This window comes from Mustela lutreola, chromosome 4 (assembly GCF_030435805.1).
Source record: "Mustela lutreola isolate mMusLut2 chromosome 4, mMusLut2.pri, whole genome shotgun sequence".
Lineage (NCBI taxonomy): Eukaryota > Metazoa > Chordata > Mammalia > Carnivora > Mustelidae > Mustela > Mustela lutreola.
Window position 1 is genome coordinate 91,875,089 of NC_081293.1, and position 71,861 is coordinate 91,946,949.

At 42.9% G+C, this 71,861-nt stretch overlaps 1 protein-coding gene and 1 long non-coding RNA gene across 9 annotated transcripts; one reads left to right on the plus strand and one right to left on the minus strand.

The window, feature by feature from the left end:
* Positions 1–14,053: 14,053 nt before the first annotated feature.
* On the minus strand, positions 14,054–19,594 carry LOC131829123 (uncharacterized). Its single transcript, XR_009352744.1, has 3 exons — positions 19,495–19,594; positions 16,280–16,523; positions 14,054–14,940 (listed from the first exon to the last, which is right to left on the minus strand). It is a non-coding gene; the product is annotated as an uncharacterized LOC131829123 (long non-coding RNA).
* Positions 19,595–19,661: 67 nt separating this feature from the next.
* Positions 19,662–49,678, plus strand: LOC131829122 (conserved oligomeric Golgi complex subunit 2-like). Of its 8 annotated transcripts, none has more exons than XR_009352743.1 (8): positions 19,662–19,826; positions 38,625–38,772; positions 39,848–40,009; positions 41,146–41,207; positions 43,424–43,504; positions 45,105–45,208; positions 47,470–47,578; positions 48,411–49,678. XR_009352743.1 is itself a non-coding variant. In XM_059170538.1 (2 exons), exons 1-2 carry the CDS (start codon positions 19,817–19,819, stop codon positions 40,133–40,135), a joined length of 360 nt encoding a protein of 119 aa, XP_059026521.1. In that variant the 5' UTR covers positions 19,666–19,816; the 3' UTR covers positions 40,136–40,183. The 8 variants fall into 8 exon arrangements, 1 of the variants encoding a protein (XP_059026521.1); XR_009352738.1 differs by having other exon boundaries at positions 19,663–19,888; XR_009352742.1 differs by lacking the exon at positions 38,625–38,772.
* The last annotated feature ends 22,183 nt before the right edge of the window (positions 49,679–71,861 follow it).

The following is a 71,861-nucleotide window of genomic DNA, read 5'->3' on the forward strand; positions in this document are numbered from 1 at the left end:
TGATTTGAGGATATGCTATCCTGGGATATTTGGGCTTTCAGGAGGCTTCCTGCCTCCTGGCAGCTTGCCTTGACCCCAGTCTCTCACGGCCCCACCTTGACAGTCCACTTGCCACCTGCCAGATGTGCTCGGCTCCTGTCCTGTGCCCTTGCTCAGCACACCACCCCTTCCGATGTGCCCTCTTCATGGCTAAATGATCACACCAGGTATTGAAGCCTCCAGAAGATTTCCTGGACCAGCCGGAAGCATCACAGTCTTCTCTTGCTATAGGATTGTCTATAGTCTTAGCTACTGCTGCCACCCATTCATCAGTACTTATGCTTCTGGCCTTGTAGACTTGCTGCACTTTCTGTGTAATAAATGTTGCTGTATGCATTTAGCCTGTTTTTTAAAAGCAGAATTTCTGGGCTCTTCCTAAAACAACTACAACAGACTTCTGCTCCTCAGGTGAAACTGTTGATGGTTTTCTGTCTTTCTCTACACTGCCCCCCAACACCTAATTCTCTCTCTCCTTCCCTTCTTTCCTTCCTTCCCTCTTCTCTTTCCTTCTCTCTTTCTCTCCCCCCCTTTCTCTCTTTCCCATCTCCCTCCCTCCCTTCCTCTCTCTCTCTCTCTCTCTTTTTTGTGATAACTTTCATGTAAGTTTCTATAGGTTCACTTACTCATTGATTCATTTGCTCACTCATAGACCCATACCCATGGTAAATGAAGGCATGTCCATGCAAAAGCTTTTACACAAATAGTGTAATCCGGCACACATCAGTAATGGACAGCTATCCAAAAATGCACAAGCTCACTGTTATAAACTGAAGCTGCGAAGATCACTGTTTCCAACGGTCATCAAACTGATGAACATTCTGTTCCCTACAACTTCTACATTCTAATATTTGTTTAGATAAGGCTTTGAAGTGCACCATCGCATAGGATGGGGAAGGGGTGCCTGCTCTTTTTTACTCGCAAAAATAGGGGTTCTGTCCAGTCACTGTGTTAAGAATAAAAGGTTGGTACTTCTTGACACTCTTGTAAGTGGCTTAATTTGTTGCCATTTTTTTTTTCAGGTTTAATTCCAACAGGTGAATTGATGTTCTCTATAGAAAGCAGGTTGAAAAGGGGGAATGGATAAAATGCATGAACTTCCATTGAAACCCAGTAGACAAGATTGTTAAATTTGAGGATTTTCTTTCAGTTATTTGCCTGCTCTGAAGGAAAGCTGTGCTGGACCATTGCCAGGAAACAGTGGAAAAGACCCAGGCTCGTTCTTCTTGGGGACAGGCTGGAAAGCATTTCTATCATTGCATGTATGTATGGGAAAACAAATCATCACTCTTGCCTCACACTATATCCAAAAATTAACTGGAAATAGATTGTAGACTTAAATGTAAAGGCTAAAACCATAAAACTTTCAAAAGAAAATGCAGGGGGAAATCTTCATATTCTTGGGGTAAGCATGGCTGGATCGGGCCAGGTACATTATTCCCTGGGCACCATTTTTCAATTCAGGGCACAGGAAGATTCAAGACTATTTTGGTCTTGAATCTAAGCCATGTTGATTCATCTAGCCCTCAATACCTATCACATTTGATTGAGCTCGGTTCTTATCTGTTGTCAGTCTAGGTTAGAACCCAGAAGGATGATTTATTGACACCTTCCCTGATCTCTAAGAGCACAGAATCTAATATTCTTCAGTTTTCCCAGACTTGGGAAGAAGTGCCTTGTGGGGACATTGCAAAAAGGTGGATGAGAGGTTGTCTACAAAACACCCAGGTCTCTAGGAGGAAGAGACCTCAGATTCACAAGGGACCATTAGCGTAACTCTTTTTCCCAAGAATATGTTCTGACCTGTTGCCAAGAACCTTTCTTTGATCTGTCTCAGGATGTCTGTGTTTAAACGCACAGAGTTAATGATTGGGCTGGTGGTTGGCATGAGGGGATGGTCACTGAACAAAGGCACCCCACCTATCCTCTGCCCTCTGAATTCCTCCATCCCTCTTCTCCAGGTCCCCTATAGCATGTGACAATCAGAATTAGCTCACATAAAGCTATCAAAGAACTCTCTCATTAACTTAGCCCCCAGGTGTCAAAAGAAACAGCTTAAGTCCCTGAAACATGAAATGAAGATGTGTCCCCACCTTAACGATGTAACACCCCTTCCCTCACATGCTGCACACCGTAGGAAGCTCTAATGACATCCATTAGGGACCTAGTTGCTGAGCATATATCAAAGGAATAGGACAGAAGTGAGGAAAGATAATTATGTTTAAAAGAATGAATTAAAACAATTATACAACCGCCCACTGAGTACAGAGCTTTGAGCTCTGCTTCAAATAGGATATGAAAAGAATCAGCTGAGAAATCGTATTGCAATCAAAGCTGGTCAGCACTTTCAGAGAACTTTCTTCTGCAGGATCAGAATGCAGACATCATTGGTTAGAGAAATCTAAAAGGTGCTCTCTTATCAGATATCTTGTGAACTTACAGTAAATGATTCCCAGTAACATTAAAACCCAATAATAACTGTTTCAAGACATCAAAACCCCACTTCTGATGGTCAGTGGTATTGTTTGTCATGTTTGTTGTAATTTGCAACAGCCAGCATCCTTTGGACACTCTTCCTACCTCTGAGGAATTTTCCCATGTTGACTTTCTACCCCAAGAGAAGCCAGAAATTACTTTGCAAATGATACAAGGTCTGCTCATCAGATGCACCCACATGAGACTCTGATGGGAGAAGAAGAAGCAAGCACCAAGTAGGTAGGATCTGTTTCTAAGGATGGATGCAAAAGACTGGAGTTCTCTGAGCAGCCATGCCCACGGTTCCATCCAGGGTCAACTGTTGGGGTATCACTGCACTATCTCCCCTGGGCAGTCCTGCGGTGGTACAGCCCCCGAACCTGGCATTGGCCCTCCGGGCATTCTTCAAGACCCTTGATAATGTTCAATAAAGTTCTTTTCTGTTCAAACTAATTACATCATTGAATGATACACATTTTGCTTTTCAGAAGTAAAGAATAGGGGAAGAACTCATAAGTGCTTTGAAAACTGTAAAAGACTGTACCGATCTATGGTAGCAACTACAGTGAATGGCTTTTAAAGGCAAGAAGCACCAACCTAAGCTTGCAAATAAATAGACCACTCACAAGCTTGTTGAATGTTTGGAATTCTACAAAGTAAAACGTGGGTCATGAGATTAATGTTATAGACTTCCCTTCATAGCCAGATGGATGATGAGTTGGGTTTTCAGAAGTATCCAAAGCTACTCTTAGTGTAGGAACTAACTGAGGCTATTTCTGTCCCCACGCTCCGACACTGGACACTTGTCCTTTGGGGGGCAGATAGCAGGAAACCCCAAGTTGGTGGGACGATGCAGGTTTTCATTCCGGGCCTGGCTTAGGTCCCAGCCAAGAGCCAGCATGGCCCACCAGGGACATCACCCACACTCCTTCCTTTGTTAAGCTGAATAATCTTCCATTGTAATTTATTTATTTATTGCATTGCAATTTTATTTATTTATTTATTTATTGCATTTCACTTATTGATATATTAATATAATATTATGATAATATTTCATATATTTTATGTAGTATATCATATCATTGGCTCTCTCCCGTCTCTTCCCATAAGGGCACTAATCCCATTGTTAGGGCCCCACCACCATGACCTAATAATCTCCTAAAGGCCTTATCTGTAAATGTCATTACACTTGGATTAGGGTTCCAACATATGACTTTTTTTTTTAAGATTTTATTTATTTATTTGACAGACAGAGATCACAAGTAGGCAGAGAGGCAGGCAGAGAGAGGGAGGGAAGCAGGCTCCCTGCTGAGCAAAAAGCCCGATACAGGGCTCCATCCCAGGCCTCTGGGATCATGACCTGAGCCAAAGGCAGAGGCTTAGCCCACTGAGCCACCCAGGCGTCCCTCCAACATATGACTTTTGAGAGGGGACACAAACATTCGGACTATAGGAGAGCTATATTTTTTTAAATTATTTTTTAAGAAACAGGAATAATGAACCAAAAACCATTAATGTTTAAAAATGATAAAAGTACATTGTATTACTGTAGATTTATTTTGTAACTGCTAATATTCACTTAATATAATCAATCACCTGGGATGATTAAAAAATGTGGACTCAACAGCCCTGCCTGACAATTTGAGTTGGCATCTAAACTGTATCTGTGTTTTATTTTGTGTGTACGTGTGTTTTGTGTCTTGAGAAAAATATGATTACAGAGATAAGTAACTGTAGATAAAGGCTGACTTGTGACAATTTGCCTTAAAATCTCAGAGCACCCCTTAATTTACCCCAAAGTCTTAAAGAAAAGATGAAAAAAGTCTTTCCTTCAAAGTTGAATCAGTAAGAAGGTCAAATACGTGTTCAGATTCCGAAACAGAAACATGCACATTTTATTATGGCAGCAGAAATTTACACAGTGATGGGTTAGTCCCTCACTTGCTATTTTATAACACTATCAGGTCCCGGAGGAAATTCCAGGGAGGAACATGAATTGAGCTACGCCCATTGGGGCAAAATAGTGCACATTCAGCATCTTCGCCTGATGTTTTAAGGGTTACCAGAAGGAGACACTTTGGGCTAAAAACCAACCTGTGCTTTGCTCCCCAAGCAGTCTTCACAGCACACAGCTGAAACCATGCAAAGGAAGGTGCTTCTTTTCCTAATCCACACCAGGCACCATACAAAGATAATAAGGCACCATACATTCAGCAGTGGGAGGGGTCCTTGTGTAATCAGGCATACTGTTTTGATTTTCTATGCACAGATATTCACAAGCCTGAATTTCTTAAAAGAGCAGTCAGAGTTTAAATTTTCTTGGTTAATTGTGTATTTGGAAGGTCGAAGATAGGCACAATAATGCAGAGAAAAAAACGTATTCAAAAATCAGTATGAGGATGAATGAACAATGGCTCTATAAGTGAATGTGATGGTGGAAATTCAGGATATATAGCACACCTCGAGTTTTGTTGTCATCATTTTAATAAAAAAATATGAATAAAAATATTTTTAAGACACGTGAATAAAGACTAGAAGTGCAGTCTTACAGGCTACCCACATCAAATGAGGTCACACATCCATTACATCGAAATTAAAATGGCTTCAAGTTCTCACCCTCTTCCCTCAAAGGAATCTGAAGGTTGAACATTGCTATGCTGTCACTTGGGATGCCATTGTTGGCGCTGTCACCTTGCAAGGACAGAAATATGCACTGGTTATTATGGGATCAGAAGGAAGAGTCACAGAAACCTGATTTAGGGGAAGAGGGTGAAAAAAATATCAGGGAAGAATAATTGAACTCTGCATTAGAAACCATTGATACACTTTACGTTAACTAATTGAATTTAAATAAAAGAAGTTTAAAAAGAAAAAAAAATCAGGGAAGATGAGTAACCGTCCTTTATTTTCCATATTTTGATACTTTGACCATCAGGAGTGCTTGCTGAAGCTGGAAGGACTGCCCCTCCAGGGTTGGTCAGCTCCTAGAGAGAGTTACCCCTCAGCTGGAAGTGAGGTGTTTAAATGCAAAGCAATGAATCTAGAGTCTGAATTCCTGACCACCTTCTCTGTGGAACTGTTACTCAGGGTCCGAATCACCCCAGGGCCAAGTACCAGACAACCAGGGACAGCCATTATACCCCAGCTCCTGCTGAAAGTGTCCGAATCAGCCAGTCCCAACCTACCATCCCTACTTCCCCATTCCTTCCTACAGAAACCACAATAAAGGCTCTTACTCTCAGTCCCATCCTGATAGAACCCGGTGCTCCTCTTTGTCCTCCCCGACCCCTCCCTGGTGGCTGCGCCAGCCCCCTCCTTCTGGGATCTGTGAATAACCAATTGTCTTTTCAATGGCAGTGATCTCCTGGTCTGTTGGCCTTACTATCCATAAATGACAATAAAACCCCTAAGTCCAAACAAAGACTTCCTGGAGGAGGTGATGTATGAGGTGTACGATGTGTGAAGAATGTCTGGAAGTATTATCTTTGTATAACAAGCCAGCAAATAGGGTTTTAGGCACAGAGAGCAGCAGTTGTGGCCAAAGCCATCCACGAATTCACAGGGGCTCACTGTGGTTCTAGCACAGAACTTGCGGAAGGAGCAGGGAAAAGTGGAATCGAAGAGATCATGTAAATGGTGGAAACTGTGGGCTATGTGTTGTGCCTGACCTCTGTACTTTCTCATCTTCCTCTTTATGGGTACACAACGCCGTTCATTCTGGATAATTTCCCCTGTGCTTCACAGTATGAAGGTTCCTCAAAGAGGAAAATAGAGTTACCCTAGGACCCAGCAATCCCACAATGGCTATTTACATATCTTTGCAAAGATACAAATGTAGTGATCCAAAGGGGCATGTGAACCTGAATGTTTACAGCAGCAATTTCCACAATAGCCAAACTATGGAAAGAACCTAGATGTTCATCAACAGAGGAATGGATAAAGAAGATGTGATAAACACAGACACACACACACACACACACACACACACACACACACTATGGAATACTATGCAGCCATCAAAAATGAAATCTTGCCATTTGCAATGACTTGGATGGAACTAGAGGGTATTATGCTAAGTGAAGTAAGTCAATCAGAGAAAGGCAATTATCATATGATCTCTCTGATATGAGGAACTTGAAAGGCAGGGTAGGGGGTCATGGGAGGTAGGGAGGGAAAAAATGAAACAAGATGGGATGGGGAGAGAGACAAACCATAACAGACTTAATCTCACAAAACAAACTGAGGTTTGCGGGGATGGAGGGGCTATGGAGAGGGTGGCTGGGTTATGAACATCGGGGAGGGTATGTGATATGGTGAGTTCTGTGAAATGTGTAACACAGATGAATCACAGACCTGCACCCTTGGGGCAAATAATACATTATATGTTAATTTAAAAAAATTTCACCTGTGCTTTATGCAGTCTGGGGGAGGATGGGCACACATATAAACCCATATAGTGATTGGTCCACCTGACACCAATAGGACCAATCAGAGTCTCCCTGGGATTGATATGTAAATGACAGGAAGACAAGGTTCTCTCTTTAGGCAAGTGACTGGCCTTGCTGGATGGGATTCAGGAGCTGGCAATGGCCATCTTCCCGGACAATTGAAGAGTCTCTGACCAGAAAAGAAAGTAGCCTTATGGAGACAAGTAAACATGAGACATGGACACAGAGAAAAGTGTTTTCCCGGTTTCCAGTCCCTAGTTCTTGATTCTGAAATTTTAGTTCTGCAGCTCTTCTTTTGATTTTTTAAAAATATTTTTTCTTTATTTATCTGACAGAGATCACAAGTAGGCAGAGAGGCAGGCAGAGAGAGAGGAGGAAGCAGGCTCCCTGCAGAGCAGAAAGCCCGATGTGGGGCTCGATCCCAGGACCCTGGGGTCATGACCTGAGTCGAAGGCAGAGGCTTAACCCACTGAGCCACCCAGGTGCCCTGTCTTCTTTTGGATTTTTATGAACTTCTGTGGTATCCACCCCTACAGGAACCTGGACATTCCTTTGTTTTTTGTTTGTTTGCTTGCTTTTCCCTTTTGGTTCCTCCAGTTTTCTTTGTGGATTGCTGCCACTTGCAAGCAAAGGGTCTTGTAAAAATACCACACCAAGGAAATTCACACATCCATAGGAGCTATTGAGTAAGTTCCTGTAGGGGAAGGACACAATGAGATGCACATTTTAGAGTGATCATCTTAGAATAAGTTTAGAGGATGAATTTGTGTGAGGATGGGAGGGAAAGGGGCATATTCCTGAAGATGAGATGACAGGTTGGAAGGCCGTTATGGTCATTCTGGCAAAGTATGGTGAGTGCCTGAAACAGAAGAGAAAAGGGGGCCGAGGAAAGATTAAACTTACACAAGGTGAGAAGACTAATGAGACTTTATGAAATCTGAGTTTGTGAAATCGGATATTGCTAGGCTTTTAGCACACTTACTTTGGGATCTAATCTTCAAAAATATTTAAATATCTCTGGTGGTGACGACACCATCGTCTTTCCAGTGATTAAGAACTCTGAAATCTTAATCTGGCCTGGGCTGTAGAATGTCAGCTGCGGCTTGAGCACAACGAAAAGCCGTTGAAAGGTTTTACACTGGTGGGTGGAGGGTGGTCGTGGGATTCCTTTTGCATTTTTAAAATGTCATTTTTGGCTGCTGTGTAAAGAATGGATAGAGAAAAGGCAAAAATAGAAAAGAATCATTCTCCAATATTTACGGAACATCTACTATGTGTCAGGTACTGTTCTAAACCCTCAAGACAGAATAGTTAACAAGAAACAAAATGAATTTGATGTCCTCTTGGAGTTTTCATTTTAGTTGTTGAGTGAGAAATGAAGCAAATAAATATACATACATATCAGGGGTTGATGTGGGGTAGGAAGCAAACTAAGCTGAGTGAGTGGACATGGGGTGTGAGGGTTTAGGAGAGCAGGTTGGTATTTTCTATGGGACTGTGTCAGGGAAGTCTCCCTCATTTTAGGAAAGACCTGGAGGAAATTAAGGAATGAGCAGTTGTGCTGTTTGGAGAAGAGCATCCCACACAAAGCAAACAGTAAGCCCAAGGTGGGGGCACATCTGGTGTGTTAAAAGAATGACACGGCGACCAATAATGCTGGGCAAAAAATGAGCAAGACAGCAAGTGGTAGGAGGTAGGTAAGGAAGGTAGTGGGGTCAGATCACATAAAGTTTTGAAGGCCATTGTAAAGATTTGCCTTTAACTTTGTTCCAGATGAGAAGAGCTTGGATGGTTTTGAAGAGGCTTGACTTGATTTAGATTAGAAAAGGATCAGGGTGCCTGGGTGGCTCAGTGGGTTAAGCCTTTGCCTTCAGCTCAGGTCATGGTCTCGGGGTCCTGGCATCGAGCCCCGCATTGGGCTCTCTGTTCATCAGGGAGCCTGATTCTCCCTTTCCCACTGCCTGCCTCTCTGCCTACATGGATCTCTATCTCGCTCTGTCAAATAAATAAATAAAATCATAAAGAGAAAAGAAAAGAATCACTCAGGCTGCTGTGTGCAGAACGGGCTTGTGGGGTTGTGGGGTGGGGATGCTACTTGCATTAATGTAGACTGAGATTTCTATACTGCTGGCATTTGGGGCCACATTAATTTTTGCTATGGGGAGCTGTCCTGTGCACTGACCACTAGATCGCAGGAGCGCCCTTTCCCACTCTCAAGTTGTGACAATGAAAAGTGTGTCCAGACCCTGTCAAAATCCCCTGGGGGGGAGCAGGTGCACAAAACTCTCCTGGTTGAGGACCACTGATCTAGGTGAGAGGGGGTATTGGCCCAGACCAGAGCAGTAGATGCAGGGGTGGGGAGAAGGGGGGAGATTCTGGGTGTATATTGAAGACAAAACACGCAGGATTTGTAAATATATTAAGTGTGGAGTGTGCGGAAAAGACAAGAGTTGGGATGATTTTACAATTTTGGGCGCCCAAGGCCCTGGAACAGTGACGTTACCACTTGCTAAGATGGGATAGACGACGGGAGAAGCAAGTTTGATGGGCAACAGGTGTTTGGTTCTGGAGATGGTGGCTGAATCCACATGGGGATGCCCAACCAGCAGCTGAACACACGAGTCTGGCATTCATGGCTGAGGTCCAGGCTGGAGGCACAAATATGAGCACCGTTAGGACATAGGGTTCAAGCTCTGAGAAGAAGTGGGCTTACCTACGCAGTGAGTATGGACAGAGGTGTGTTTGGCAACATGATAAGGCAGCTTCATGATATCTGTCCCCTGGTATTTGTCCTGTGAGTATGGATGGGAGTGTGTATGGGACTTAGGACTTGCTTTTAACCAGTAGAATTTGGCAAGGTAAGAAGATGTCACTATTATGGTCTCATTATATTAAATCAGACTCTTTTACTGATTGGAGTGAGAGGCTGTCCTGGACTTGAAGAAGCAAAGAGCCAAGTTCGGAATCACCTGTGGAGAGAGTTATATGGCAGGAAACCGCAAGCAGCCTCTGGGAGCTGAGGATGGTCTCCAGTTAACAGCCTGGAGAATCTCCCTGGCCTGCCCCAGCATGGGCTGCCCCCCAAATCACACAGCTACAAGGAAATGAGTTCTGCCAACAACCCAAGTGAGTTTGGAATCAGAGCCTTCCCTAGTGGAACCTGCAGGTGAGAACACAGCTTGGTGGGCGCCTTCTCTCCTCCTTTGAGTGAGACCCAGAGTCGAGGACCCTGGTTAAGATGTGTCTGACCTCCTGACTAGAGATGGTAGGATAGTAAACTGAGCTGTTTAAAGTTACTAAACTTGTTATTATTTGTTATGAAGTAACTATTAAAAACAAAACAAGAGGCCCAAAATGGAGTTGCTTATGCTAAGCCCCATGTCCCCCAAACCAGACTTAATTTTGATTTCAGCTGTCCCAGAAATGGAATCTGAGCCCAGGCAAGCAGACACCACCTGATCCCCACTCCCTCGGACCCCTGCCATCCCCAGAAGCCAAGTCACCTGGCCATAACCAACCTGCCTTGTTTGCCTGACGTGACTTCCTTGCTCCTCCTCTCTTCTGCCTATAAAAGTCTTTCATTTTGTACTGCTCCTTCCAGCTCCTTTCAGTCTGCAAGCAGGATGCTGCCCATTTCGTGAATCATTGAATAAAGCCAATAGGTTCTTTAAAATGTACTCAGCTGAATTTTGTTTTTTTTTAACACAACAGAAAACTCAAGCAGAAGGTCCGAGTCCCAGAGCACAGGACTGATGTCTAAAGGTCAGGAAGATCAAAAAAACCCACCCAGGAAAGGAGCCATCATCACTGACCAGTGTGGAAGAGGAAGGGAGAGCCAACATCACGATGAAAAAGATAGAATATTTCCAGAGAAGTGGAGGGACTTCTATGTCTATAGGACTGACAGGTTGAGTCATTTGGATCTGAGGGTTAATCATTGGATTTGGCAACTTGGCGGTAATTAGCGATCTTGTAAAATATCTGTGTAGGTGTAGTCGTTGGACCAATGACTGTTAACAGTGTCTGAAGTGCAAAAAAATTTTCAGGGTTTGGATTCAAATGGGAGCAGTGGATATAAAGAGCAGTGAGCAAGTCTGACTTCTGTTTTGGAGGTCAAATCAGTTGGTTTTGCTGATGGATTAGATACGAGAAAAGGGAAAGGGGGAATTTATCCCAGGGGCTGAGGCTTTAGCCAGTAGGAGGTGGGGATGCTGTTTACTAAGATGGGGAGACTGGGACAGGAGCCGGTTGAGGAGGGAGCAGGATAGAAATCATGGTGAAAATAAGACTCCTGTTGCATATTCATGGAGAAATAAGCTGCAGGCAGCTGGCCATGTGATTCTCAGCTCCAAGAGCGGGTTAGAATTAAAGACGTTAACTTCAGAGCCTTCAGCTTCTACAAAGAACTTAAATCAATGATGCTGAATGGAATCGGCTAAAGCAGTGGTTTTTAAACTGGGGCTGGGAGGCAAGGAGTTTTGCTCCCAGGGCCGATTGAACAATATCTGGCGACATTTTTGGTGCTCACCACTTGGGGGGGGTGCTGCTGGCATCTAGTGGCTAGAGACCAGAGATGCTGCTAACTGTCCTGCAGGGCACAGGACAGCCCCACAGCAGAGAATCACCCACCAGGTATCAATAGTGCTAGGTTGCGAAAGCCTGATGGAGGGAGAGAGAGAGAGAGAGAGAGAGAGAGCGAACGCATAGCTACAGAAGACCCAGAATCAAGCTCTTCAAAGGGGCAGAGATGAAATAGAGAAGCAAATTGAGAATACAGGTCCAGGATGGTAGGAAGAGAAACCATGTGATTAAGAGGGCACTAAGGAAGCGGGAACCTAGAGACACCGAGTACATCCACGTTTGCTAGTGTTAGGCGTGTATGGTGCATGGACCGCCTATGAGAATTCACACACCTTGCACATTTTTAAGTGGGCATCTGAAACTTTTTAATCATAAACTTTTCATCACAATATATGTATATTTTATTAACTAGGTGTTGAAAATATTAAACATTTAAAAAATGAGATAGAGGGCACCTGGGTGGCTCAGTCACTAAGCAGCTGCCTTTGGCTCAGGTAATGATCCCAGGGGCCTGGGATGAAGGCTCACATTCCTGATCAGCAGGAAGCCTGCTTCTCCCTCCCCCGCCCTCCCTACTTGTGTTCTCTGTGTGTGTGTGTGTGTGTGTGTGTGTGTGTCTCTCTCTCTACCAAATAAATAAATAAATCTTTAAAAAGAAAATGAGATAGGAAAGGATTGACTTCATTGGAGTAACATTTGCCTGCTACAAGTTGATTTTTTTTTTTAAAGCAGAACAGTCTCGTTTTTTGTTATTTTATTTCCCAAACCACACTGGAATGGAATGAAACCATTAAAATCCTTACTTGTGCTTTTCCCTATTATGTCCCTAAAAATATGTAGTTTAATTTAAATATGAAGGAATGAGTGTCACTAACCAAAACTGATTGTTATTCTGATGTCAGAGCACTTCCAACATCTGCCCAAATCCCCTTTCCGATGTTAACCTTTACCCTAATAAGGAGAGGAAGCCCTAAAGGCAGAGCCCCAGGACTGCCCACAGAAGGGCATTATTTGAAACAAAACTGGTATTTCAACTTTGGTATCAGCCCAAGTCCTACACTCTAATAAGATCTGAGAGGAGTGTCTTGATCTTCCAGGAAGGAGAGGAGTATTCTGATATCAGACCCAAGAATGGGCATATCATCTATCCTACAGAGCACACATGGAGTTTGGATCTGGAAATGGACTCCCTTAAAATGATCTGCACATAAGGATTCTTTATAGAGATTTTTCAACTACCCTTGGGGACATGGTACCCTACACCCACAGGTGTAGACAAATATTTTACAAGCTATGCTGGGAATGAGGTGGGGAGAGAAATATGGAGGTTGTTATAGGAAGATAGAAGGTTAAAGGAAGTCTTTGTTTTGGGTTTTTTCCTTTTGTTTTTAAGAAAAAGGTCATTTGTCTTCTGACTGGAAGGATCCATTGGAACGAGAACTTGATATTGACCCTGGGAGTGGAGTCCTGGAGAGGGCTGGAGGGAACAAATCCCAGGCACAAGGAAGAACAAACCCTAGCTGGGGATGTCTGCTCTTCTCAATAAACCTGCTCTGTCTTCAACTCTTTGTATTTCTTGTACATTTCTCCAATTACCATGTAAATTCCACGATGCCAGGGACTTTTCTGTGTCATTCGCCACAGATTTACAAACACTCAGGGCAGTGTGTAGTGAAAGACACCCCCCCCCCACGTCGTTAACTAATTAACTGCTCTTTTGTTGTGTAAGAGTACCCCTCCTCCCCTTGCAGTGAAAAGACCCTTCCCCCAGGGTTGAATTCAATGTAACTGCTCTTTTGCCTTTCTGTAACTACTTGGCTTTTAGGGCATGACACTTGTCTCCTGTTTGAACAAGATACCTTTTCCTAATAGCGAGGCATGGTCACATAGGCAAGGGGGCTGCATGGTCACATAGGTCACGTAGACAGGGGCTGCATAGTCACATAGACAGGATGTCTTTCTGCTGAGTAATAAGGTCAAACTTCCCCTCTTTGTTTCCCCTTCCCGCCTTTCTCTTCGCGCGAGGGGGGTCTTCCAAAGCCAATCTGCTAACACCAAGTATGCCTTTTTTCAAATGTTCAAATTGTCAGCCAATCGGCCCCGTCCCATCTGGGACTTGTTTGTACCTGTCTATAAAAATCCTGCACCACCCCAGCCAGGTGTGCTCAGCTAGCAGGAGCTGCTGACCACCCTCAGGCACCTGTGCTACAATAAAGAACCTCTTGCTGTTTGCATCCTGTGGCAGTGTTGAATTCTTGGGTAAGGGGATCTGAGGGTCTTTCAGTAGCACACTGTAGGTACTGACTAAATATTTGTTGAGTAAATGTCTAAAAACAAATTAAAAATGGATACAAATGTAGGTATAGATTTGATTGGGTGGTGGTAAGATAAGGGAATTCCTGCACAAAAGGCTTTTATTTTTTTGAAGTGTGACACTAGTGATGAAGTTTTGGAACACAGGTGAGGTTTGGTGGGGTGAGGTCCAGAGCCGATGACCAAGAAAGGATTCTTGAGACGTCTTAGGTGCAAATGGTGGTTTTATTAAAACACAGGGACAGGACCCAAGGGCAGAAAGAGCTGCTCAGACAGAGGCATGGTTGACTGGGAGCTGAGGAAGGTGAGGACGAAGGGGGTGTCCAGAAGGACTGTCATATGCTAAAGAAGAATTTCAGGATAAGGGAGACCTGGTTATTGTCAAGTCAAGGCTGTTTTTGCCTCTAATGAGGGAAAGCATGAAGACAGTCGGGGGTTTCCTGGAGATATGTTACATTCCTCCTATCACACATCCTTGTCAGTGGGCTTTGGGCTTAGAATAAATTCAGTTTTATTACACTTCCCTCCCCCTTAGCCTCCCTCAATTTTATGGAGGGAGGGTGATATTAGGGCTTCTGGAAACTGAGGTATGGGTGTCTGGAAGTCAGGCTATTGATGAGAAAGCTTCTTCCTTCCTTGTAAGTCGCTAGGACATTCGTAGATGGAGGGAGACTCCTGTCCTGCAGGACTGGGGTCTCTATAAGTTAAGCATCGTTTTTCCTTTAGGGCAGCCAGGAGTGCATGAGGAATGTTACACATATGGCATGGGGAGAGGGTGTAGGGCGCCAGCTTCTGCTTTGTCCTAAGCTTGCCTTCTGCTCCCTCATCCCTAGGACAGGAGCTGGGAGTGAGGTGACATAGTTCAGAATAGGTGGGGGTAGGGATTGTTGAGGCAAGTCTTGAAGGTGTGAAACGGTCATCCATTAGAGGGAAAGCAAACTCACCGGAGAGACAAGGGAGTTTGAAGCCAGGGTTGAATATCCACTGGAGAATTGTGGTCAAGTGTTTTAAAGTACAGCAGGTTGGCTCAGCTGTATGATTCCTTCCTGGTTTCTGGTGCATGCCGCTGGCATTGGTAGAATCATTTCTATAGAAACAAAACAAAAGAGGATAGGCCATTCTTTCACAAATGATGATGAATCAAGTTTTGAATATGCTGGGTTTTTGAGGCACAGGTGGGACATCAGTGAAATAGCATGAGTAGGTAGTCAGTTACACGGGCCTGGTGGGTAAGAAAGAAACAGATGGTCATGTATCAGTGGGAGAGATGTTGGCTAGGGAATGGGAGCTGAAACCAAGGGCACAGTTGATATCACTACAAGAGAGGGTAGCTTGGAAGAGAAAGGTTAACTGAACCCCCGGGGAAACCCTGATGGGAATGTCACATGCATTTCTCAGGCATGCCAATGTTGACACAGATTATTGTAACTCCTGGGGGCCAGAAGCCATGTCTTTGAGATTCATTCATTCTCTGCCTCTGGCATAGCGTGGGCCACATTGAAGGTAATTCTAAAATTCATTCCGATTTGATTTCATTGCACTTTTCATTTACCAGAATCTTGTCATGGTTTGCTAGTGTATCATTTTCTCGAAAAGATTAAATAAGGATCATTTTACAAATATGAGATGAATGACTGAAGGGATTTTGTTTAATTCATTCATTAGCTCGGGAACCACTAAGATGTTACCACCACTTCAAGCAAGAATCTCAAGGCAGACACATATACAATCAGTAATACTTAAACGAATTTGCTTTGATAGATGCAAATAGATATGCAAATAGAATGCAAATGGATGCAAAACTGCCTTCTACCAAAGGAAAGGGGGTCAACTGTACTTCCAGTGGACAAAATTCATTTACATATAGCTAGACAAGATCATCTGCATCCACATCAATTATGTACAATCTATAGAGTTGCAAAATAGCTCAAAGACAAGAAAGGCACAGAATATCCCATAGAATTGGTCAGCCCAGAAGGGTACATGAGACAACACCTGTTTTCCCTTGGAAGACACTATAATCTTTTAGGTTCATTTCAATGTCTTTCGTGATTTTGCCTATGCTTTAAAAGAAAAAAAAGTTACCCTTATCATTCTTATTAGTTTGAAAAAAAACTAATAAAGTACTAGTCTGTTATAAAATACACATGGAAGAATGTTCTGGCACTATCATACCCAATTGGGGTACTAACTGATTAGGAAGATGAGGCAGAATTTGGGAGCCCGTAGGAGGAGTCTGTTTCTGGTTGGAATGGGAAACATTTAAGAATCAAACTAAATGATCTCAAATCCACTCTGGAATGAAACAGGTTATAAGGAAAATACAAAAGATGTTGAAATGGACCTGTTGGCTCATTGTGAGCTTTCCTGGTCAAATTGAGACCTCTACTATGATGCTTGTCCTCCATGTCCCACCCATCCCATACCTGCTATCCTGGCACCAAAGAGCCACCAGACTTTAGGCTCAGTCTGCAGTTCCAAATGGAAACCCTCTGTTCCCACAGTAGTGGACAGGATGACTCTGGTTGCTGGTGGAAGCGTCAGCTGCTTTAGTCCAACAGTTCAAGAGAGGATCAGAAGAGCATAAGGACGATATTGGAAAAAAATGCTCGGACGAATTTCCAGAACACAATATTTCTCTTTGCAATTTTTGAGTGTTCTGTAGCCAACCTGCCAAAAAAAATGTGAAAACTATAAATAGAGAGGAGTGGGAAGAAGAAATGAGGACCTGTCACAGTGCCAGCAAAAATAGGGAACTGAGAATTTTCCAGAGATTCAGAGTCAAAGGGGGTTAATATTTACTTAGAAAAGAAGTCGTGGGCACAAGCTCTAGGATGAAATGAAGGCAAGAGAGGCAAGTTAGGGAATCGAGAGAGAGAGAGACTTGAAGATAAAAAAAAGTCAACTTAAAGTCTCATTCCTCATTAAGGAAAGTACAGATCAGAGAAGAGGGGAGAGACTGGGATATAGTTGATCGCCGATTGTGTATGGCTCTGATTAGAAGCTTTGTATCCACTTTTTAATTTCATCCTCCAGCCTGTTTCCTGGATTCCAGCTTCTATTTCCTATGAAATAGGTACCATCACCAAAGACGAGAGTCAAACATGTAACAGTAGTCAAATCTTTAACAACGCGGACAACTAACTAACCAAAAGCTGGCCCGGGGACCCCTGCAGAGTCAAGTGTTACACGCCCAGTGCCTGGGTTGCGAGGCCATGGTAGGGATCTTGGGAAGGGTTCAGGGTAGGGAGACACACAGCAGGTTCTGGCCAGAGGCTAGTCACCAAACTTTGTGTGGCTGAAGGGGTGTGTACCAGGTGAATGTCCGCTCCCAGATGAAACTGAGGGAAATGTCCTTTGGGAAGGTTTCCGCTGACTCTCTGCCTTTCCTTCATCCTCCCCAGGGTGTTCCATTAGCATTTCGGGTCTGGGGTCTTGCCTGTTGCTCCTGGCTTTGGTGGGCCACGCCACTGCCACAGCCAGGGCTCCAAGTGGCAGTGCACTGTATGGGCTCTTGACTGTTCCCTCCTGACTCTCGGAAGGAGAACAGGCAGCAGGGATTTTCATTCTTTGTTGGCACCTACTCTTTTCAGCATCCCCAAGATCAGTACCCCAGCCTGCACAAGCTCAGGTTCATGTCTTTACCAAAGACCGGCAATAATTTCAGAAAGGAATGACAATGAAGGTAAAAAACAGTTCAACTACTCGCTCATCTGGACTTCTAGGGCAGGTGGGGTTCCCAGACACCTTTGTTCCGTCGGTCTGGCACCCTTGCCCCCTCCCTCGGTGCCTTGGTGATGAGTGTGGGCCTTGCTGTTTGCACTGCCTGAATTTGCCCTTGTCACTTATTAGCACTGTGGCCCTAAAAGTCTGAGAGGCTAAAAGTCATGCCTCTCAGAGCCAATCGGAATAGCTTATTAGACCTATTGATTCTGGCATAGTGGGCCTGTGCGGAAATCTCTCTTCTTCATCCCTCCTCCTTCTCAGTCTTCCCCTCCTCCACCTCTTCCTCCTCCTTCTTTGATGTGTAAACCAAGGTATTTGGGGAGCAGGGAATGATGTGATGTTTGGGATTTACTTTAAAATATATTCCAGACCTCCCCTCTCCCCCAAGAACAAAAATACAGGCACTTTGGGGGCAGTAGAAGGAGGAGGGCCTATGAAACAGTTGGGGAAGCAGAGTGATAAGTACTCGGAAGGGCCGGGATCCTTCTGTTCTACACACTTTGGTGTATGTTTGAGAATTTTCATAATAAGAGTAAACAAACAAAGACCAAATAATGAGGCTTTCATTCCCTATATCCAAATGACCACAACAGGGCATAGAATGCACTTTCATAGTTGCTCCCCTGGCAATTTATTCTGATTCTCCAAATAAGATTCCAGCTCTCATCCTACCTGTCATAGTCTCTGGATATTGACTGGGAACGTTTTCCTCAACAAGACCTTGCCAGGCCCACTGCTAGGGAATGTATTGTTTCAGATTCTGTACTCAGGTTTTAAAGATTTTTTTAAAATTTATTTATCAGAGAGAGAGGGGGAGAGAGCAAGCACAGGCAGACAGAATGGCAGGCAGAGGCAGAGGGAGAAACAGGCTCCCTGCTGAGCAAGGAGCCTGATGTGGGACTGGATCCAAGGACACTGGTATCATGACCTGAGCCGAAGGCAGCTGCTTAACCAAGTGAGCCACCCAGGCGTCCCTGTACTCACGTTTTAAAAAAAAAAGTGACCATTTTCCCGTTTGGAGTGACTCGAATGCAAGACTCACTGTAAGCCATTGTCTTGCTGTGTCCCATCCCTTTCTAAGGACTGCTCATGCTATCTCTGGGAGATCACAGCATTGGGAGGGGCAGCCCAGTCCTGGGCTATTACAGCAAAGCTGCAGCCTGAAGGGCGCGCGTGAGATCTGTGGTTTGAGCTGTCAGAGTCTCACGGAGAAAAAAAAGAGAAATGAATCATCATTTGACCATGACATTCCCACTAAAGGGGAGGACAGTGGGAGAAAGAGCAAGGGAAGAGGAAAGAAAAATCTCAAAATAAATGTGGGGTGGACGGCAGGAGGAGGGGGGGCAGGTGTGGCGATCGAACCAACGCTAGCCACAAACACACGATTCCGCCCATTCTAGAGCGGACTGGACATAAACATGCTCGCACATCTACTTGTCGGCTGTGTTTTGTGGGCCGGTAGCGAGGTGAATCTTTAAGAGCTCTGAGAACCCAAACTTGTGGTCGCTCCCCAGCTGAGCCGAATTGGAGCTGGGAGCTGCCCAGACGACCGGAGGCTGCCAGCTGACCACCTTCCTCCCTACAGATCGCTGGAGCCAAGCTCAGCGGGGGAGAAGCCATGCTCGCGGGTGGGTGCCGAGGCTAAGGGCGGAAGCCAGGTTCCCACAGAGGCCTCCGCGCCCAGGCGGCTGCAGTGGCGGCGCACGGGGACCGGAGGCCTGACACCCGGACGCGCCCCCCTCTCTGGACAACCGGCGCAGAAGTAAAGGGCCAGCATCCCGCCACGGCTATGCTTTCCGCGGGACAATCTCGGAAGAAGGTTCTCGAAGAGGTTCGCAGGCCGATTTTCTGAGGGAAAGGGGGAGGTGGGGATGGAGCGCCCCTGACCCTCCCCGCCCTCCCCTCTCCCGCTCACCCGACATCACCAGCGGCGGGGCTGCCCTGCAGAAACGTAGGCGAGGTTGTAGTGTCGCCCTCCGCCGATCGGAGGCAGCATCACCTGCTGGCTGGACTGCAGCGGCCTGCGCGCCTCTCTTGGCGGAGGCGGCGGAGGCGGCGGAGGCGGGCCTGCGGAGGCGTCCTCTTTCATTGGCCAGGCGGGGGCGCTGCCATGTTGGAGGTAGCGGTGCCTTCTGAGCGGTGGAAACGCCGTGGCTTCACCGGTAGCGTCGGGGAGCGCAGCCTCCTACCTTTCCTCCTCGCTCGAGTGTTGGTGCTGAGAGGCTGCGGCCGGCGGGATGGAGAGAAGTAGGATGAACCTGCCCAAGGGGCCGGACTCGCTCTGCTTCGACAAGGACGAGTTCATGAAGGTGCGCGCCAGGGCTCTGCTCCCCGGAGCCGGGCCGTGGGTGGCCTGCCCTCCTTGGCCCTCTGGGGCCTCTCCTCGGGCTTCTCCTGCGGGCTTCCTGGGCCCTCCCCGCCCCGGACGGGTCCTCGGCGGGGACCTCGCTGCACTTCGCAGTGAGTCTCTTGGCCTTGGGTGGGCTAGGTGCAGCCTGGAGAAAGCACTCCTGTGAAATCGTGCACATTGAATGAAAAGGCCTGAAAGTTCAGGGCAAGTGGTTTTGAGCTAAACGTAAAAGCCCCGGACCCGTAGGACCGTGTACCGTGCGGCACAGTCAGACCGCCGCTCCCCCGGCCTGACAGAGGCCTCCCAGTGCCTTGTGCCTAGAAGCTGAGCGACTGTGCGTTGAACACATCTCTGAACGCACGTACTTACCAGGAATCGGGTCAAAAAGGCACTTAACCTAACGTTTATGCCTGACTTTCGTCTTAAGCTCCCAGAATGAGAAATCTGAAAGACTGTACTGTCCTTACTGGTTCTGGTCCAGTACTACAAAGCATACCAAGCTCCTTTTCTAAAGTTGCCCTACTTCTCTTGGTGAGGTCAGCCTGAAGCTGGCAGCAGATAACTGTAGGACATAAACTTACAGAATAGAAATTTAAATTGAAAAGACTTTACTAACAGGAAAGGTTCATCAGACATAGCCTTGAAAATGTCCCAAGGTTTGAATCAGAGCCAGGAGGATCTTTATCTGTTTTCTGTATCCCTCTGGGTCTGTACTTAAACTATCAAAACGTATATGTTTAATTTCTAAGGATTGGGATTTAGTAGCTGGTTTCAGTGTTAAAAAGTTTTGGCTCTGTAGGTACCTAAAATTCTGAAAAGAGTTTGAATTTCTTACTTTTTTATGGCTTCAAGTCATAATATGTTTTTTTCTTTTTTGGGTTAACCAGCTAGTTCCTTTTTGATACTTGCATTCAGATCACATCTCCCAAACTCTGGCTTTAAAAGTGCTTATGTCTGGTGTGGCCATATCATTTTTAATATGTAGGGATGTCTAGACGAAGGTATATTGTACTCTTGTACTTGTATGGTGATGTTGAGCCACTGTAGTAAAAGGTGTAAATTGAATGGAGTGTCTGAAGGAGAGCACAGAGTGAATTCTCTGAATCAGAAACCTTTTGTTAACGAAGGACACGTGATGAGGAGAGAGGTCATTGGAAGAAGAAAAGGCACACACACAGACTTAAAGAATCTCAAAGCATGGAAGTCTCTTTAGCTTGTCTGTCTTTGGACTTCGTCAGGCTTTCTTTGGGCCTAACACTAGCATTTTCTCGCACTTCCTCGCCCCGCCATCTTTCTCTCTCTGAGCCGACAGAATGCCTTTGGTCAAAGCAGCTTCGGAAAATAGAAATCTCAAAATAGCAGTTCTAAAGTAGGACTTAGAGGTAGGAAGAGAGCAAATTGGGAAAGTGGCTAGAATGCCAGCAATTCCATATTCTTTCAAGGCTCTGACATTTTTAAATATAATGTACAATTTGTAGTGTTAATGAACGTGACCCCTTCATACATAGAAGGAAAATACATGGAACAGCTGTTCTGTGTAAAGTGGTATTGATCTTCTATGTGGGAGCTGGAGATAAAGGTTATATGCAATTTGTGTTTCCGTCAGAGAGATGTTTTGTTAAGTTACAGTTCCGAGGCAGAAATGAGTGGAGAGCTTGCTGTCGGGGTTGTATTTCTACATAGGTGTCTTGTTTGGCACATTTTGGAATGAGACTGGGATGGTAGAAAGGGAGATGGGGTGGGGCTGCGGGTTGCACCTTGGACACTGCATACATTGAGGGGTCCACGTTGATGCAGTCTTCACGGTAGAGCTGCAGTCAGGTTTACAGCAGGAAGTTGCATGGTCATATTTGTTGAGTTCGAGCTGACTGGTGGCAGGAGACTACTTAAAAAGTCATGTTTATGAGATCTAATGAGAAATAGAAGGGGAAAGGTATGCAAAAGAGGTAGGTGATCAAAGTGCAGGAATGGCAGATGGGGAAGGGTCACCTGGGGCAGAGGCACTGGCAACATCATACTTTGTCGGCTTAGAAATATGAAAATCCTTTGGGTTGACAGCCAAATAATAGATGAGCAGGACATAAGGTATTGGTAGTAGGGGGAGAAAGTGGCATAACAGATAATTTAGACCATTTACATGGGTGTGCTATTGACATCACATGTAGCCTTCCTCTTCCATCTCAACATATGACTTCATCTCCAGTCATACAGAAAAATTAGCAGCCATCCCACGGGACCTCCTCCATCCTGCTGATCATGATCCCATTCTTGTATTTGTCCCCTTCTCCTCCTCGCCTGGTATGGGGAGGGGCTCTCCTTCCTCCTCGGGTTCAGTCTCCACTCTGGCTCGGAGTCCATGCCCTCCCGCCCTTCCAGGAGCCTGTGAGGATCCTCTCCCCTGCACTCCTTCCCATCATGCGCTCCTGTTTGATTCTCTCCCACTTGACTGCCCCACCTCTAGGTATTGCCCTGTCACTGTCGCGCATCACAGCCAGTGCTCAGGGGTTGACTTGACTTTCCCACCTTCCACCCTTCAGGCCCTGTCGTTCCACTAAAGAGTTCTTACCAAAACTGTTTCTAAGTCAGTGCACCCGACCTTTCTCTGTCTCCTTACTCGACATCGCAGTAGACCAAATGCTCTGCATTGCTTCCTGTCTTTCTTCTACCTCTCTGATGTGTCTCCTGTGCAAAGTCATGCTCCTGGTAGCCACTGAATGCTAATTATGGGCTCAGCCCCGTGTTCCTTTCTTTCCCTAGATGACCTTTTGTGCAGCTTCATGACCACCTATCAGCAGGTAAGGCAGATTCCTGTCTCTGGCCCACACGCCTCCTGAGCACCAGTTCTGTGTATCGGACTTGCTGACCTTTCTTCTTGGATGTGTCTGTGGCCCCTCAGACTCATCAGGTTCAAGACGGAATTCATGAGCACCTCCTCCACTGAAAACCACCTTTCTTATTCTATTGCCTCTCTCAGTAAACACTTCATCCGTTTAGCCTGGAGTCGGGAAACCAGAAGTCAACTCCTACTCTGTCACCTTTCCAAAATCTAGTCTGTCACACCAAGTCCTGTGGATTCACTTCCTAAACCTCTTGAGTCCATATACATCTTTCCATCTCTTCTCGTACCTTTGCAGTGCGCCCTTGCCATCACACACCGTAGAAGCTTCTCACCCAGTCTCCATGTGCCTTCCTTGTCTTTCTGGCCCCTGGTCTACACTGCAGGCAAGCCACTCTTGTCAGAATGCGGATGTGATCTTGTATGTACCAGGTGACTGGTCAGTCCACCAGCTCTTGAAAAACCATTTTCCCACGCACTCGAACGTATTTCAAAGAGAATCAGTCCCCCATGGGGTAGTTTTCCTTGGTAGACAGTTTGTTTCTGTGCTGAGCCAGTCTGCCTCCTTTGAACTTCTCTGTGTCAGTTCCTCTCTGGAACCTGTGGCTTCGTTGGCACCCCGGGTAGGCACATGAAGACCTTTTCCATGAGAAGTGAAGGCAGGAGCCCTCTGGACGGTGAATGTATGTACCCTCATGTTCCATAGGTAAAAGAACCGTGTGTGGGGGTGGGGGGGTAAGTCCTTGAGGCTCCTCCCTGTTCTAATTGGGTGAACTGGGAATTTTGAGACAGGCAGCAGGTCCTGTGTGTCCTTGTTTGCAGGGAGCATGCATTCTGATGGACAAAACGGAAAAGGGGAAGAATGAGCAGCTGCTCAGATCTGTTTGTGCTGTGCTGGCTGATTAGCTGTGACCTGCAGATGTGGGTCCCATCCTCAGCTCTGCTCTCTGCCTGCTTATGTCTGACTTGGGGCAAATCACTCGCCTCGGGCCTTCTGTTTGCTTGTTAGTATAATGAGGTGGTGCTGAAAGACCCCTCCCCGGGAAGATAGATAGGATAACTAACCGCTTGTTTGCTTTTCTGTAAATCGCTGGCTTTTAGATATAATATTAGGATCCCAGTTGTGTGATTAATTGCTCTTTTGCCTTTCTGTAACCGCTTGGCTTTTAGGGCATGACACTTGACTCCTGTTTGAACAAGATACCCTCTCCTAATAGCCGGGGCATGGTCACGTAGGCAAGGGGGCTGCATGGTCACATAGGTCACGTAGCCAGGATGCCTTTCTGCTGAGTAATAAGGTCAAACTTCCCCTCTTTGTTTCCCCTTCCCGCCTTTCTCTTCGCGCGAGGGGGTCTTCCAGGGCCAATCCACTAACACCAAGTATGCCTTTTTCAAAAGTTCAAACTGTCCACCAATCAGTTGCACCCCACCCAAAACTTGTTTGTACCTGTCTATAAAAACCCTGCACCACCCCAGCCAGGTGTGCTCAGCTAGCAGGAGCTGCTGACCACCCGCAGGCGCGCGCTGACCACCCGCAGGCGCCTGCGTAACAATAAAGAACCTCTTGCTGATTGCATCCAGTGGCAGTGTTGGATTCTTGGGTAAGGGGATCCGCGGGTCTTTCAGTGCTTATCTATGTGATCTTTGCCGGCTCCTCTGAAAAGACTCCAGTCCATCCTGGCTTGCAGATAAGGAAACTGAGGCCTGAGGTGTGATGACTTCCTTTAAAGCCACACAGCTAGTTGGGGCCAATCACAGGCCAGATCTCCTGACCCCCACGCATCAGTCCTTGGAAATCCTACTGTAATATGTTCCTTTCCAGAGGCCACAGGTGGGAACTGAGGGAAGTGGGACAATCAGAACATTAAGAATAGCGCAGAAGATGGCACAATGTCCGCATGCCTTGGCACCTGCATTTCACCAATAGGGCCACCTCTTACCTTAGAAGAAGTTCCCACAGGGCTGGTGATCTGGATGCCTGGCCTGGAACTTAGCTACGGTAAACGGGACCAGAGGGAAGTGATGGCTGTCTGAGGTGGACTTTTTGACGGCGGCTGGAGATAGTAACTGACAGAGGAGGAAGAGGGAAGAGTGACAGATGGTAGATAGCCGCAGGCCTGCAGGTCAGCCACTGTTGCTCCTGGTTGCCCATCCCCAGGAGCCATCTTCGTATCACAGGATACGAAGGAGCTGAGTGCTTACCCTGTGGGTTCTTAGTTCGATGTCACGTCTTGATGACAAGATTCCATTCTCTTCCGCATCAGTTTGAGACAGACATCGTAATGAAATTCTAATTAGCCAAATATGGAATGTAAGCCTGGAACTCATTTTATAGAGAAATTTTCTTATGTGAACTACTTTCCCTGATGATAGAGGAGTTGTGACGATGTAACATCAGATAAAGTTTATCTGATTGGCACTTGTAAGAGGGGTTCCCGGCAAAAAAACTGTTTTTTTGTTGTTTTTTGTTGTTGTTGTCCTCCCTTTTGATCTTTCATTTCCATTCCTTTTTTTTTTTTTTTTTGTCTTGTGAGCGGTCACCTGATTTATAAAAAGATGCAACAAAAAGTAAAATGGTACAAGATAATCAGTTTCAAAACATAAAAAAGTGAGTGTCTTTAGCCATAGCTCAGAACAGAGGAACTGGGTAAGGAGAATTGCTTGTATGAACTGGCAACAAGAAAAGTTGGTAAAGGAGAGCTGAGGAACTCTATTAAGACATAGGAGTGAGGGGCTCCATCATCATCTGGCATTCACTCATTGTCGTCTATATGGTTAGAGATGTCCATGATGGGAACTCCAGCAATCTTCTGGGTCTGGGTCAGCTGATGCCACAGTGTAACACCTCTGAATTACTTCCGTACTGAGCAGTCATCTGCATAGTTTGTCTTGTGTGTACGTGGTAATTGTTTGAATCTTGGCTCTTTCGCAATCCTTAGAGCCTCTTGATACTTTCACCCCGGTTTCTCAGTTTCAGCCATTACACAGTCAGTTGTACAACTGGTACACTTGGCACACAGCCCATCCATCATTGACCAGTCAAGTTTGGCCTAAATAGAAAAGTTGATAAAGTCGGTACCAACCAGGATGTGGTAAGTCGGCCCAGCTGTGTGTTTATATTGGAAAAAGCAGGAGGGATGTTGGGGGACTTCTCTTTCCTTGAGTGCATGGGATCCTTCTTTTCTTTCTTTTTAGGTTTTAATCTGTCCTTCTCTCGGAGAAGGATCTCAGAGCTAAGCATTCACTTCCCGGTCACATACTTGCTTGCTTTCTCTTGCTTCCCCATGTTCACACCATGCCCATTTCTCTTTGCTTTTGATTTTCTGATTCACTCTTTGTAGTACTATAAAACTTATTTAAATAAGATGTTGGCCTACTAAGTTATTGATTATTAGTAAGTTCTTTGTTCAAAATTTGAGAGCAAGAAGTATTATGTAAATATATCTTTTTGTTATTTAACTAGTCTTACAACATGTAGCATCAAATTTCTTGAAACATTTAAACAAATTAATCACAAACTGGGGCTTGGGCTCTTTCTTTTTTTTTTTTTTTTTTAAGTAATCTCTTTACCCAACATGGGACTTGAACTCACAACCTTGAGATCAAGACCTGCATGCTCCAGTGACTGAACGAGCCAGGTGCCCTTTGGGCTTTTTGTTTTTAAGTTCCTCAGGTGAGGGGGTACCTTAGTGGCTCAGAGGGTTAAGCTTCTGCCTTCAGCTCAGGTCATGGTCTCAGGGTCCTGGGATCGAGCCCTGCATGGGACACTCTGCTCAGCATGGAGCATGATTCCCTCCCTCTCTGCCTACTTGTGATCTCTCTCTCTGTGTCAAATAAATAAATAAAATCTTTTTTAAAAAAAGTTCCTTAAGTGATTCTAATGTGTGACCAGTGTTGAGAACTCTAGCACTGGATAATTCCTTTAAATAGCTCAAGAAATTAATTTTGAAAAGCGAACTAAAAGGCTACATAGATTATGATTGGTGTTAAATTGAGGGGAAAAAAGAGATAAAGAGAAGAAATCAGCTGGAACAGAGTGTAATTAGGTACTCAAATATTTGTTAGATGGATAAATACATTTACGGAATGTAGGGTTTGTTTTTTTTTTTTTTTATCTCTTCATAAATATGTCAAATGGGTATATAAATTCAACAAAGGAGTTTGATATAAAATTGATTAAAATGTTAGAACAGAAGTTTTTTAGAATTTCAGTGTTACTATTTCATGATGCTTTTAAGATGATCTCTCTGTAGATGGTGGGAAGATCTTGTTAGCATATGTTTTTAATTTCTCAAGCTTGAATAATTTAGTCACCGAACAAAGATTTAGAATGAGTTTTGGGAGACACAAGTCCTAGATTATGTCCCCACCTAGCTGGGTCAGAGATTTGAGAGCAGGGGCTGGAGGGAAGAGCTCCAAGGACATTTTTGTATACATGCTGATACCTTGGGCAGGAACACTCTTCCCACACTTCCTATGGCTAGCTCCTTTGTGTCATTTGGATCTCAACTCATTGTTCTATATTTCCTGGTTCATCCAAGTTAAAATACATCCCATTTGTCACTCAACCTTTACTGTGTCCTGTTTTCTTTTTAGCTGTGATCACTATTCATTAATCACTATTTGATCACTGTTCATTGATATAATGTCTGTTTACATATTTATTTTCTCATTTCTGCATTAGAATATCTGCTCCTTAAAAGCAGAGACCTTGTCTTTTCTTTTCATGACTGTGTCCCCAGGTCTTAGAGCAGAGCTGGAGTTGCATGATAAATATTTGAGGAATATTTATGGGATATACAGGGACATTGTTTTCAAGAATGGTTGGAAACACACACATATGTGAGCTCACACAATCTTTCTATGTCTTTCAACCCCTCTGTAGTGTGCAGATTAGTGCTTAACTATTTTGGTTTTTTGTTTCGATGAAATGGGACATGTTTCAGGGCAGAGCTCATAAATTTCATATGCCCTCTTTGTACTTCTCATCATTACAGAGTGATGGTTCTGGGGGATTCTGCTTCTTGTGGAGATACTATATAGTGATTTTATAAGTCCATGTATCTGGGAAGGAGTGTTTTACTTCTTGGCAGCTTAGAGAACTTCAATCTTTCCAAATTCCATGTAATTTTCATAGCATTAAAGCTACTAATTTCAGATTATTGGTAAGTTTTAAATGATTAATTCCCAGGTTCCTTTTAATTAGTCTTTGTTTGCCATCCCTGATTGCAGCTAGTTAGTAAAGTAGCTAAACTTTTAAACTCTACTTGGTTTTAATTTTGAGTGATGTTACTGCTTCTCTCATGGTTAATGGTTCTTAATTACCTGCAGCTTGTCTGGTTTGCTCATTTATTTTCCTGTGTTCCAACACCTCTTGTGATCTCCCAACTTCTGGCCTTTTGGGGGATTTGTACTTTAACTGGGTTCAGATAGGAAATACCCCTGAGTACAAAGAGAAGATATTTTTCTTCTAACTTCACTATCTCCTATTATTAATGTATTACATTGTTGTGGTACATGTGTTACAACTGATGAACCAGCATTGATACAGTATTAATTAAAATCCATGGTTTACATTAGGGTTCACTCCTCTTTCTATAGTTCTGTGGGTTTTGACAAATGTATAATGTTATTTACCTACTGTTGGTATCTTACAGCCTAGTTTCCTTGCCTTGAAAACCCCTGTACCTCATCTATTTGTTTCTTCTCCTCTCTCTGCACCCTCCTCGCTCACCCCTCAGCCCAGGATCTTTTAACTGTCTAGAGTTTTACCTTTTCAGAGGCACCTGGCTGGTTTAGTTGCTAGGGCATCTGACTCTTGATCTCGGGGTTGTGAGTTCTAGCCACCACATTGGGTATAGAGATGACCCAAAAAATAAATAAAAATAAAAATGTTGGTTAATTTTTACCTTTTCCAGAATGCCATAGAGTTGGAATCATATAGTATTTAGCCTTTGAGACTGGTCTTTCACTTAGCAATATGCATTTAAGGTTCTTCAAAGTCTTGTGGCTTAATAATTCATCTTTTAATTGTCGAATAATCCATTGTGTGGGTGTGGCACAGTGTACCTGTTCACCTACTGAAGGAGATTTGGATTGCTTCCAAGTTTTGGCACTTCAGAGAATAAAGCTGCTGTAAACATCCGTGTGCAGGTTTTTGTGTGGACACTAGTTTTAAGCTCTTTTGGGTAAATACAAAGGAGCACAATTACTGATCTTATAGTGAGAATGTGTTTAGTTCTGTGAGAAACTGCCAAGCTGTCTCACACAGTGCCTCCCATTTTGCATTCTGACCAAACAGTGAATGAGAGTTCGGTTGTCCCACATCCTTGCTAGCATTTGGTATTACTAGTGCTTTGGATTTTTTATATTCTATGTGATATGTAATAGTACCTTGTTTAAATTTACAATTTCTTAATGACATACAAAGTTGAGCATCTTTTCAGATTCTTTTTTTTTTCTTTTTTAAAGATTCTATTTATTTATTAACAGCACAAGCACACGGAGAGGTAGCAGCAGGCAGCGGGAGAGGGAAAAAAGCAGGCTCCTCGCTGAGCTGGGGGCCCAGTGTGGGGTTCAGTCCCAGGACCTGAGCTAAAGGCAGATGCTTAACTGACTGGGTTTCCCAGCCACCGCTCTTTTCACATTTTTAAATTAGGTTTGATTTCTTGTTGCTACTAAGACATCTTTATATTATATTTCTTATTTTAAGTCCTTTACCATGGATGTGTTTTGCAGATATTTACTCTGTGACTGGTCTTTTCATTCTCTCTCTCTCTTTTTTTTTAAGATTTTATTTATTTATTTGTCAGAGAGAGAGCAAGCGAGCGAGAGCGAGCACAGGCAGTCAGAGTGGAAGGCAGAGTCAGAAGGAGAAGCAGGCTCCCTGCGGAGCAAGGATCCCGATGTGGGACTCGATCCCAGGACGCTGGGATCATGACCTGACCCGAAGGCAGCTGCTTAACCAACTGAGCCACCCAGGTGTCCCGTCTTTTCATTCTCTTAACAGTGTCTTACAGAGAAGTTTAATTTTAACAAAGTCCCTCTCATCAATTTTTTCTTTCATAGATCATGCTTTTGGTTTTATATCTGAAAAGTCATTGCCAAATCCAAGGATCCCTACATTTTTTCTTATGTCATCTTTAAGAAGTTTTGCATTTTATGTTTAGGTTTTGTGAAAGGTGTGAAAAGTTTGTTTTTATTCTTTTCATTTGTTTGTTTTGTCTTATCAATGTCCCATTGTTCGGTTCCATTTGTTGAAGACTGTCCTTGCCATTGAGTTGCCTTTGCCTGTGTGTGTGGATGTTTTTCTGGGCTCTCCACTCTGTTCCAAGCACCTGTCTCTTTTGCCAGGCACCTTCTATCTTAATCACTATAGCTTTAATAGTAAGTCTTGAGATTGGGTGGTGACAATCCTCAATTTCCTTTTTTTCCCCCTCTTTAATATTTTGTTGACTACTCTGGGACTCTTGGTTTTCCAGTTTTCCATCCAAATTTTAGAGTCAACATGTTGGTATCCACAGAATAACTTCCTGGCATTTTGATTGGGATTGCATTGAGTCTGTCGATCAGTTTGGGAAGAACTGACCTCTTAACAGTATTGAGTGTTCTTACCCAAGATTATGGACTTTCTCTCCACTTCACATCTTACCTTGATTGTTGTCTTTCATCAGAATTTTATACTTTTTCTCACATAGATCTTGTGCATATTTCGTTAGATTTGCACCTAAGTATTAATTTTTTTTGGTATGCTAATGTAAATGGTCTTGCATTTTTAACTTCAAATTCCACTTGTACATTGCTGGTATATACGAAAGCAATTGACTTTTTAAATTTTTTAATTAAAATTCAATCTCGTTAACATATAGTGTACTTTTAGTTTCATGGTTAGAATTTCGTGATTCATTGGTTGCATACAACACCCAGAGCTCATCCCAACAAGTGCCCTCCTTAATACCCCTCACCCAGTTACCCCAACTTTCCCCTCTCCAGTAACCCTCAGTTTGTTTCCTGTAGTTAAGTCTCTTGTGATTTGCCTCCCTGTCTGTTTCTATTTTTCCTTCCCTTCTCCTATATTCATCTGTTGTTTCTTAAGTTCCTCATGTGACTGAAACTATATGGTATTTGTCTTCCTCTGGTTCCATCCATGTCCTTGCAAATGGCAAGATTTTGTTCTTTTTGATGACTGAGTTGTGTGTGTGTGTGTGTATGTGTGTGTGTGTACCACATCTTCTTTATCCATTCATTTGTTGATGGACATCTGGGCTCTTTCAATAGTTTGACTATAAACATTGGGGTGCTTTTGCCCCTTCAAATCACTTTGTGTACTTTGGATAAACATCTAATAGGGCAATTGCTAAGTCGTTGGGTTGTTACATTTTTAACTTTTTGAGGAGCCTCCATACTGTTTTCCAGAGTTGCATTCCCACCAACAGTGTAGGAGGATTCCCCTTTCTCCACATCCTCGCCAACATCTGTTGTTTCCTGACTTGTTAATTTTAGCCATTTTGACTGATGTAAGGTGGTGTCTCATTGTGGTTTTGATTTGTATTTCCCTGATGCTGAGTGATGTGGAGCCCATTTGGATGTCTTCTTTGGTCTGTTCATGTCTTCTCTCCATTTCTTGACTGGATTTTTTTGTTTTTTGGATGTTGAGTTTGATAAATTCTTTATAAATTTTGAATACTGGCCCTTTGTCTGATACATCATTGGAAAGCAATTGACTTCTGTATTTTAACTGTGTATCATGCAATCTTGTTATAATCACTTGACTAGTTTCAGGAGGGTGTGGGTGTGGGGTGTGAAGTCTTTGTATTTTCTGTAGACAGTCATGTCATCTGTCAACAAAGTTTTATTCTTTCCCAGGTTGTATACCTTTTGTTTCCTTTTCTTACCTTATTTCATTAGTTTGGCCTTCCAGTATAGTATTGAATAGTAGTAGTAGGAGGGACATCCTTGCCTTGATTCCCTGTCTTCTATTTTCTCAGTATTAATATCATGTTAGCTTTGGATTTTTGGAGACATTCTTTATCTAGTTGAGGAAGTCCTCCTATTCCTAGTTTCCTGAGGGTTAATAATGAAGAGGTGTGGATTTTGTTAAATGCTTTTTTTCCTCCCTTCATTGATATGATCATGTGATTTTTTTTCTGTTGATATGATGGATCACATTGATTTTCTAATGTTGAACATTTTCTAATGTTGCATAACTGGAATAAATCCTACATGATCCTGGTGTATAATTTTTTAATATAGTGTTTGCTTTTATTTGCTAATTTTTGTTGAAGATTTTTGTGTCTGTGTTCATGAGAGATACTGGTTTGTAGTTTCTTTTCTTGTAGTATTGGTTTTGGTGTCAGGGTAATAATGATCTCCTAGAATGATTTAGAAAGTATTCCTTGTAGTTTTACTTTCTGGAAGAGATTTTAGAGAATTGTGTAGTATTCCATAAATGTTTGGTTGAATTTACAGTGATTGGGATTGTTAGCAGTAGCCCTCCCTTCTTTCATCTGATATTAGTAATTTATGTCTTCTACCTTTTTTTCTTTGTTTGCCTGGCTAAGGGTGTATCTGTTTTATTGATGTTTTCAAAGAAACAGACTTGGGGTTTATTGATTTAAAAAAAAAATTCCTGGTTTTAATTACATTGATTTCTGCTCTAATTTTTATTTTTTTCTACTTCCTTTAGGGTTTTTTTTTTTATGATTTTATTTGACACAGAGAGAGTCAGTGAGAGAGGGAATACAGGCAGGAGGAATGGGAGAGGGAGAAGCAGCCTCCCTGAGCAGGAAGCTCTGATGCAGGGCTCTGTCCCAGGACCCTAGGACCATGTCCTGAGCCAAAGGCAGATGATTAACCAACTGAACCACCCAGGAGCCCCTCCTTACTTTAGATTTGATATTTGTCATTGTTGCCTAAAATGGAAGCTTAGATTATTGACTTTAATCTTTTTTTTTTCTAATATTTGCATTCAGTACTGTATTTTCCCTTTAAGCAGCATTCCACACATTTCACTACATTGTATTTTGTTGAGACTGGTCTCCTGTCATTTAGAAGTGTGTCATTTAATCTCCATGTATTTTGGACATCTTCAGCTATCTTCTGTTACTGATTTTTAATTCCATTGCGGTCTGAGAACATACTTGGTATAATTTTTATTTTTAAAAATTTGTTGTATTTTGTGGCCCAGAATTATTCTGTCTTAATGAGTGTTCCATATGAGCTTAAGAATGTGTGTTGCACTATTACTGGGCGAAATTGTCTGTGTACGTCTGTTGTACAGTAACTGATGGTGGTGTTGAGTGTGCCATGTCTGGACTGAATGTCCACATCTGTCAGATCCTTGTTGCCCTGCTGCTGGATCGGCCCATTACTGATGGAGAAGTGTTGAAGTCACCAGCTGTGATAATGGAATTGTTTATTTCTCCCTGCAGTTCTGTTAGGTTGTGTCTCACCTGTGTTGATCAGGCACACATACATTAAGGATAATTGTGTCTTCTTGGTCAGTCGATTTCTTTATCATTATGTAATGCTGCTCTTTATGCCTGATAATTTTCCTTCTCTGAAATCTGCTTTGTCTGAAATTCATGTAGCTACTCCATTGTTCCTGTGATTAGTGTTACTTTGGATTTTTTTTAATGTATCCTAGCATTTAACTTGTTGATATTTAAGTTGTTTCATTTTTCATCAAAATATAATTCACAAAGCATAATAGTTGCCATTTTAAAGTGAGTGTACTCTTCTCTGGTTTTTAGTATATTTACTGTGTATATGGTACATACGTCACTTCTGTCTAATTCCAGAATGCTTCCATCACCCGAAAAATAAACCTCTTAGTTCCAATTCTCCCCTCCCCTTATTCCCTGGCAATCATGAATCTACTTTCTGTTTTTATGGATTTGCCTTTTCTGGAACATCTCATATCAGTGGAATTGTATATCACGTGACCTTTTGTGTCTGGCTTCCTTTAACCTGAGAGTAGAATGTTTTCAGACTTCACTCGTGTTGTAGCATGTAACAGTTTATTCCTTTTTATGGTTGTGTAAGAGGCTCTTCCACATTTTATGTATCCATTCATCAGTTGATGGACGTTGGGTATATACTCATTTGGCTGTTACGAGCAGCACTGCTGTGCACATTCACGTACAGGTTGTGGCAGGAACATCTGTTGTCAGTTCTGTCGGTGTCATACCCCTAGACGTAGAACTGCTGGGTAATTGTACGTGTGTAACTTCTTGAGGAGCTACCGAGCTGTTTGCTGCCTTAGCCACACTATTTTACATTCTCACCGACAATACAGGAGGGTTCCAGCTTCTCCGCCTTCTTGCCAGCACTTTTCTTCTTCTTTTTTTTTCTTTTTCTTTTTCTTATTTTACCATAGGTGTCCTAGTGGGTGTGACGTGGCATCTGCATGTGGTTTTGATTCGCATTTCCCCAATGACTAAGGATGTCTAACATCCCGACATGTGCTCTTGACTGTCTGTGTATCATCTTTGGAGAAATGTCTATTCAAAAATCTTTGGCTTGTTTTTAAATTAGGTTATTTGTCTTTTTGTTGTTGAGTTCTAAGAGTATATTTGCATATTCTGGTTATTAGGTCCTTGTCAGACAAATGATTTGCAGATACTCTCTCCCATTCTGTGGGTTGTTTTTTCACGTTCTCCGTAGTGTCCTTTGACACATGAAAGTTTTTATTTTGATCAAGTTCAGCTTATCTAATATTTCTTATTGCTTTGTGTATCATGTCTAAGAAAGCTTTGCCCGATCCAAAGTCATACAGATTTTCACCTGTTTTCTCTGAGTGTTACAGTTTTGACTCTTACATTTAAATCTTTGATCCATTTTGAGTTATATTTTTGTGTATGTGTGAAGTTGCTCTTCCAAGTTCATCCTTTTGCATGTAGATATTCACTTGTCCCAGTAGTAGGCACTCGAAAAGACTGTTTTTCCCCCCATTAAATGGTCTTGGCATCCTTGTGAAAAATCAGTTGACCATAAATGTGTGGGTTGTAAATACTTTCTTTTTGAATACTTGGGAAATCTACACTATAAAGTAAAACCATTCCTAAAGTAGTAAAACCATTCTTGGTTAAGTGAAATGGGTCTCTATTATGGCACTGTGAGTTTGGGTTTGCTTTTCACAGCAAACGCTGCCTAACCCAGTATTCACAGATGTTCCGAGTTATTTAGTCATGTGTTATGCAACTTTTGTTTATCTGAGAACAAATGCATAAATGGTAAGTTGAGTACTAATATTACCTAATAGCATTTGTTCACTGAGGCTAAGTTATATGATTTATTTATTTATTTATTTATTTAAGATTTTATTTGAGAGTGAGAGAGTGCGGGAGCAGGAGGAAGGGACAGAGGGAGAAGCAGGCTCCTTGCTCAGCAGAGCGCCTGATGTGGAACTCAAACCCAAGAGACTGGGATCATGACCTGAGCCAAAGGCAGATGCTTAACCAACTGAGCCACATAGGCACCCCAGTTATACAATTTAGAATGCCATCATGAAGTTCAAGAACTTCAACAATGTGTAACTGAGGCAGGGAAAGTGATCGACCTAAAGGTATACAGTTGGTGAGTAGGATGGCCAGGATTATGAACCGAGACCCCCTCCCGTGATGTACTACATAACTATGATGTAAGGTCTGAGATGGTCTCAGGAGAGAAAGATCCAGGCTAATTTGGTCACCAGTGTAAGGAGCAGGTGGCTTTCTGTAGATGACTGTGAAATTACGGTTTGGTATGAAGTCCTTCTCTCCGACACTAGCAGGGTCAGTCTTTGGTTGATTAACTAAAAAAGTCAGTTTAAACAAGTACTCTTAGGTAATGGTACATACAGTTTTTAGCATTTTATTTGGAAAAAATATATGTACATTTATTTTCCATTGAAACAGTGCCAGGTCTTTTCTCTGGAAACTGGCCTGCAGATTAGATTTCTGAGTTATCACAGCACTTGGGTCGCTCAATAGGTTAGGCATCTACCTTCGGTTCAGGTCATGACCTCGGGGTCCTGGGATGGAGTCCCGCATTGGGCTCCCTGTTCAGCAGGGAATCTCCTCCCATTGCCCCTTTCCCTGCTCATACTGTCTGTCTGTGTCTCAAATAAATAAAAAGAATCTTTTTTAAAAAAGCTTTCTATGTTGTCTTTTTTTGCATTCAGTTTCAGTTTCTTTAACTGAATTGAGTGAGAATCCTGTGATCACTCCCTCCCTGCCTGGTACTTGGTCATCTCACCCATACCTAACTTAGCAAAAATTTTCTTATTGATTTCTTTGTATCAAATCTTTCCAAAGTAGCTATGTTAGTTTTCAAAAGAACAGTGATTTTTTTTGTTTGGCAGTCATATTTTGTTGGTTTACATAGTGTTTAATGAAGCTATATAATTACGAAGTAAGTGTAGGTGTCCTTAACTAGTTTGGGAATCATTACATTTGATTCTTGCTGACTAAACAGGTCATGGAGTAGCAGAGTCACAGGGGAAGTAGATAGTAATTTATTGCCTCTAAGCATATAAGCCTACCAGGGTATCACAGTATTGTAAAGGGGAAACACAGGATAGCTAATCCTGTGAGACCAATACTTGGAAATAGGTTATGAAAGATTTGGAACATCTGTTCAATGGGACACTCAGCATGCACATAAAATATTAATAGAAATGTATGTGTTTTACGTAAAGACATTCAAGTTATATTTTTAGATGGGAAATTTTTTTTAATAGAATGGGTTTTAATTTTTTATTTTTTTATTCTTTTTTTAAGATTTTATTTATTTATTTGACAGAGAGAGAGGTCACAAGGAGGCAGAGAGACAGGCAGAGAGAGGGGGAAAGTAGGCTCCCAGCTGAGCAGAGAGCCTGATGTGAGGCTTAATCTCAGGACCCTGAGATATGACCTGAGCCGAAGGCAGAGGCTTAACCCACTGAACCACCCAGGTGCTCCTAGATGGGAAATAGTTTAGAAGAGCATGAATATTTGTGTGTGTGTGTGTGTGTGTGTGTGTGTGTACACATATGTGTGTGTACACACATACATAGAGAAGGTCTGGGGTTTCCATTCAAGATGGTGGCATAGGAGGATCTTGAACTCATCTCTTCTATGAAATACACACTGAATCTATAGCTCCATATGGAAAAATTTCCTGTGGAAAAAACCCTACAACTAGCTGAGTGACTCCTACACATTAGGTGAGTAAGGAAAAAAACCTATGTTGAAGTAAGAATCAGTCTTGCCATAAACCCCACCCCTGGTACAGCGACCTGGGATTGGGAGGGTACTCACAATCCCAGGCTTCTCCCTGAGGAGCAAAGGGTTTGAGCCCCACTTCTGGCACCCCAACTTCCAAGACGTACATCTAAGAGACAAGATCCCAAGACATCCAGCTTTGAAAGCCATAAGAGCTTGCACCCATGAGACCCACAAGGCTATAGCAAACTGAGAAAGAGTTCTTAAAGCAGTTGCGCGAGTAGACTGACCCACCCTGGAACTCAGCACAGAAGCAGCAGTCTGAAATGGGTTTAGATTTCTGTGAAAGAGGCTCATTTGCTTATCTTAAAGCCCTGAGGGGGCAGGCATCTAATTTAACTTGGATCTAGGAGCCTAGTAAGGTATTCTCCAAAGATGGAGCTGATGGGTACCATCTTTGCGCTGTCCCTCTGCCTCGCTTCTGCTTTCTGGTATCTCCTGGAAAGGAGCTTGAATGCTCGTATGATGCCCCGAGGTTTGCAGTTGCTACCCAGGGTATACCTCTAGATCACCTGGCTCTAGCGGCCAGCAAGACTCACACTCACGGTAGTGAGTATCGCAATATTTACAACAACCAAGACTTGGAAATAACTAAAGTGTCCACCAACGGGGTGAATGGATAAAGAAAATGTGTGTGTATACGATGGAATATTACTCAACCATAAAAAGAAGGAAGTCTTGCCATTTGCAACAACCTTGAGGATATTGTGCTGAGTGAAATAAGTCAGACAGAGAAAGAGAAATACTGTATGATCTCCCTCACATGTGGAATCTAAAAAACAAAACAAAATGAAGTCATAGAGAACAGATTGGTGGTTGCCAGAGGCGAGGTTGTGAAGGAAATAGATGAAGGGGTCCAGTGGTATAAACTTCCAGTTAATAAGATAAGCCCTGGGGATGTAATGTACATCATAGTGACTGTAGTAAATAATACTGTGTATTATTGTATATTTATTTTATTATTCTTTATTAGAAATATGTATTATTAGCCCCAGGGTTACAGGTCTGTGAATTTTCAGGCTTACACACTTCCCAGCACTCACCATAGTACATACCTTCCCCAATGTCCACAACCCTACCACCCTCTCCCTACACCCCTCCCCCCAGCAACCCTCAGTTTGTTTTGTGAGATTAAGAGTCTCTTATGGTTTGTCTCCCTCCCAATCCAATCTTTATTTTTTTTAAGATTTTATTTATTTATTGGACAGACAGAGATCACAAGTAGGCAGAGAGGCAGGCAGAGAGAGAGGAGGAAGCAGGCTCCCCGCTGAGCAGAGAGCCCGATGTGGGGCTCGATCCCAGGACCCTGGGATCATGACCTGAGCCGAAGGCAGAGGCTTTAACCCACTGAGCCACCCAGGTGCCCCCCTCCGAATCCAATCTTGTTTCATTTTTTTTCCTTCCCTACCCCCACACCCCCCACTTTGCCTCTCAAATTCCTCATATCAGGGAGATTGTATGATAATTGTCTTTCTCTGATAATTTCACTCAGCATACCCTCTAGTTCCATCCACATCATTGCACATGGCAAGATTTCATTTCTTTTGATGGCTGCATAGTATATTATATATATATATATTTTTTTTTTTTTAAGATTTTATTTATTTATTTGACAGAGATCACAAGTAGGAAGAGAGGCAGGCAGAGAGAGAGGAGGAAACAGGCTCCCTGCTGAGGAGAGAGCCTGATGTGGGGCTCGATCCCAGGACCCTGGAATCATGACCTGAGCCGAAGGCAGAGGCCTTAACTCACTGAGCTACCCAGGTGCCCTATATTATTATATATTTAAAGTTGCTAAAGCTTAAGAGTTCTTAGCACAAGAAAAAAATGTGTATGTTTGGTGATGGATGTTAACTAGTCTTAGGGTGATCATTTCACAACAGATAAAAATATGGAATTTTTATGTTGTATGCCTGAATCTAACATGTGTCCATTATATGTCAGTTTCTTTAAAAAGTAATTGATATTTATTTTTTTAAAAATTAATTATTTATTTGACAGATAGAGATCACAAGTAGGCAGAGAGGCAGGCAGAGAGAGAGACAGGGAAGCAGGCTCCCTGCTGAGCAGAAAGCCCAATGCGGGGCTTGAACCCATAACCCTGGGATCATGACCTGAGCTAAAGACAGAGGCCTTAACCCACTGAACCAGCCAGGCACCCCAAAAGTAATTTATAGTTTAAAGAGAAAGACTAGGGCACCTGGGTGGCTCAGTCAGTTAAGCGTCTGCCTTCGGTTGAGGTCTTGATTTCAGGGTTTTGGAATGAACCCTGGCATCAGGGTCCCAGCTCAGCAGAGAGCCGGCTTCTTCCTCTGCCCCTCCTCCCACTTGTTCTCTCCATCTCTCTCTCTCAAATAAATAAAGTCTTAAAAAAAAAAAAGTAAAGAGAAAGACCAAAACAAAGTCTGGAAGTATGTGAATCGCTGTGTTAAATAGTGAAGAAAAATAAACATTAACAGTGCTTAACTGCAGAGCATTAGAGAGTGGGTGATTTTTTTTTTCTCTCTCTTACATAAGTATTTCTTGGTTGGTTGAAAGTTTGACAGTGAACATTTGTTACTTTTAAAATTAAGAAGAAAAAGCTGTTTCTATTTTGAGAAGAGCCTCTTTGAAATGTATAATTAAAAGAAATAAAATGCCTGCAGAGTTAGGCAACAGGAGAGAATGGTCTTGGTGAGGGGCCCCCTTTCCCATAATCTTAGGAAGTGAGCAGACCCCCTGATGTCCCTGTGTGTGTTCTCCTGCAGTAATACGGCCTCTTATTCTTTCTCTGATCTTATTTTTCTATGTAAAATGTGGTATCAGTGCAATCATTTTTTCTTTCTGGTTTGATTTTCAGGAAGATTTCGATGTCGATCACTTTGTTTCTGACTGTAGGAAGCGTGTCCAGCTGGAGGAACTAAGAGGAGATCTGAAAGTCTACTATAAACTTCTTAAAATATCCATGGTGGAGCTCATCAACAAGGATTATGCAGATTTTGTCAACCTTTCCACAAGCTTGGTAAACCTGAAATTCACAAGTCCTACAAACACACACACACTTTATCTCTCCTTCATATTTATTAAAAGGGCAGAGTTTTTAGAAACCTTTCAGTTGATTACCCCACCATCCCCACCAGAAACTTGAAGAAATTACCAATTTCATTAATAAAAGAACTAAACTTTTTGGAATACATTTTTTTGTTTGTTTTAGTTTTTATTCATTTAAGGTTGCTCTAGTTTGATTATGTTTCAAATTCATTAGTCAACAGTGAAAAGTAAAGGATAATAATACCCAAGGGGTTGTTTTATTAGTTGCTAAGTGATTACCCTGAAGTCTTCCTTGATTTAGACTAATTTGTAGGAGCAAATGTCCACCACTCTTACAATGTTTAATTTACTCCCAGGTATATCTGTTAGCCAGAGCTAGGTTGAGGGAACATTGGCCAATATTGATATTTAAAATGTTTGGTTTTATAAAAATATAAGGATGATTTGCAGTGAGCTTATCAATTGTTTGTAAAAGCCGTTTAGAAATGTTGAATTTTGTTACTTGGCAGAAAAGTCTCCTTGTAGATGCTTTATTTTGTTTTAAATCTGTTTGTCCAGAGAAGCACAGAAAGTTGCAGCTCCGTGGGAATTTCAAGAAGCATTAAAATTAATGATGCACATTTGCTTTTGGGAAATATACCACTAAGATAAATATCCCAATAGGATTAAAAACCTAGAAAATTTTACTTCTGTTCAATTTCTATTTTTCTCAAGGCTTATAATAATGTTTAAGAGAGATGTAGCCCGTCAGACTTTCACATCAGCTGGCTGAGTATCATCAATTACAGACAGAGAACAGTTCACCTTCTATGAAAATTTTTCACATTCATTTAAAATGTCATCTAAAGGCAAATTGTTCTTAAGGAAACTTTCGTTTCTCATGACTTCCCTTATTTTTATAGTTTCATGTATTTCAACAGATTTTTTTCATATTCTATGAACAACATTAATGGCCAAATAACACTTCTGTTGTTTAGCTAGTTATATAGCAAATTACGGTTGTGCCAAAAAAATAACTTAAATCTGGTACTACTTTGATCGTTAAATAGATACGTCACTATTACTCCTTATCGTGATGTGTTTGTGCCAACCTGGTTTTGCCTTTAGGTTGGCATGGACAAAGCCCTCAATCAACTTTCTGTGCCTTTGGGACAGTTAGAGAAGTTCTGGTAAGTCCCCAATTAATGAAAACAGCCTGCTGTGACGCCTGTTGCCCTCGTCGGCTTTTCTCTAAGAATTCTTTTCATCTGTTAGTTTGGTGGTACTGGTGGTTGTATTTTAACGGCTCATGATTATAATATTCACCTTCAGAAGAGTTGTAAATGATTTTTTTTTTTGCATATGCTAAAAACCTAAAAAAAAAATGTTCGATTTGAAGAAGACATATTCTCAGAGTAGACAACCTTAAAATGTCAGGGGAGAGGAAGCGTATTTCCAAATTCAACTTATTAATGCCACTTTGGTCATATGTAAGTGGTTTCTAACTTATGAATGACTTGTATTTTAACAGTTTGTAATCTTGTAAATATCCCCCCCCCACACACATAATCTACCTGTGGTTAGGTTCCTGGGCTGATCTACAAAAACTGTGTAATCCCTAATAGAACTGAAGGATAATATAAATAAAATGTAATACTTAATAAATGTTACATTTGCATGTTCTCTTAGAAAAATCTCTGTTGTGGGAATGGGACTCCCCACCTCTAAGCTATTGGGAATAGGAACTCCACCTGGGTGAACAGTGGAGGGGGAGTTCTAACAGAAAACTGTGCTGCCCTGTCCCCCCCCCCGCCCCCCCGTCTGTGTCTGCTGCCCTGACTTCCGGCCTGTGTCCGTTCTGATGCCCTGTCGTAAACTTGTCATAAACGACACCATCCTTCCTTGTGTGTCTCCTCTAGCTTGAGTGGTCTCGTGCATCCCTCCCCTAAGACAGTGCCTGCATCCTAAAGAGAATATAAGGAGAACATAATTTAAGGGAAGACACAGTACACGATTAGAACCAAGAAAAATGCAGAGTAACGGAAATATCAGTGCTGAGAAGCCTAGGGGAGGGGCAGGCAGGAAAGAGTTCGTGAAAGAGGTAAAAATCTTGAGTTGTGCCTTGAGGTAGCCAATACTTTCCATGGTTTATGTCTCATTTGAATTTTACAAAATCTTGTTAAAGGTACTTTTCCTTGGAATGGAAGGGATTTTAGTGGTCCGCTGTTGGATTTCACACCAGCCGCTGTGGGGCTCTCCCACTGTCTCCTTGGTGTGCCTCTTCCTCCCGGGGCCTCCTAGTGGTGTTGTTTCCCAAGCCTAGCCTTCCTTTGGCCTCCCACTCTTCTCTCCAACCCCCTCCCTGGAGGCAGATTTGCTCTACTCACACAGGCTCCCGTCCCGCCTCACCCCCTGCCATCACCGTATCCCCTCCCTTTTCCATGGCCTGTCTTTATGGCCACTTTGGTCCTGCTCAGCCACAGGCCTGACCTGTTCTGGTCCCAACTCTGAAGCTGTTCTGTGAGATTCTCAGAGCACTGAGGGTTATGACTATATCTGTCTTCATTGTATTGCTGTGGGCTGCCACAATACGGATGTCCAGGAGGTGTTTCATAATGTTGATGGAGTGAATTAATTCATCTTCCTGTGGAATTTTTGTGATATGCCTACTTCATTCTAGTTGTTTCTGTTAACCTTTGTTTTGGCCCTAATTCCTAATTATCTCTTTATTCATTAGCTTCTGGACATGTTTCTCCACCTCTGCGCTCTGCCTTTTTCTGCTCTTCTGTTCTTCATTCTTGATTCCTGGTATTTCCGTACCCAAATTTCATCATCATGCATCAGTGCTTTGACATTCTCTCGTTCTCCAAAATATGCAGAATCTAAAGACCTCATCTCAGTGAAGTTGGCCCTCCATTCCTATTTCTGCTTCTCTCCAGAAGGAAGCCTGCAGTGCACATGGCTGTGTGCCTGTCTGACCCTGCCCCTGAGTGTGTCTGCACTTACATCTGCTCCCCATCCCCTCCCCACCTCGGCAGCTGTGTACACATGGCTTTCAGAGTCCGATTCGAGCCCCGTTGCATTTCCAGACTCTCCTGTACTTTGCTTCATATTATCTGTTCTCCATTCTAAGCCCCTTCATCCCCATAACTTTCACTGTGTATGTGTCATTCTTCTTCTGGCCGTGCGACCCTGCCTTCGTGTCATTATGCCCCCAGATCATGAGTCCCCTCAACAGTAACTGTGTCTGGTATATCATGTTTGTTTGTTTGTTTGTTTGTTTTGTCAATATCTGCATAGTACTGGTGCACAGGTATTAAGTTCTGTGGAATTTAATGAGATGTAGGAACTTGATAATGTGACAAAACAATGTCTGTAAGACGTTTTCTTTATTATTCTTTTAAAGAGTCTCAGGTCATCTGTCAGTTAAGGAATTCGGGCAGTAGATGAACGAATGTGTAAACAAGAGGACATAAGGAAGAAAAAGGTACCCTCCAGTAGATTTCTTATGCTGCCTTCCAGTTGAAGCCCTCTCCTCTTGTCTCCGCAAACTTGTCAGCACTATTCAGCTTTTTTTCAAAGCTCTCACGCATGTGCATTTTATGCATTATGTCACGTTATCTACCTGAAATAATAAGAATTTTAGAGGTACCCACACGATCTCAAGATCACCCACTTTTTCCAGAACAAGAAACAGTGATAACTGTTGTCGGTGCAGCGCTTGACAGTGAACGACTGTATAAATTGTCAGCGGCCCTGTAAGGAAAATAGGTCTATATTAGAGACTAGGGGAGAAGTGGGCTTTCCAAAGCAAACTCAGGATTCTGCTGTAGGTTTGTTATTTTCTGATCCTGTGTTCTTTATGTTCTGGTGTTCACTTTAATTTTTTCGATTCCCAGTAGTTAGCATGCGGTTTTGGCTTAGTTTCAGGTGTGTGAGACAGGCAATGGCTCTGTACATCTGAGGGCTCACCCCGGGAGTGTGCCCCTTAGTGCTATCTCCAGTTTCAAGTGTCCCCGATGTCATTCATGATCATAACGATGTAGGGGCACAGCGGGCATTGGGAGTCTGGGCTTCTGACTCTCGCCTGCTGCTCTGTACAATGTTTTCTATGTGTATTATTAGCATATTTGTTAAAATCTCAGTGGGGAGAAAGCCTGTTTGAGGGACCTTCTGTTTAATTCCCCTCTGGATCTCCTCACAGCTTTTGTCCAAAGAATGCTTGTCATGCGCTTCCAGACAAAACAGTAAGCTTTATGAGAGCAGGGTGTATTTCTTGCTTTATTTTCTCGTGTCCCCCTCCTCCCCCACCCCCCGTCGGAATGAATGTCGAGTTCCCAGGGGTGTTCAGTAACTATTTATTGAATGGATGACTTTGTATTTTTTTGTTCTTTAAGGATGAGAGTTTTCATAATGTCCCTCAACCTCTTTGATAATATTTGTAGTGTAAAAGGTCTTTAATGATTTGGTGCTTGGGCATATAGGTATATGCACATGTAAACTGAGAGGGTCAGTACAATCGGAAGCCAAAGTTAAAACATGAATAAAGGGCCATAGAAAACAAATGGAGGGGCGCCTGGTGGCTCAGTTGGTTAAACATCCGACTCTTGATTTTGGCTCAGGTCATGATCTCAGGGTCATGAGATTGAGCCCCGCACTGAGCTCTGTGCTCAGCAGGATGTCTGCTCGAGATTCTCTCTCTCCCTCTGCCCTTTCCCTGCACGCGCACATGCAGTCTCTCTCTCTCTCAAATAAACAAATCTTTTTTTAAAACTAGGAAAGAAAGGCCCATAGAAAGATTCAGGATGGGGAAAAGAAGAAATAAGAGTATAGAATATGAGAAAGCAAAGTCTAGGGTTTTTTTTTTTTCTTTATAAACTTGCAATAGAATATGGAAGTATGCTTATTTTAGAACTAAAATTTGTATTCTTGATAATTCTGTGTTTCATAGAAATATTCAAAATATAGCATGCCCTATATATTTGAAGTTAACTTTTGGTCTTATATTTTCCTGCATTTAGCATGGGAAATAAAGATGATTAAGAGTAAAGATGGTGACGTTTTTTGTTTAATTTTTATTTTTATAGATGTGTGTGTTGAGGCTTATACAAGTTATTTGATCAGTTGAAAAGATTGAAAAAATCTTAAATTCACAAAGTTCTAAAGAAACCTCTGCACCAGAAGCAAGCAGGTAAGCATTTTTTTTTAACTAAGTAGCACATAAATTAATACTTCACATCCAGTCTAATTAGGCGGGGATGGCTTAGTTAGAATTCATTTCTGAACAAGACGAAAATCCAGGTTTGTGGGTAGAATGTAGCTCCAGGAGAGTGGAGAGCATGAAATGGTGAAATCTATAACACATTCCTATAAACCCTTTGGTTATAGACCACAGTTCCAACACGTCATTATGCTTGCAGTGGAAAAGTATATTTGGAATCACCTTCCCTGAGGACTAGCAAAGTCCTGTTGATCTTTAAGGCATACCTACCATTCACCTTGGTTTTTCTCCATCTCATTTTTTTTCCTAGACATGCCCAGAGTATTACCATTGATGTATTTTGCACCAGCATTATATTATTATGAAACAGTATAGGACACATCCAGTTGAAATTTACAAACAGGAAAGAAAAAGCTTATGAAATAGGAAAAAGATGATGGCTCTCTTTGTTATACTGTGATTGTCTTGTTCCCTTCCTAGTGTGAATTTTCAATCAGCCAGGGTAGATGAGTGACTCAGAAAATGAGTAGTTAGGTCCTGTCAGCACCGTGAGATGCACAGTGGTGCAGTGGGAGTAGCCCGGGCTGGTCCTGCACATACCAGCTGGGCTGCCTGCGTCAAGGTCACCTGGTGCCCTGCATGCTCTGTTGTGTGAGGCTAACAGTCCCTCCCCCTGCAGGCGGAGTTAGGTTTCTAAATTTTAGGAATTAAGGTTTTAGATTTGGAAGGAACTTGAGAGACCATATGCTCTACATGTCTCATGATGGAGATTAAGAACGGACACATCCCAAAGGAAGCGATTCTCTGGTCCTAGGTCTCTGCCCCCTTTCACATCAGGGCATTCAACGAACTGGTCAGCCTCCACTGTGCTTGTGTCTCTAGCCCGTTGCACTCGTGCTTCTGCCCCCGTTCGTCCACACTTAGCAGACAGTCTATACACGGCCTTTCTGCAGCCCGTGTGTCTCCAGCGGCTCTGCTTCGCTGCGGCCCTTGGCAGCACCTGCAGCCCCTCCAGCCATGTCCACGTTCGGCCCCTGGGGAGCTGGCCCTCCAGTGTTCTTCCCATCTTTGCTGTTACTGCTGTGCTTCTCGGATAGAAACACCTCAGTGAGCTCTGTGTCTACAATCCTGTCCCTTTGCAACACTGTCCTTGATAAACAGACATTGTGCACTTTCTTTCTCAGAATTACCTTGGAGGACTTTTTTCTCCAGAAGAGCAGCTCTGAACTCTAGAGTCAGGAAAGCCAGAGCAGCGTCAGCGCATGGTAAATCCATCATGCTCTGCCAGGCCCAGAAATGCCGAGATAAGGATAAATAGGAAATGCGCATGGGATCAGTCAGTAGAGGTTGGGATTAGGCTTTGGCGTTGGTGTTGGTCGTGCTGAGCGCTTGCCTTCCCTCCACACCAGTTATGCTCTGGGACAGGGCACACCGTGGCAGGTCTCCAGACATTTTGGGTTTCTTTACAGTGTGTTTCCTCACTACCTGACTGCCCATCCTCAGATGTGGGATGCCTCATAGAGCCCAGCAGGGACTTTGGGGCCTTTGTTGTGGTTTTTGGTTGTTTTTTTTTCTTCCACTGTTCGGCTTCCTTTTGAATGGGGTTGACGCTTTCTAATGTGGGGGGCAAGAGAGAAGTGTATCCAGTGCACTTGATGGCAGATGCACTGTGAGTGATTTCTCACCAGCTCCCGGAGCACCGAGCTTGCTCTTTCTGCCATTGGGTAAATGTAAACTCGGAGTCCGCTGCTCTGAGCGATTTCCCAGGTTGCTGCTAGGCGGTCAGTTTTAGCTGATTGAGGAGACAGCAGTAGTTGGTACTGGGGAGGTACTTGGGAGGGAGAATGAGGCAGGCGGAGAAGAAGAGGGGGATTCGGGTATGAACGGTAGGACAGGGCAAGAGAGAGGAGGGGGTTAGAGAATGGGAGAAGAAGGGAGAAGAAGGGCACGAATGGGAGAGCCCGAGGAACATGGTGGAAACATGCAGTTGTACCCACACTGACCTAAAATAGCTCCATCCCCTTGCCTGGGGCCTGGGGCCCGGGCCAGGCTGTGTCGGTGGCTTCTACGACCTCCCTGCTCCTCACCCCTCACACCTGGGGCCTGCTGCACAGACAGTTTGTCCTGAAAATTGATGGCGTGCAGGTGCCTGAATGCTGTAAGGCATGGGGGGCGGTGGGGGTGGCAGGTTTTAACTTTGGGAATTATACTTCTCTAATTGTCTCTACTAGTCCTCTCTGGACTAGACAGATTTTGGAGAGAATTGCCACAGAATTTAACCAGTTACAGTTTCATGCTGTTCAGAGCAAAGGCATGCCTCTTCTGGACAAAGTAAGACCAGTAAGTGTTGGTTTAGATTTTTAATTTGCTGTTTGTGAATTTCCTGGATGATTTTGGTTTGACCTAGCATTGCTCCCTGATAATTGCTACTCTACAGGATTTTGAAGCTAGCTTTGAATTTTTTTTTTCAGTGTCTCCTGCTTGGGACCCTGCTTCCATTATGTCACACTAGGTAGATTTTGTGTAAAGACACAAGCGTAGTCTCCAAACTATGCAAGTAAAATTAATTCTGAATATCATGTAACTTGATACATCATATGATGTAGTCAGAGTTCATTTATCCAAAGCCCTTGACTGGGTTTAAATGCACGTTTGTCAGATTTACTCCGTAGCTTAAGAGGCAAATAACTTTTTGTCGTTCAGTAATTGTCTAAACTTCACTTTGATGAAGCCGACTTACTTTCAAAGAAATCATAGGGAGGGGACGCCTCAGTGGCTCAGTCAGTTAAGCCACTGCCTCTGACTTAGGTCATGATCCCAGGGTCCTGGGATCGAGTCCCACCTTGGGCTCCTTGCTTGGCAGGAAGCCTGCTTCTCTTTCTGCTTGTGCCTCCTTGTGTGCTTGTGCTCTCTCTCGACAAATAAATAAATAAAAACCTTTAAAAAAGAAAGAAAGGAAGGAAGAAGGAAGAAAGAAAGCAATCATGGGGAGAAGGGATTCATTGTTATTCTCTAGGAAATGTTGGGATTTTAATCTTACATATATTCTGGTAGAATTAGAGGCTCGCCTTATATATATAAAACACATATGTATATAAATTATACACATATATTTGAGCTTTTAGAAACTGTTGTGCCTGGACCTTCTTTCCTGGTCTCTCTGTTCTTGCAGCGTATAGCCCACATTTCGGCCATGCTGCAGCAGTCCCTGGGAGGCCTGCTGCTAGAAGGGCTTCAGACTTCCAATGTGGACATCATACGGCACTGCCTCCGGACTTACGCTACTATTGACAACACACGGGATGCAGAAGCGTTAGTCGGTCAAGTACTGGTGAAACCGTACATAGATGAGGTTTGTGCCCCCATGCACCTCATTCCGCAAACACAGAGCATCTAATCTGGCTTCGTTTCTTGACTGGGTGCGAGAGAGCTCAGGGCTCTTCCTTGAAGATGCTCCTGGTTCCTGCTCTTCTGGTTGTAAGAAAAGGTTGGTCCCGCTTGGTACCCATCAGCATGGCAGGAATCAGGCATGCGCTCTGGTTTCTTCCAGTGATGCCATAGCTCAGGGATCATCTTAATTTAGTAGGGGTGAGGGACTTGCCTAGGAAGAAGATACGGATCAGAACATTTTCAGGTCAATTTCCATTTCCATAAGTTATACGTTAATGAAGTTGCCGAAAAGCGTGACCCCACCAAGGCGCCCGTGCCCACTGGAGGAGCTGAAAGACAGCTCTGTGTGCAGGGAAAGTCCGTGAGGGGAGGCGTCTTCGCAGAATTGATGTGGCCTAAGTCTTGAAGACCATGGGGGAGTTTGCCAGGCTAGGAAGGTGGGAGGGAGGGAATATTCAAAGATAAAGGGCTTTGAAGGGCGAGTTAGCAGGGTAGTACCTTAAGTCCGGAACTTGGTTACCCAGTGTTCTTGACCTATGAGGATACAGTTAAATACAGGGAGTCAGTGTATCCTGCCTCTGAGTGGCCGGAGTATGGGCTGCACCGTGTGAGGCCGCCAGCAGTCAGCAGCTTCCCATTTAGAGAGAGTCGGTTTCATCTAGTTCAGGCTGACAGAAGTCATGAAGCCAGTCTCAGCGTTTGAGGGCTTTCTTCCAGTCACCTGCCAGTGCGAGTGTTCTTTCTGTCCGGTAAGTATAAAGCTACCCACCATGACTTCAGGATGAAAGGCTTCCAGTTTTAAAACGGGACAGTATCCCAGTGATAGAAGTGAAATTGAAGGATTAATTTCAGTAATCTTCTCAGCTTCATTAGGACTACTAAAAGTAAATGATCTGTCAGTTCTTTGTATGTATCCTATTATAGTTCATAGCTCTCTCTGTGGGGGTGAAAAAGATCACATTATTCTTTGTCACTAAATAAAAATATTTTAGTTATTTAATTTATGCCCTTTTCATTGAACTGAATCTAATAGGCTAAATTAGGGAAGTACTTTACGTTTCTGTGTCGTTAAATGAACTGTGGCCGTGTTTGTATTTTAAGTTTGTATGCTTGTCATTCACCTCCTGCAACTCAGCCTCACAAAAAAAAATAAAATACTAAAGCAAAATAAGATGTGTTTTCTTCCATCACTTTCCATCTCAGCCCTTTCCCTGTTCTGGAGACGGTAGAGAATAAGGCCAGGGTGAAGATGGTACAGAGCTGTTGTCTGCAGATACAGTATTTCGCTTTTAAGCTCAGAAGGGAAGCAGATGAGTGTGTGTGATGTTTTAGATTCAGGCCAGTCTCTGTCAGTGCACAGGACAGCTCCCCATAGCAAAAATTAATGTAGCATCCCCACCCCACAACCCCACAAGTCCGTTGTGCACACAGCAGCCTGAATGATTCTTTTCTTTTCTCATTAAGATTTTATTTACTTATTTGACAGAGCGAGAGAGAGATCCATGTAGGCAGAGAGGCAGGCAGTGGGAAAGGGGGAATCAGGCTCCGTGATGAGCAGAGAGCCCAATGAGGGGCTCGATGCCAGGACCCCAAGACCATGACCTGAGATGAAGGCAGAGGCTTAACCCACTGAGCCACCTAGGCACCCCGATCCTTTTCTAATCTAAATCAAGTCAAGCCTCTTCAAAACCATCCAAGCTCTTCTCATCTGGCACAAAGTTAAAGGCACATCTTTACAATGGCCTTCAAGACTTTATGTGATCTGACTCCACTACCTTCCTTACCTACCTCCTACCACTTGCTGTCTGGCTCATTTTTTGCCCAGCATTATTGGTCGCTGTGTCATTCTTTAAACACACCAGATGTGCCCCCACCTTGGGCTTACTGTTTGCTTTGTGTGGGATGCTCTTCTCCAAACAGCACAACTGCTCGCTCCTTAATTTCCTCCAGGTCATTCCTCAAATGAGGGAGACTTCCCTGACACAGTCCCATAGAAAATACCAACCTGCTCTCCTAAACCCCCACACCCCATGCCCACTCACTCAGCTTAGTTTGCTTCCTACCCCACATCAACCCCTGATATGTATGTATATTTATTTGCTTCATTTCTCACTTAACTAAAATGAAAACTCCAAGACATCAAATTTATTTTGTTTCTTGTTAACTATTCTGTCTTGAGGGTTTAGAACAGTACCTGACACATAGTAGATGTTCCGTAAATATTGGAGAATGATTCGTTTCTATTTTTGCCTTTTCTCTATCCATTCTTTACACAGCAGCCAAAAATGACATTTTAAAAATGCAAAAGGAATCCCACGACCACCCTCCACCTACCAGTGTAAAACCCTTCAATGGCTTTTTGTTGTGCTCAAGCCGCAGCTGACATTCTACAGCCCAGGCCAGATTAAGATTTCAGAGTTCTTAATCACTGGAAAGATGATGGTGTCGTCACCACCAGAGATATTTAAATATTTTTGAAGATTAGATCCCAAAGTAAGTGTGCTAAAAGCCTAGCAATATCCGATTTCACAAACTCAGATTTCATAAAGTCTCATTAGTCTTCTCACCTTGTGTAAGTTTAATCTTTCCTCGGCCCCCTTTTCTCTTCTGTTTCAGGCACTCACCATACTTTGCCAGAATGACCATAACGGCCTTCCAACCTGTCATCTCATCTTCAGGAATATGCCCCTTTCCCTCCCATCCTCACACAAATTCATCCTCTAAACTTATTCTAAGATGATCACTCTAAAATGTGCATCTCATTGTGTCCTTCCCCTACAGGAACTTACTCAATAGCTCCTATGGATGTGTGAATTTCCTTGGTGTGGTATTTTTACAAGACCCTTTGCTTGCAAGTGGCAGCAATCCACAAAGAAAACTGGAGGAACCAAAAGGGAAAAGCAAGCAAACAAACAAAAAACAAAGGAATGTCCAGGTTCCTGTAGGGGTGGATACCACAGAAGTTCATAAAAATCCAAAAGAAGACGGGGCACCTGGGTGGCTCAGTGGGTTAAGCCTCTGCCTTCGACTCAGGTCATGACCCCAGGGTCCTGGGATCGAGCCCCACATCGGGCTTTCTGCTCTGCAGGGAGCCTGCTTCCTCCTCTCTCTCTGCCTGCCTCTCTGCCTACTTGTGATCTCTGTCAGATAAATAAAGAAAAAATATTTTTAAAAAATCAAAAGAAGAGCTGCAGAACTAAAATTTCAGAATCAAGAACTAGGGACTGGAAACCGGGAAAACACTTTTCTCTGTGTCCATGTCTCATGTTTACTTGTCTCCATAAGGCTACTTTCTTTTCTGGTCAGAGACTCTTCAATTGTCCGGGAAGATGGCCATTGCCAGCTCCTGAATCCCATCCAGCAAGGCCAGTCACTTGCCTAAAGAGAGAACCTTGTCTTCCTGTCATTTACATATCAATCCCAGGGAGACTCTGATTGGTCCTATTGGTGTCAGGTGGACCAATCACTATATGGGTTTATATGTGTGCCCATCCTCCCCCAGACTGCATAAAGCACAGGTGAAATTTTTTTAAATTAACATATAATGTATTATTTGCCCCAAGGGTGCAGGTCTGTGATTCATCTGTGTTACACATTTCACAGAACTCACCATATCACATACCCTCCCCGATGTTCATAACCCAGCCACCCTCTCCATAGCCCCTCCATCCCCGCAAACCTCAGTTTGTTTTGTGAGATTAAGTCTGTTATGGTTTGTCTCTCTCCCCATCCCATCTTGTTTCATTTTTTCCCTCCCTACCTCCCATGACCCCCTACCCTGCCTTTCAAGTTCCTCATATCAGAGAGATCATATGATAATTGCCTTTCTCTGATTGACTTACTTCACTTAGCATAATACCCTCTAGTTCCATCCAAGTCATTGCAAATGGCAAGATTTCATTTTTGATGGCTGCATAGTATTCCATAGTGTGTGTGTGTGTGTGTGTGTGTGTGTGTGTGTGTGTGTGTGTGTCTGTGTTTATCACATCTTCTTTATCCATTCCTCTGTTGATGAACATCTAGGTTCTTTCCATAGTTTGGCTATTGTGGAAATTGCTGCTGTAAACATTCAGGTTCACATGCCCCTTTGGATCACTACATTTGTATCTTTGCAAAGATATGTAAATAGCCATTGTGGGATTGCTGGGTCCTAGGGTAACTCTATTTTCCTCTTTGAGGAACCTTCATACTGTGAAGCACAGGGGAAATTATCCAGAATGAACGGCGTTGTGTACCCATAAAGAGGAAGATGAGAAAGTACAGAGGTCAGGCACAACACATAGCCCACAGTTTCCACCATTTACATGATCTCTTCGATTCCACTTTTCCCTGCTCCTTCCGCAAGTTCTGTGCTAGAACCACAGTGAGCCCCTGTGAATTCGTGGATGGCTTTGGCCACAACTGCTGCTCTCTGTGCCTAAAACCCTATTTGCTGGCTTGTTATACAAAGATAATACTTCCAGACATTCTTCACACATCGTACACCTCATACATCACCTCCTCCAGGAAGTCTTTGTTTGGACTTAGGGGTTTTATTGTCATTTATGGATAGTAAGGCCAACAGACCAGGAGATCACTGCCATTGAAAAGACAATTGGTTATTCACAGATCCCAGAAGGAGGGGGCTGGCGCAGCCACCAGGGAGGGGTCGGGGAGGACAAAGAGGAGCACCGGGTTCTATCAGGATGGGACTGAGAGTAAGAGCCTTTATTGTGGTTTCTGTAGGAAGGAATGGGGAAGTAGGGATGGTAGGTTGGGACTGGCTGATTCGGACACTTTCAGCAGGAGCTGGGGTATAATGGCTGTCCCTGGTTGTCTGGTACTTGGCCCTGGGGTGATTCGGACCCTGAGTAACAGTTCCACAGAGAAGGTGGTCAGGAATTCAGACTCTAGATTCATTGCTTTGCATTTAAACACCTCACTTCCAGCTGAGGGGTAACTCTCTCTAGGAGCTGACCAACCCTGGAGGGGCAGTCCTTCCAGCTTCAGCAAGCACTCCTGATGGTCAAAGTATCAAAATATGGAAAATAAAGGACGGTTACTCATCTTCCCTGATTTTTTTTTCTTTTTAAACTTCTTTTATTTAAATTCAATTAGTTAACGTAAAGTGTATCAATGGTTTCTAATGCAGAGTTCAATTATTCTTCCCTGATATTTTTTTCACCCTCTTCCCCTAAATCAGGTTTCTGTGACTCTTCCTTCTGATCCCATAATAACCAGTGCATATTTCTGTCCTTGCAAGGTGACAGCGCCAACAATGGCATCCCAAGTGACAGCATAGCAATGTTCAACCTTCAGATTCCTTTGAGGGAAGAGGGTGAGAACTTGAAGCCATTTTAATTTCGATGTAATGGATGTGTGACCTCATTTGATGTGGGTAGCCTGTAAGACTGCACTTCTAGTCTTTATTCACGTGTCTTAAAAATATTTTTATTCATATTTTTTTATTAAAATGATGACAACAAAACTCGAGGTGTGCTATATATCCTGAATTTCCACCATCACATTCACTTATAGAGCCATTGTTCATTCATCCTCATACTGATTTTTGAATACGTTTTTTTCTCTGCATTATTGTGCCTATCTTCGACCTTCCAAATACACAATTAACCAAGAAAATTTAAACTCTGACTGCTCTTTTAAGAAATTCAGGCTTGTGAATATCTGTGCATAGAAAATCAAAACAGTATGCCTGATTACACAAGGACCCCTTCCACTGCTGAATGTATGGTGCCTTATTATCTTTGTATGGTGCCTGGTGTGGATTAGGAAAAGAAGCACCTTCCTTTGCATGGTTTCAGCTGTGTGCTGTGAAGACTGCTTGGGGAGCAAAGCACAGGTTGGTTTTTAGCCCAAAGTGTCTCCTTCTGGTAACCCTTAAAACATCAGGCGAAGATGCTGAATGTGCACTATTTTGCCCCAATGGGCGTAGCTCAATTCATGTTCCTCCCTGGAATTTCCTCCGGGACCTGATAGTGTTATAAAATAGCAAGTGAGGGACTAACCCATCACTGTGTAAATTTCTGCTGCCATAATAAAATGTGCATGTTTCTGTTTCGGAATCTGAACACGTATTTGACCTTCTTACTGATTCAACTTTGAAGGAAAGACTTTTTTCATCTTTTCTTTAAGACTTTGGGGTAAATTAAGGGGTGCTCTGAGATTTTAAGGCAAATTGTCACAAGTCAGCCTTTATCTACAGTTACTTATCTCTGTAATCATATTTTTCTCAAGACACAAAACACACGTACACACAAAATAAAACACAGATACAGTTTAGATGCCAACTCAAATTGTCAGGCAGGGCTGTTGAGTCCACATTTTTTAATCATCCCAGGTGATTGATTATATTAAGTGAATATTAGCAGTTACAAAATAAATCTACAGTAATACAATGTACTTTTATCATTTTTAAACATTAATGGTTTTTGGTTCATTATTCCTGTTTCTTAAAAAATAATTTAAAAAAATATAGCTCTCCTATAGTCCGAATGTTTGTGTCCCCTCTCAAAAGTCATATGTTGGAGGGACGCCTGGGTGGCTCAGTGGGCTAAGCCTCTGCCTTTGGCTCAGGTCATCATCCCAGAGGCCTGGGATGGAGCCCTGTATCGGGCTTTTTGCTCAGCAGGGAGCCTGCTTCCCTCCCTCTCTCTGCCTGCCTCTCTGCCTACTTGTGATCTCTGTCTGTCAAATAAATAAATAAAATCTTAAAAAAAAAAGTCATATGTTGGAACCCTAATCCAAGTGTAATGACATTTACAGATAAGGCCTTTAGGAGATTATTAGGTCATGGTGGTGGGGCCCTAACAATGGGATTAGTGCCCTTATGGGAAGAGACGGGAGAGAGCCAATGATATGATATACTACATAAAATATATGAAATATTATCATAATATTATATTAATATATCAATAAGTGAAATGCAATAAATAAATAAATAAATAAAATTGCAATGCAATAAATAAATAAATTACAATGGAAGATTATTCAGCTTAACAAAGGAAGGAGTGTGGGTGATGTCCCTGGTGGGCCATGCTGGCTCTTGGCTGGGACCTAAGCCAGGCCCGGAATGAAAACCTGCATCGTCCCACCAACTTGGGGTTTCCTGCTATCTGCCCCCCAAAGGACAAGTGTCCAGTGTCGGAGCGTGGGGACAGAAATAGCCTCAGTTAGTTCCTACACTAAGAGTAGCTTTGGATACTTCTGAAAACCCAACTCATCATCCATCTGGCTATGAAGGGAAGTCTATAACATTAATCTCATGACCCACGTTTTACTTTGTAGAATTCCAAACATTCAACAAGCTTGTGAGTGGTCTATTTATTTGCAAGCTTAGGTTGGTGCTTCTTGCCTTTAAAAGCCATTCACTGTAGTTGCTACCATAGATCGGTACAGTCTTTTACAGTTTTCAAAGCACTTATGAGTTCTTCCCCTATTCTTTACTTCTGAAAAGCAAAATGTGTATCATTCAATGATGTAATTAGTTTGAACAGAAAAGAACTTTATTGAACATTATCAAGGGTCTTGAAGAATGCCCGGAGGGCCAATGCCAGGTTCGGGGGCTGTACCACCGCAGGACTGCCCAGGGGAGATAGTGCAGTGATACCCCAACAGTTGACCCTGGATGGAACCGTGGGCATGGCTGCTCAGAGAACTCCAGTCTTTTGCATCCATCCTTAGAAACAGATCCTACCTACTTGGTGCTTGCTTCTTCTTCTCCCATCAGAGTCTCATGTGGGTGCATCTGATGAGCAGACCTTGTATCATTTGCAAAGTAATTTCTGGCTTCTCTTGGGGTAGAAAGTCAACATGGGAAAATTCCTCAGAGGTAGGAAGAGTGTCCAAAGGATGCTGGCTGTTGCAAATTACAACAAACATGACAAACAATACCACTGACCATCAGAAGTGGGGTTTTGATGTCTTGAAACAGTTATTATTGGGTTTTAATGTTACTGGGAATCATTTACTGTAGGTTCACAAGATACCTGATAAGAGAGCACCTTTTAGATTTCTCTAACCAATAATGTCTGCATTCTGATCCTGCAGAAGAAAGTTCTCTGAAAGTGCTGACCAGTTTTGATTGCAATACGATTTCTCAGCTGATTCTTTTCATATCCTATTTGAAGCAGAGCTCAAAGCTCTGTACTCAGTGGGTGTTTGTATAATTGTTTTAATTCATTTTTAATTCATTCTTTTAAACATAATTATCTTTCCTCACTTCTGTCCTATTCCTTTGATATATGCTCAGCAACTAGGTCCCTAATGGATGTGATTAGAACTTCCTACGGTGTGTAGCATGTGAGGGAAGGGGTGTTACATCATTAAGGTGGGGACACATCTTCATTTCATGTTTCAGGGATTTAAGCTGTTTCTTTTGACACCTGGGGGCTAAGTTAATGAGAGAGTTCTTTGATAGCTTTATGTGAGCTAATTCTGCTTGTTCACATGCTATAGGGGACCTGGAGAAGAGGGAGGAAGTCAGAGAGCAGAGGATAGGTGGGGTGCCTTTGTTCAGTGGCCATACCCTCATGTCAACCACCAACTCAATCATTAACTGTGCATTTAAACACAGACATCTTGAGACAGATCAAAGACATGTTCTTGACAACAGGTCAGAACATATTCTTGGGAAAAAGAGTTATGCTAGTGGACCCTTGTGAATCTGAGGTGACTTCCTCCTAGAGACCTGGGTGTTTTATAGACAACCTCTCATCTACCTTTTTGCAATGTCCCCGCAAGGCACTTCTTCCCAAATCTGGGAAAACTGAAGAATATTAGACTCTGTGCTCTTAGAGATGAGGGAAGGTGTCAATGAATCATCCTTCTGGGTTCTAACCTAGACTGACAACAGATAAGAACTGAGTTCAATCAAATGTGATAGGTATTGAGGGCTAGATGAGTCAGCATGGCTTAGATTCAAGACCAAAATAATCTTGAATCTTCCTGTGCCCTGAATTGAAAAATGGTGCCCAGGGAATAGTGTACCTCGCCCAATCCACCCATCCTTACCCCAAGAATATAAAGATTTCCCCCTGCATTTTCTTTTGAAAGTTTTATGGTTTTAGCCTTTACATTTAAGTCTACAATCTATTTCCAGTTAATTTTTGGATATAGATTTGGTTTTCCACACATACATGCAATGATAGAAATGCTTTCCAGCTGTCCCCAAGAAGAATGAGCCTGGGTCTTTCCCACTGTTTCCTGGCAATGGTCCAGCACAGCTTTCCTTCAGAGCAGGCAAATAACTGAAAGAAAATCCTCAAATTTAACAATCTTGTCTACTGGGTTTCAATGGAAGTTCATGCATTTTATCCATTCCCCCTTTTCAACCTGCTTTCTATAGAGAACATCAATTCACCTGTTGCAATTAAACCTGGAAAAAAGGGCAACAAATTAAGCCACTTACAAGAGTGTCATGAAGTACTGACCTTTTATTCTTAACACAGTGACTGGACAGAACCCCTATTTTTGCGAGTAAAAAAGAGCAGGCACCCCTTCCCCATCCTAAGCGATGGTGCACTTCAAAGCCTTATCTAAGCAAATCTTAGAATGTAGAAGTTGTAGGGAACAGAATGTTCATCAAACTGATGAACATTGGAAACAGTGATCTTTGCAGCTTCAGTTTATAACAGTGAGCTTGTGCATTCTTGGATAGCTGTCCATTACTGATGTGTGCCGGATTAGTTTTACAGTTTCACCTGAGGAGCAGAAGTCTGTTGTAGTTGTTTTATGAAGAGTCCAGAAATTCTGCTTTTAAAAAACAGGCTAAATGCATACAGCAACATTTATTACACAGAAAGTGCAGCAAGTCTACAAGGCCAGAAGCATAAGTACTGATGAATGGATGGAAGCAGTAGCTAGGACTATAGACAATCCTATAGCAAAATAAGACTGTGATGCTTCCGGCTGGTCCAGGAAATCTTCTGGAAGCTTCAGTACCTGGTGTAATCATTTAGCTGTGAAGAGGGCACATCGGAAGGGGTGGTGTGGTGAGCAAGGACACAGGACAGGAGCCGAGCACATCTGGCAGGTGGCAAGTGGACTGTCAAGGTAGGGCCGTGAGAAACTGGGGTCAAGGCAAGCTGACATGAGCCAGGAAGCCTCCTGAAAGCCCGAATATCCCAGGATAGCATATCCTCAAATCATGGTGATAAGGCTTAAGACGATTTAAATGCTGTTAAATGGAAATTTTGCCTTTCAAACCATGCTATACCTTTGATTGTAAGATGTATCCCAATTTCAAAGATGTTAGATTGTGTGGGGGGAAAAGCATAAGTCAGTGTGCTAGCCAGCCTCAGGGAGGACCACGAAGATTTCCACATCCCGGTATCTGCACGTGTGTTGTACCCTCCCACATCTGGTGTGACTAACAGGATATAGCAGAATTGGTGGTAAATCAGTTACAGAATTAGGTTATGAAAGACACGGAGGCTTCTGTTTTGTTCTCTCTCTCTTTTCCTCTCTTTCTCTTCTCTCTCTCTCTCTCCTTTCTTCCTCTATTCCTCCTCTCCTTCTCTCTCACTCCCTCCCTTTCTCTCTCTTTCTCATTCATCATTAGCTCTTGTGGACATGCAGGTCTCCCTGTAGATACCCGGGTGGCAAGGAACTGAAGCCCTCCACACCTGCCACCTGCACAGAATTGAGGTCTGTTCATCATCACATGTCCTTCAAACAGCTGCAGCTGGCTGTGTAATGGAAATCTCATGAGATACCTCAAGGCAGAAACACCCAGCTTGACTGCTTCCAGGTGCCTGACCTTCAGAAACTGTGTGAGATCATAAGTACTTAAATATATTGTTTGGGCTGCTACGTTTGGGGGTAATTCATTGCACAGCCATAGAGGAACAATTCTATACTCAGACTCAAAAAATGCCTTATTCCGTATGTGTACTCAGCGTCAGTCTGAAGTTCAGAAAGAGATATGCCTGCCTGAGGCTGCTTAGAACCTGCAGTGCCTCAGACACTAAAGAGAGGTAACAAAAAATGGGGAAAGGGAATGCAGAAAAACAAAGAAGAAGCATTTTGCTTTTCTAGGTCCTTCTTTTTAAAGAGTAGAAAATATACTTTCCCAGAAAGAAACAAACTCAGAAGGAAAGAGTAGGATGAAAGTTACCTTTATCATCCTATAAAGAGATACTCAAACCCAAAACACTGGAAACTGCAAAAAGATGCCAAATGTTTTTAAAGAAATGGCGGACGACTTAGGTAGGAATAACTTTCATGCAAATTGAAGAGGTAGACGTGGTCCAATTGTTCAGGAGGCACCAAAAGAATGAGAATCGGGGCACCTGGGTGGCTCAGTGGGTTAAGCCGCTGCCTTCGGCTCAGGTCATGATCTCAGGGTCATGGGATCGAATCCCGCATCAGGCTCTCTGCTCAGCATGGAGCCTGCTTCCCTTCCTCTCTCTCTGCCTGCCTCTCCGTCTACTTGTGATTTCTCTCTGTCAAATAAATAAATAAAAAATCTAAAAAAAAAAAAAAAGAATGAGAATCACATTCTATTCAAAGGAAGGAAGACTGAGATTCTGAACAAAAATGTTTTATTAGGTAAAAGAATGTATAATATATATATATGGTATAATACATATAATCATGTATATATATAATGGTTATATATATATTATATATATAATATATATAATATATATATATGGTTTTTTATGGTTGCTATTACAAGATACCTGAAGCCTGTAGGTATCTTCTTGTCCCACAGAAGTGGACAGTGTCACATTTCTAGAGGCAAAAATGTTGGTAGGACATGCTCCTTTTGTAGGTATTGTGGATGGATCTGTTCCAAGCCCCTTTTCCAGCTTGAAATATTGCCCTGGCTTTGGACGTCTTCAACGGGCCTTCTCCCTCAGTGCATATCTGTGCATCCACACTCTCCCTTCTTAGAAGCACACAAGTCCTCCTGAATTAGGGGCCCAGTCTACTCAAATATGACCTCATCCTAGCTAATTACATCTCCAGGGACCCTATTTCCAAATAAGGTCATGCTCCCAGATGCTGGGGTTTAGGACTGGGATAGTTTATATGCATAAACACACACACACATAAACGCACACACACACACACACGTGTGTGTGTGTATGTATTCCTATATATATCTAAGTGTATAGATAGAAAGGGAGGAAGGAATAGACGGGAAAAAGAAAATACGCCTAGCGAGTTAGTAGACTTCACCTTTAACTTTTGAACAATGACCTGAAGAATGAAGGACTGAAATTCTATTGAAAGAAAAGACCTGGATAGGTCAGTGAAAAATAAACTCTACATAGGAGGATGCAGAGGCTAGTATAGATTTTGTGGAAAGAGAAAGGATGAAAAGGGCTAGACTGTACCCAAAGGAATCCTCAGGGGCTGCTTTTCCAAGGTCTTGAGAAGAGACAATGGAAAGACACCGGATCAGTGAACAGAGAAAGAAACCATTGCAGAACAACAAGGGATCCTTTTAGAAAGACATGGCTATCGTCCAGTGTCTGCATGCGATGAAAAAACTCACTGAGATCCACCACATTCAAGCCCATCCAACAAGGCTCCAGACACTTTTTGGAAAGCTTATCTTTCTTTCATGGAGAGAGAATGAGTGAGAGAGAGCATGAGAGAGGAGAAGGTCAGTGGGAGAAGCCGACTCCCCAAGGAGCTGGGAGCCCGAGGCGGGCCAAGATCCTGCCAGTCCGGGGTCATGACCTGAGCCCAAGGCAGTCGCTGAACTAACCGAGCCACGTAGGCACCCGTCTCCAGAAATGGGTCAACAACAGCTGAGGAGCACCTGGGCGGCACCCTCAGTGGAGTGCCCAACTCTGGGTCCTGGCTCAGGGGGTGATCTCAGGCTCTTGAGATTGAGCCCTGAGGCTAGCTCTGGGCTCAGGGCAGAGTCCACTAGGTCTCTCTTCCGGTCCTGCCCTTCCCCCCTTCCCCATGAAGAGTGCTCTTGCCCTGAAACCACTAGGAAAAGCCTTCACAGAAATAAACAATGGCTGAGAGGGGGAGGGGTGGGGAGAGAAGCGACTGACCCGGGGCGAGCGGGAGGTGCCTGAGATGCTGCCCGCCCTGCCAGGGCCGGGCTCCCTCAGCCGCCACCGCCACCGCCTCGCGACGCCGTCGCAGCCACCGCGGCAGCAACTCCCGCCGCCCCCGCCGCCCCTGCTGCCCCCACCGCCCCCGCCGCCCCCGCTGCAGCCCCCGCGGCAGGGAACAGCTGAGCCCAGGGAGCCTTGGCGCAAGCCTCCAGGAGCGCCTCCAGCGCCCTCTGAGCGTGCTCTCTTGGGGTAGCGGGGCCAAAGATCCTTCCAGGGAGGAGGAGAGGGCGGCGCCCAGGCGTCCCCAGCGGAGGAGGGGCAGGCAAGACCTGCAGGGAGCTCCCCTTGGGATTGTTGGAGCTGCTGCAGGGCTTCACGCTGCACTTGGCGACGCACCAGCCTGAGGACCCTGCCCTGCATCTGGCTCTTTCCTGAGCAGGGGGCCTGTTTGTCCCTCTCTCTCGGCCTGTCTCTCTCCCTCCTTCTCCTCTCTGTCTGTCCAAGGAAGGAAGAAAAACTTCCAAGAAATCATCAAACAACCCTCCTGATTCTTGTCGTTCATTAGGACCCCATGCGTCAACATTTGATTTTTACTTCTTGAATGGAAGGAATTGCTTGTTTGATAGACGCATTTGACAGAAAGACAGAGACAGTGAGAGAGGGAGCCCAGTTGGAGAGGGAGTACAAGCAGTGCAAGTGGGAGAGAGAGAAGCAGGCTTCCTGCTGAGCAGAGAGCCCCAGGTAGGGCTTGATCCCAAGACCCTGGCATCAGGACCCCAGCAGAAAGCAGCCTCCCAGGTGCCCCACTCCATGATTAAATCCGTTTTTCACGATTCAGTCCGTTGCATTAGGCAACACGCTTTGAGGCCCTCCTCCACTGGGATAACACTAACCCAGAGGTTGTGTTTTCCTTGGCACTTTTGTGATCACTGAGCATTTTAGAAATCTTTTCATGAGTTTCTTGGCTAATGATTTTCTCCCTGGCATATTTCTGTGCAAGGATTTTCATTGTTTTGAAGGTACCTACCTATCCTTCTTGATTCCTAGTTATCCTCTCTCGAGTTGTATACAGTTCCTTAGGTGGTATCTCCATACAACCTTTCATACTTTTCGTCTTGTCCTTTGCTGGGCAAGATTTTGTGTTTGGAACCTTGGATTCGTAGAGTCCAACTTCCCAACCCTTCTTGGGCTTCCCGTTTTTGGTGGTGTGCTCCCCTCATCTCTGCCACCTCCCCCAGATCCTCAAAAGGGTTTCCTATTGCATCTTCCAGACAACTTCTGATGTCTTCTTTCGTATGGAGGCTCCATCAGTCTGGAATAGCGTTGGGACCTCTTCTGTTCCACGTGGATATTCACGTCATTTAGCACCGCTTGGTCAAAGTCTGCCCATTCGTGTTGGTCTATTTCCTCGGGTCATTTCAAGAGACCTTTTGTAAGAAATCCTATCCCATCAGATTCTCTTCTCACTCTCTTTCTCCCTCAGTCTTGCTCTCGCTTCTTTCTTCAGATTTGCCGGGGAATGACGAGCCCTTTTCGTGTCCAGGGCAATAGGAGAACTGGCTTATCCACGGACACAGGCACTTGCTAGATCAGAAACTGGATTGCATTGAATCCCTCCATCCAGTTGGGGTCCATTGAAACTGTACACTACCGTTCATCCAATCTCTGTAAGTGTTCTAGGTAACCTATGAACCTATGGGCCATCCCATGGATTGAGATCCTAAATTCCCCTCAGTCATCTTGGATGGTATTCTGATTGGAGCCTTGCTGGGTAGAGACGGTATAAAATCTTTGGAGAGATGAAGTCCTCCTTTTGCTGTTCTCATCAATAGGATTTTCAAGCTTTGTTCGTATGTCCCAGGGGTCCATTGAATTTTCCTGAATTTTTAACTTCTATCTGATGACTTGGAGGAATTTACTTCCTGATTCTCATACTTTGTCCATTCTCTGAGAATATCTTTCTATACACATTTCACTCTTTGTTTTTTATCCAGTTGTTGTACCTTCAGTGTTTCCCCCTTCCCTTCTTATACTCGCTATGATGTCCCCTTCTCGGTTGGTAGAAATCTTGTTCAATTTTAGGTGTTCAATACTACCGAATTTTGTTTCTGCCTTCGTGAGCTGATTCTGTCCCTCCTCGAAGCAGCACAGAGTTCTGTGTGGATGTGGGTATTGATGCAATCTAACCAAGTTCATCTTTTCATTAGAGTAGAGAAACCATTGACATTCCATGAAGCGACTGAGCCCCTCAAATGATGCCCATGGTCTTGCATTTTCTTTGCTTCATCCCTTCGTACATCCCCATTTATTTATTTATTATTTTATTTTAATTTTTTTAAAAAATAAACATAAAGTATATTTTTATCTCCAGGGGGTACAGGTCTGTGATTCACCAGGTTTACACAACTCAAAGCCCTCATAGATCCCTTTTTAAAAATCTTTTTTTTCTTTAAATGTTTTTATTTTTTTTTATTTTTTTCTTTTGTTTTAAATTTTTATTTCAGCATACCAGTATTCCTTGTTTTACACCAAATCCAGTGCTCCATGCAATCCGGGCCCTCTCTAATAACCTCACCTGGTTCCCCCAACCTCCCACCCCTCGCCCCTTCAAAGCCCTCATGTTGATTTTCAGAGTCCTTAGTCTCTCGGAGGTCTTAGTCTCACCTCCCCTTCCAATGTATTTAATTTATATTTTTAATTCTAAATTTTCATTTGTATTTTCAAGTTTCAATTGAATTAAATATATTTAATTTAACTTCATTTAAATTAAATTAAATTTTATTTTTAAAGGCTGATACATGCTGTCAGCCGCCAAATCTGTGGTTCATAAAGTACACAGAAAATGGGGAAAGGGAATGTAGACTTACAAAGAAGAACCATTTCACTTTTCTAGGTCCTTCTTTTTAAAGAGTAGAAAATATACTTTCCCAGAAAGAAACAAACTCAGAAGGAAAGAGTAGGATGAAGGTTACCTTTATCAGCCTATAAACAGATACTCAAACCAAAAACACTGGAAACTGCAAAAAGATGCCAACTGTTTTTAAAGAAATGGCAGACGACTTTAGGTAAGCATAACTTTCATGCAAATTGAAGAGGTAGACGTGGTCGAATTGTTCAGGAGGCACCAAAAGAATGAGAATAACATTCTATTGGAAGGAAGGAAGAATGAGATTCTGAACAAAAATGTTTTATTAGGTAAAAGAATATATATATATATATATATATATATATATATATATATATATATATATACAGCCATAGAAAAAACCATTATATATATAATATATATATTATAAATATATATATTTATAATATATTTGTAGGTATTGTGGATGGATCTGTTCCAGGCCCCTTTTCCAGCTTGAAGTATTGCTCTGGCTTTGGACGTCTTCCACCCAGGCGCCCCTAAAGGTTATATATTTTTAAAGTATCTATATATTGAAGCTGAAGAAATCACACTCAAATACACACTAAGAGAATATATCTGATAAGCTAGTGCCTATAAATAAGCAGGAATTGGAGGTTATCTTCTTACAAAATTTATAATAGATTTGAATCTTTTCTTGTTTTTTTGCTATTCAGATAACTCAGAATGGATGAGGATACTGGAATGCAGCTGGAGAGACGGATAAAATTTACCAAATGCAGAGATGTAATATATAAGGGATAAATTTGTTAATCAACCTAAGTGTATGATTCAAAAGTTTCCTCTTTCAAATATTTTATTCTTGGGATCAATACACTAGAAATTGCCTTTGCTATTTTCTCAAACAAAGAAATCCATTTTAATGTAATACTGTTTAAAATATGTTGTTTACAAAGGGGTACCTGGATGGCTCAGTGGGTTAAGCCTCTGCCTTCAGCTCAGGTCATGATCTCAGGGTCCTGGGATCAATCCCTACATCGGGATCTCTGCTAGGCAGGGAGCCTGCTTCTGCCTGCCTCTCTGCCTACTTGTGATCACTCTCTCTCTTTATTTATTTTTTAAATAAATAAAACCTTTAAAAAATATGTTGTTTACAAAAGCTTTTGATCTGAAAGTACCTTTCTTTTGAATCAATCAAAATGTTATCTCTGAACTTTGCCCAATTAGTTTATTAGTAATGGTTTATAACTTCCTGGCAATCTTTTTTCTTCTTATTTTTTTTCAAGTTTTTATTTAAATTCCATTTAGTTAACTTACAGGATAATATTAGCTTCTGGTGTAGAATCTAGTGATTCATCACTTACCTACAACACCTGGTGCTCATCACAAGTGTGTTCCTTAATCCCCATTATCTTTTTAAACCATCCTCCACCAGTCTTCCTCTGGTAACCCTCAGTTTGTTCTCTATAGTAAAGAATCTGTGGTCTTTTTCAAACCAAGATAAAGAATGGCAAGTTCCCAAGTATAGGACCACTTTTGAATTTTCTGATCTAAAGAATATATGTAAGGCACTATAGTCTTATGTTATTTATTGCAATACTTTGCTTGAACCAGGAACATAGGAGATAAGATCCTGAACACAAATGGTGATGATGATGACAGCAGGAGCAACAGGAAATAAAAGAAACATGATGCAGAGTCTATGGCTGTTGTCTTGGCCCTACTGACAGATTGAGATGCCTCACTGGTCAGAGGTATTTGACATCATGTGTCCAACATTTCATAACCAAAGATAGACCAGTGAATTTTCTTGGTAGCTGCACTCTTGATGCGTAGGTATATTTTTTATTAGTTCCTCTTTTACTTCTATAGCATATTCTTAATTATCTTTGGGATATTAGACTTCTGTCAATACCCACAAATTTTTGTTGTTGTGGCTCTCTCTTGAGCACACAGCAATAGTCCCAGGTAATGCTTCAGCCCTGTTTGTCTTCCTGAGGCCTGAATATCTCTACATTTCTATTGTCAACTTGGCTCCTAACTCATCTCCTGCAGCTTGCTTCTGAACAAAACCATTGACTTAGGGATAAAATGTCCGTCCAGTGGTTTTTCCATAGAAAGTCATGACTCAAGTCTGAAATTTCATAGCTAAGTGATTTCCAGCTAAGATGTTCTTAAATGTTCTTTCCTTGATATACTCTTTCTGTTTTAAATATGTAACAGTGATAGATAAAGTATAAAACAAAACTAACTAGACAAAACAGTACAAAGAACAAAGGTAAACCTATTTATGAGCTGAAGGTGAAGCAACACTATAAAGAGGGAAGAAGGACTGAAGCTGATGTATTGCCAGGTTCAGGTCAAGGAACAGGCAGTGGTAGTTCAAAAGTTGGCAACTCCAAAGTAAAGGAATTAAAACTTCTTCAAAGGTGAAAATAAGACAGAAAAAGTATTTGTAGGTTCTGGATATGTGTTTCCATTGTGAGAGTCTAATGGGGGGGGGGTGAAGCACAAAACACGTTTCTATTACCAGATACTGTAGATACTGCAGATTTTAGCAAACTATTAGTCTTGTGAGATGAAGGACCCACATATAGTCTTGCTCAAAATGTGAATCAAACTGCCCCCCCCAGCTTTTGGATGGGGTCTGTATTATTCCCACTCCCCCTTTAAGCAGGAGCTATAAAATGTCGTATGACATGACAGTCAGGAGCACAGGAGTGATGGGGCAATTATAAAGCTATTGGCCATGGAAGGATGAAAAGAAATAAAGAGGAAAAAAAACCCACAAGGAATAAATAATTGTTCAAAAAAAAGGATTTAAAAATATTACTGAGGATTTAGTGAATCTGCTATCTTTGAAGTAGTGTGAATGGGTATGGAACTACTCTGTGGGCTGGGCTATCTACTGTGGGTCTCAGACATCAAAGGAAAGGCTAGATGAACTGATGTTGGCCCTTAAACTATAGCAACAGAAAAGATCCCAGAAAGTAATTTAAAAACATGAAAAATTGTGTTGTTTAGGAGAATAGACAACAATTGTTAACAATGAAATGAAATTTAAGAGACATTTTAAAGTCTTCAAATAAATATATTTAAGTTACTCAACAAAACAAATGAAGGGATAGTTCCACCACCCAAAGAACAATGAATTATAAAACAGAATGAGCAGCTATTTTGAAAAGGCTATATAAAAATTAATCAGATTGACTGGAATAGTCATTGGAATAAAAGTTCACTTAGAAGGAATCTAGTGTAGAACAAACATAGACCAGGAGAGAATCTGAGACAGAGAATATTGCTAATGAATTTACCAAGTAGTCAATATGTAGCAAAGGGATATAAAAATGTAAATGAATACTTTAAATAATACAAATGAATATGACATGCATAAATAGCCAATAACTTTTTAAAAGTTTATCTGCATGATACATAAACATGGGTCACGTTTTGGACCACTAATTCTGTATTTACCACACTAGTGCAACACTGTTCTTAAGGAAGTTATTAGTTCCAAAAAGAACAAGACAAGAATTTCTTTCCCTTAATTCTGACCTATCTCTGGAAAAGTTTTGTGAGAATAAGAAGGAATAAGTGTGATTTTCTTTTTCTTTTTTAAACGTGGTGGGTTTCCCTTTCAACAAAGAGTGTCCAGGTGGCAAGCCTTGATTCCCTGGGAAACACTGGCCATGCAAGGAGGCAAAGGGCCACTGATATTTGCTAGGGTTGGTTGCTATGATTTATAAAAACAAAAACAAAAACAAAACAAAACAAAAACCTTGCTGCATATAGATCCCAACAGTACATGTTTTGTCCAGTCAAGAGTTCTTGGACTCCCTCTAAGTAAGTTCCCCCAATAAGTCTATGCATCCACTGTTTTCTTTGAGTCTTTTCTTTGGCCTTACTGGACCATCACCCACTCTAGGCTTGCTTAAACTCTGCTGGAGCACACCTGCAGAATTTTTACAATTCCTATTTACTACTTTGACATAAGGAAGCATTTATGTGATTTGTATCAGTCAAATTTAATATTGGTAGCATCATTGTTATTTATTAAAGTTGCAAGCAAACAAAACTTAGAGAAGACTATATTTCTCATCCATTGTTTCCATTGAAGCAGCATGGGCCGCAACACATGAGTTGTTAATTTTGTATGATTACTGAAAGGCTTGAAAATTTGTGTTCACCCAAGTTCCCAGGTGATGCTAATACTGCTAGTTCAGGGACCAAACTTTTAAAGCCACTGTTTCTGTACAGTCACCCAAACTTAGAACCGTAAGAAAATAATCATTTCCAGTGTAAATTCAGTGACTAGTCCTTTGGGTATAATGTATGTGCCCACTTTCTCCCATAATCAAGTCATTAGGTTGTGCTTACTTTCCCTCTATTGTAAATATAGGAATAACTTGGGCATTTTGTTTAGTTGCTCAGTTCATTGAATTTTAAAAAGACCACTTCAGGTTGTGTGTGTGTGTGTGTGTGTGTGTGTGTGTGTGTGTTTCTCCAAACTTTATACATTTCACAAGAGCCTGAATGAGAGTATACATTCCTGAAAAACCTTTGTAAGGTGTTTAAGATTTGTTTGGTAGGCATGGTATAAAATACCGTAAAAAGGTTTGAAAATTCTTAAGTTTTTTTTTTTTTTTTTTTTTTTGGTCTCATATATATCTTCCTTTTTTGCTGGTTCACTTGACTTTCTTTAAATATTTGCAAAGCTATAAAAACAACAAAAAAAAGAATTTATTTTGCTCAAAGGAATGGAAGTCACAAGGAGATAAATAATAGCTCAGGAAAAACATATTAGAATGTATTACTTAGGATTTACTGAGTTCCTCATCATAGAAATGGCGTGAGCATGAAAATAGAAATATTCTGTGCCTAGGAAGTTTAGAAAGGATCTCAAACATCAAAGAAGTGGTCAGATTAAATGATTTTGCCCTGAAAGGATTTTCTAAGGAAGAAAATTTAAATGTTAGCCACAGAAACATTCCAGGAAACTACACCATTATTGTAAATGACCTATGTTTCTCTGAAACCTAGTGTCTGTCACCATAATAAACACAGCAAAGACAAACAAAAAACTATTCTCTGGCCTATAGGTTGAAGACACTTTGGACAAACAAAATGAATGCTTCTTTGTACTTTCAATTGTATAAATGATGTCTCTGGAGTCTTCTTTCTTTTTTCATCATGTATTGTCCTCTCACAGGAAAATATCAATATCTTTCTCCCTATAAAAAATTGTACATTAAAACTCCCAGTAAAGAAATGCTATAAAATAGTCTAAACTGGTAGGTTTTGTTTTTGTTTTGCATTGCATCTTAATAAATACATTCCCAACTGACATAAAATGCTATGGTCTTAGAATAATACATGGTATTTGTTGGGCTGGCAGGAAGGGGGCTACCAAAGATGGCGAAAGTTCCCGCCACAAGACCTGAGCTCGGACAGGAGAACAAAGGCCCAAGCAGGAATCTGAGACCCCCGCCCCGGGCTCCTGTGGACCAATGGGATCCCGATGAGCAGGCGGGATATCCAAATAAGGGAAACTTCCAAAAGACCCCTGAGCTTCCTCCGAGACCCCTTAAAAGCCCCCTCCTCCCTGCCTTGGGTGCGACTTCCGCCACAGTGGCGGAACCTCGCCCGAGGGTGCCCACCTCCTCCCTGCGCAACTTTCCTGGCTCCCCTTCTCCTGAGCCCTGAAACTTCGCCGGAGAGCGTTTTTAATAAATCTTGCCTTGCACCCACTTTGCCTGGTGTTGTGTTTATCTTGCTGGAAAAAACTTTACATTTGGTGCCGAAACCCGGGAAGGAGATTGAGCCCCCACACAATGGGGAGGCTCTCTCCTTTCCCTGGCTGAACCGGACCTGCCTTTCCGAACGCCACTTCCGAAGCTGTGGTGAGTTTCCCCGATTCCGCGCCTCCTTCCGGAAAGCCCTGCCCTAATCGCGGCCGCGTCAGGGTGGACCCTGCAGGTCACCAGGTGACCTCCGTGACTCCGAGAGGCTGGGAGACGTCCTAACCTCTACGGCAGTCAACACAGTTTTTCTGCAACCCAGTGGTGGACGAGGGGACGCCTTCCTCCAGCCCTCGGGTTGCCCGGCAACGAATCGTGGGGACCTCCCAATCCAAATTCGACCCTAAAACATCCCGGGGGTGTTTTAGGCCTGCTGGCCAATCTTAAAACCCTGGAACTGGACCAGAACCTGCGAAAATGACGTTACTGTACTGTCGCTTGGCCGCAATACCGATTAGACAATCAGTCCCAATGGCCTCCGGAAGGCACGTTTAACTATCAGACTTTCATGGACCTAAATAACCTCGGCAGGCACCAAGGCAGATGGGCCAAGGTCCCTTATGTCCAGCTTTCTGGACTCTGCACTCTCGCCCCTTCCTCTGCTCTCACTGCTCCACCTCACAGGTCCTCTTGGCCCGCTCCCCTCCCCCTACCCTGCCACCCACTGCTCCCAAAGACTCGGACCTCTCCTCCCCGTCTCCTCTCTCTGAACCCCCGGAGAGCTTCACCCATCCACTGACAAGAGGGCCTCTGGTTCCTCCTCCTCCTCCTCTTTACCGCGATCCTTCACCCCAAGGTCCCTTAAATTCAGGATTTCTGAACCAGCGCTCTCGTCTACCCCTCCTTCTCCCCCTCCCCACTCCTATCTGAACTCCTGACAAATTTATCCGCAGTAAACGGGAAACTCCAATCAAAGTTTACTGAAGGTCAAATAGGCTCTTGTTATTTGTTAAAATCTGCTAGCAAAGAGATGACTAGAACTGCTGGTTACTTGTGTCTCAGAGTTTTAATGGGTCATTCTTAAGGTAGCATTCAAAGTCTTTGGTAACCTTTAACAGAATGGGATAAAATACCCGAGCGCTGGTCGCCAGAACTAGGTTTACGCTTTTGAAATCTGTTGGTAAACACCTTTTGTGCTTAATTGAATTCTGTTGTAACAGCCGCAGGGCTACTGTTTGAGCTAGATGCTTTCGTAAAGAATGGAAGGGGAGACTGATCACCTCCCATTAGCCAGGGATACCCAAAGGGGAGGGTGTCCAATCTGTTTGAATCTGAAGAGTGCCTGACTGCGTGAATGTGTCTGTGTGGCTCCAGCCGCACTAGGGCTCGAAAGCCCCCCGCTGAGTTAGTCTGACCCCCAAGGGAGGTTGCTGGAGCTGAGGAAGTTTGAGTTCATGCGCCCTTCTCTCTACAGGACCTTTCCCAAATTGAGAAACGTTTGGGCTCCTTTTCGGCCAGTTCTGATAACTACATTAAAGAATTCCAGTATCTGGCCCAAGCCTATGACCTCACCTGGCATGATTTACATGTGGTCCAGACCACCACCC

What these genes read in the sequence shown, in the direction of transcription:
- LOC131829122 (XM_059170538.1), top strand. Translation starts at nt 19,817, where the DNA reads ATGGAGAGAAGTAGGATGAACCTGCCCAAGGGGCCGGACTCGCTCTGC. An exon ending in ACAAGGACGAGTTCATGAAG is followed by an intron (nt 19,889 to 39,847) that starts GTGCGCGCCAGG and finishes TTTGATTTTCAG; the next exon opens with GAAGATTTCGATGTCGATCA.